The sequence below is a fragment of the Protopterus annectens genome, chromosome 5.part1 (genome assembly GCF_019279795.1).
Source record: "Protopterus annectens isolate FY-2018-M chromosome 5.part1, PAN1.0, whole genome shotgun sequence".
NCBI lineage: Eukaryota > Metazoa > Chordata > Ceratodontiformes > Protopteridae > Protopterus > Protopterus annectens.
This window is the reverse complement of record NC_056736.1, coordinates 665,489,359-665,561,447: the sequence shown is the minus strand read 5'-3', so window position 1 is coordinate 665,561,447 and position 72,089 is coordinate 665,489,359.

Below are 72,089 nucleotides of genomic sequence, written 5' to 3'. Positions count from 1 at the left end.
TGTCATCAGACAACAGAAATGAAGGTTTAGCCCACACATACCTTTTTAATACAGAAATGGGGCTTGCACTAGGAAAACTTGTTTCATTCTGATCAGAGTGCCATAACTATATATGGAATATAAACATATAGCATAGCTATGGCAAATTTCATTTACTCAAGCTCCGAAAACAGACATGCTAGACCCAAGCCTTTCCCTTACCTTCATAATTACAGGCCTGTGTGTTCACCTTCCTGATACTAGTAGGGGGATTTATTTATTTATGACTTATTTTATTCTATTTAATTAACTTGGTGAATCTAGCAATTTCAATAATTTATGGCTTTATGATTTCTGTGGACACATGGGAAATTTGGTGACAAGCTCTTCAGAGCAAAACAGCATACAAATGGTAGCACAAATGGCAGTTATAGATTTAGATAAACTAACTGGAATCTTGCAGATGCATACTATTAAGATAAACATTCTTTATGAAGTTCCTTAGTTTTGGGGTCCCGTCAGCCTCTCATTTTGGCTCAGCTGCTTTACATGGTTGCACCTCAATGACATTTCTCATCTACTGAGCCATAACTAGGGTTTGGTACTTTGCAGAGGGTTAAGGTTGCAAGCTGTATAAACTGTGGTACAAGGTTTGATTCCGTCAGCGCTCATTTCAGGGTTGGGGGTTGGCATAATAGTTCAGATGTTCATTATACAGACACACTATACAGAATTTAATTCTCACCTTTCATAGGTTCATAGGTATATACTAGGCTAACAACCACTAGGACGCTTATAAGCCATGCAGTCCAAACCACTTGTGTCCCCATGTATCATGGATGTTTATTAAGAGGGTGTTTGTTAGTGCATTTCTAGAGTTATGTGCGGAGTATGTTAGTTTGGCCTTTACTGTCTGCCTGTTTATCAGAGACCTGGATCCAGACCCAGGGTGAATTTCTCATTTCCCATCAATTGGTCAAGTTTACATTTCAATAGGATTAGTGATGGACTCTGTTTAATACAGATGGAGAGCCTGTTCTAAAGCATGTGGATCTTCTGAGACATATACCTGCCTCACCAACATGTCTTATTTATGTCAAAAGAAAAATTTAAATCCTTGTATCTAGTGGTTCTAATTCTGTTCATTTTGCAGATGTGCAAAATGTCCATGAGAGCAGGATCTGTGGATGCCCTGTATGCCAGCCTACATCACCTCTCAGTAACCAGTAGGAGACCAAGTATAAATACAGGGTTTTAAGGCAATCCATAAAAAACAATGAGTTTATACCCTGTTTTCTCCTGGAAAGGAATCTCTTTGGGTGTTATAACTGTTGCATATGGCTGGTCTGGTACATGCTGAAAGGAGCATTATACTCAATGATGGGTCAGATAAAGGCTGAATAGAGTGGCACTGTGACTTCCTTGGACCAGGATGCCATGCCCTTACTTATAAGCTGGGTGACATAGAAAGATTTTCCCACTACCTTGGCCACATGATGGTCAAAGGCCAGACTACTGTCTACATATGTTCCCGGATCCCTGACTACTGGGCCAATACTTAAGGATAGCTTATTGATGGGTTATTTTCCCAAAAGGTGTTATGCATTTTGTGGCATTAAGTTTTAATCCGAGACTTTGGCAACTGTCATTTGTCTGTGTTAGACCCTTTTGTAAGATATTTCTTTCATGGAGGGGAATCTATGATAGCTCCCAATTAGCAGTCATTTGCGAACTTGGTCAGTCAAAGGGCCCTTGTCATAAGTCTTTACCTCTGAGAAGTAGATGCCAAATAGTAGCAGTCCAGGCACAAAATCCTGAGGTACCTGCTGGTGACTGGTCTTTCAGTGGAGGTGATGTCACCAATCCTGACTTCCTGGGTTCTGTCTGTGAGCCAGCTGGCAATCCAGTGAGCTATGTGGGGGTTTATGCCCAGTTTGGTGAGTTTGTCAATTATACCTGAGTGGGGTAATGTGTGAATGGGCGTGCCTTCACTGAAGGTTGGGCGTCGGGCTGGCAACTTGGCACCATAAAAATCTACTGCCAATCATTAGCGGACTGGGATTCCACTGTGCTGACCCCTAACTGGGAAAAGCCAAAAAGACAAACAACCTGAGCGGGGTATTGCATCAAACATCTTGGTCAGGTCCAGGTAGGTGGTATGCACCATTTTCCCCCTCATCTGTTGCCTTGGTGACCTTCTCAAAGAAGTTCACCAGGTATAGTAGGCATGACCTTCTCTTGACAAAGCCAAACCAGGTTGGTTCCACTGTCTAAAGGTTGTCCATGTCTTTGTTGATCATTTTCATGAGAATTTGTTCTATTGCTTTGCATTTTTAGACTAGTCAGACTAATAGGTTTTTACTTTCTGGGGTCAGTTAATGGTCTACCATTGTGAAGTGGGCTAACAGTTGCAGTCCTCCATTTTCATAGTACAAAGTCTGTTTTGAGGCTATAGTTGAAATGTGATTCAAGTTGTCCTGACAGGTCATATTTCAAGCTATTTAGGAGGCATTGATATTGTTGGGGCCCAGTGAGGCTGTGTTTTTACTTTTAGCAAGCACCACCAGAACCTGCTACTTGGTAATAGTTCAGGGGGATATGCAAGTAGGTATTTCATGGGGGAAGGCAAGGAGAGTGGGGGTTGAAATTTGAGCTGAATTTGTCAGCCAGCAAATTCACTATGTCGCTGTGTTCAGTGAAGGTGGCATCATTGACCACCAGTTCAGCACACTGATGTATGTGTGGCCTTTGAGGTTTTGGGGATATCTGTAGAAGGCCTACTGGTTGTTTTTAGCATGTGAGGCTATCTTGACTCTGTAATTGGCCTTGATGGACTTAATTAGTCCTCTTAGTTTCTTGCTTAGTTTAATTAGAAAGCTCCTATCATTATTGGAGTTGCTCTTCCTGATTTTAGTCATGACTTTTTTTTTTTTTGTTTTATATAGGTTTTATATAGGTTTATAGGTTTACAATAGGCTAATGACCACTGGGGTCTTTACAAGCCTAGCCATGCAACCCAACACAATTTTGTCCGAGAGTTCCCTGGATCCCTCTATGGTGGGGTATGTTAGTAAAGAGGTATCTAAGGGTTATGTGGGGGATATGTTAGTTGGGATTAATTTACTATTGATCTTTGTTCATCAGAGACATGAGGGACAAACTGGTGGTGAATTTTCTATTTCCCATTCATGATTAAAGTTTCTTTTGAATGGGATCAGGGATTAACTCTGCTTCAGCTAGATGGGGACCGTATTCCATAGCTCAGGGATCCTTTGAGACACATATTGGTCCCTTCAGCAGGCTCTTTATGTCACTGGTAAAGTTTAGGTCCATGGAGCTAGAGTTTCTGGTGCTGTTTGTCTTGCAGATGTACAAGAGATTTATTACAGCCTGATATAAGGGTGTCTTATATATGCTAGGCATAGGTCTCTTCTCAGTAACTTGTAGGAGACTGAGTACAGAGATAGGACTTTACGGCAATCTGTGCAGGACAGGTTATTCATACCCCTGATTCTCCTGATGAGGAAAGATTCAGGGTGTTCCAACTGTTGCAAGTGCCTGGTTAGGTACAGGCCAAAGTGGGCATTGCACTCAATGACTGGTCTGATAAGGGCTGAGTAGAGTGGTGCTATCACTTGCTTGGACCTGGATGTCGTACCCTCACTTATGAGTTGAGCAAATTAGAAGGATTTTCTTACTATCTTAGCTATCTATTGATCAAACACAAGGCACACACCTGCTTGAGACACATATGTAGACAGATCATCAATGCCTCTCTTCATACAGTCCAGGAAAGAATGTCTCAGGTCATTAATGCCCACATGGACTATGATAGAATCATACTAGTACCTGTGGTATAGTGACTTAAGTCCATGCATAAATTGGTGGATCCTGGCGCCAGGTAAGCAACTAACCATTACCTTCTCCTTGTTTGATCTGGTGAGTGGGACATCTATGTGTGTCATACAATGGAGTCCCCTGTGACAATATTCCTGGGTAATGTGTTTGCTTACCTTATGGATTTTACTTTTGGGGCTCCACTGGGTGCAGGCATATGTGTGTGTGTTGTTTGGTGTTGCTTTTGGTGAATGCTTTACAAATTGCTGAGGATAGGCATTGTTGTTAATAAGCTAAGGAGGTCTTTGACGTTTGAGAGGATGGCTTTTTAATGCCTCAACATAAGTTGGTCTATGTGTGTGGTGGACACTATGTGTGGTGGATGTAGTGTGTGTGTGTGTGTGTGTGTGTGTGTGTGTGTGTGTGTGTGTGTGTGTGTGTGTGTGTGTGTGTGTGTGTATGTGTGTGTGTGTGTGTGTGTGTGTGTGTGTGTGTGTGTGTGTGTGTGTGTGTTTGTTCTTCTCAATCTTGTTTGTATGAGAGATTTTTACCCATAGTGAAATTGTGCATGTGCATCTCTTGCATACTGTGAACATGAGACAGTTTTTTGGTGAACTGTTGGAAAGCTGATAGACTTGCTATACAGACTTGCTGTACAGAGCTGGAATCTGTTTCAAACTGATAAGTACATATTTTACCACTTTATACACTTGCCTATTATTTATAGTGGTGCTTTATTGTTTCTGTTTCTGTCTCTTGTGTCTCCACTGTTTTTCGCACCCACCCTCCCTGTTCTTGTTTTAGTGTTAGTCTTGGTGGCTTTGAAACTGCCCACCCCTCTTGTAAGTTTGTATTTGGATACTCCTTCTGGGCCTATCTCATTTGCTCAGTCAACTGAGTGCAGTGAGATCATAGGCACTCCTACTGTGTACAAAGAGAGCATTTGAGAAGGACAATCCCTGTAGCATCTTAATCCTGCTGTGTTCCCTTCCTCAAAAAAAAAAAAAATATATATATATATATATATATATATATATATATATATATATATATATATATATATATATATATATATTCAGCTGCTCTTACTATAACTGTCTTAGTTGCTGTTCTGCGGGCTGTTATCTGTTCAGTTGTTCTTACTCTGCACTTATTACTGCTTGTTAGTAGTCTTCTAATTTAATGCCTTCTGCACTTGTTTTTTAGTCATGTGTTAATTTAATTGCATTTAATTAAACTGTATTTGCCGTAATATTGATATACGTGTGCTAGCCTGCACTGCATTTGAGTTGTATTTACTGCTGTTTTAGCTGCTTTTCTGTTAAAAAAATAAATAAATAAAATAAAAAATTCCTAGCTTATTTCCTGCCTTTCCTGTAACTTATCTAGTCCAGATACAGACTTGCTGTATCCAGGTCTGTTTGTAAGCTCCTCAGCCCCCCAAGCCTTTCTGTGTTGGAGGGAAGCCTTCTAGCTTATCAGTGGGAGTGGTAAGCACTAGGTAGCCTATCTACCACAGGAGGAGAGGTTTCTGGCCCATAAATTATAGTTTATTGGCCGTTTGGGAAGCTCTTCCATCTCTTTCAACCTTCTGATTCAAAAGCCTGTGTTTGTGCTTGTTTCCTGCCTTTCCTGTTTCTAGTCTAGTCCAGGTCAGATTTTCTGTATCCAGGACTCTTTGTAAGCTTCTGAGCCCCCCAAGCCTTTCTGTGTTGGAGGGAACCCTTCTAGCTTATCAGTGGGAGTGGTAAGCATCAGGTAGCCTATCTACCATGGGAAGAGTGGGTTTTGGCCCATAAATTGAAGTTTATTGGCCGTTTAGGCAGTTTTCCATCTCTTTCAACTTGCTGGCTTAAAAGCCTGCATTTGCGCTTGTTCCCCACCTTTTTTGTAACTAGTGTAGTCCAGGTACAGAATTGCTGTATCCAGGACTCTTTGTAAGCTTCTGAGCCCCCCAAGCCTTTCTGTGTTGGAGGGAAACCTTCTAGCTTATCAGTGGGAGTGGTAAGCACTAGGTAGCCTATCTACCACAAGAGGAGTGGTTCTGGCCCAGAAATTGTAGCTACTGGCCGTTTGGGCAGTTTTTCCCATCTCTTTCAACTTTCTGGTTTAAAAGCGACTTGGCGCTTTGCTTCCCACCTTTCCTGTTACTAGCCTAGTCCAGATACAGAGTTGCTGTATCCAGGACTGTTGGTAAGCTTCTGAGTCGCGCAAGCCTTTCTGTGTTGGAGGGAAGCCTTCTAGCTTATCAGTGGGAGTGGTAAGCACTAGGTAGCCTATCTACCACAAGAGGAGTAGTTCTGGCCCAGAAATTGTAGATTTTTGGCCGTTTGGGCAGTTTTTTTTTCCATCTCTCTCAACTTTCTGGTTTTAAACCCGTGTTTGTGCTTGATGCCCACCTTTCTTGTAACTAGTCTAGTCCAGGTACAGATTTGCTGTATCCAGGATTGTTTGTAAGTTTCTGAGCCCCCCCAAGCCCTTCTGTTGGAGTGCAGCCTTCTAGCTTATCAGTGGGAGTGGTAAGTACTAGGTAGCCTGTCTACCACAAGAGGAGTGGTTCTTGGCCCAGGAATTGTAGTTTATTGACCATTCGGGAAGTTGTCCATCTCTTTCAACTTTCTGGTTTAAAAGACCACATCTGCGCTTGTTTCCCATCTTTCCTGTAACTAACCTACTGGAAAGCACTAGAAAGCCTTAAACTGATATAAACCTTCTAGCTTAAAAAAGAGACTTTGGAGTGATTGAGTATCAGTTTTCTGTATTTTCTTGCTATACTTAACTGTTTTCCACCTAAACGCTGATTTTCCAGCACTTGTGATTTAAAAGCTTGTTTTTTTTTTCACATATTGTACTTATTTGACTGCCTGCACTTTTAAAAAGTTGTTTTTGTTTAAATAAATTGTTTAACTTTTGTAGGCTACACACTAAAGTGCGATAGCCTTTTCTGATCACTTGTAGTCGTTTAAAGCTGTTTTAAGTGTAATTTTTACTGTTTTTGCTTTATCTTTTCAAAAAAAAAAAAATAAATAAATTTCTTGTTTCCTACCTTTCTAAGCTAGTATAGTCCAGTTTTCAGGCTAGTGCTGAATTCAGGGCTGTGTTACAATTTTATGAGTTGCCCATACCTTACTTGGATAGAGGGAAGTTTCTCTGTTCACCTGTGAGAGAGGGGAACTTTGAGCAGCCATCTGTCCCTGGAGGAGTGGTTCCAGCCCAGAAGTTAGTAGTTTAAAAAACACGTTGCATGGTTTTGTGTGCCGGGCAGCACTGGTTAGCTAGGGTTACATTATTCCTGGCTCCACTAAGTCTCCTTCAGTTTTTCACTTGAAACTAGTCTAACTCTCAACCTAAGCACTCAAAAAGCATTCTACAGTTCAGCACTTGCTCAGACCTAATAGCAAGTACTAATATACCCCGACACTTGACTGCCCAGCAGGGCAAGGCTCTTTATCCACCCCTCACCAACCAAGCAACTAAGCAGCTCACCCTACTATTCAGGCATGACCAAAGGGCAACTTCAGGTGTACTCTCCAGTCCAGCTGGTGAATCTGGGTATCCTGAGGCAGTGTTACAACTGCCTCATGTACACAGACAGCCCTCTCCTCCTACCACAAAACACTAACATATGTGAGAGATGCAATTATACAGCCAAACTGGAGGCTAAGGTATCTCCACCCAAGACTGGAACAGACAGTCATGAGGAGAAGGTTAACACTTGTACCACACCTCCAGCCTCACATAGACCTACTAAACCAGCACTGGCAAAAGATACACATAAATACATGAAATCATACTCGGAGGCTCTAAATAAAAACCTGCAAAAGCATCAGAGAGCTCCAAAGCAGACACTCACAAAACCTGCACCTCCCGTCACAAACCAGACAACACATAAAACACAAAATCAATGTGCCGCACAATCACAGCCCTTAAGGCAAAATAACATATCTAACACACTAGTAATAGGCGACTCAATAGTCAGGCACACTGACGCCCCACTCACTAGGCTGGACAAGGAGAAGGTTACTGTTAGCTGCCTGTCCGGAGCCAGAATCCGCCACATAACACAAGCACTCGGGTCACTCCAGAACAAGTACAAATATGACTCTGTCATTGTTCATGTTGGTGTGAATGACCTGAGCCATACCTCCCTGGACTACATGAAAAAAGACATGGAAGAGCTTTCTGATCATGTAGCCCAGGCTGGTATGACCCTGACCCTGAGTAGCATCCTGCGCTCACCAAAAATGATACCTCAGTATAAAGAAAAAATTATCAATTTCAACAATTGGCTAGGCTTCTGGTGTCATTCAAAGGGGATCCAGTGTCTGTCAGCCTGGGATGACATGCTCGACAAGCCACGTTGCTTCGCAAGAGATGGCTTGCACCTGTCACCCCTTGGCTTTCAAATACTGGCCAAGGCTCTTGCTGCCCCCATAGTGCCTTTTCTAGGCAAGGCTCAAAATTCAAACCCACCTCCGTAAACAGCACAAGTAAAAAACTGAGGGTTATGCCAGGAGTTTAAATCTCAAAATGCATGCGCTCGAAGCACTTCTAAGTATGGAGAACGTCAACATCTGTGCAGTAACTGAAACCTGGCTCAAGGCTCCAGAGAGCACTCCAGCACTACTGGGCTACAACTCATACCACACATTCCGGCCACAGAACATGGACCGAAACACAACAGGAGGGGGTGTATCCATATTCATCAAGGATACCCACACCTCCAGGTTAGTGGCGCAGCATGATACCTCTGAGATCATCCATGTGCAACTAACATCGGGCAAATCTGCAATGCAAATTGTGGCCTGCTACAGATCACCCTCCATGACCCAGGACCACTACTCCGCCTTTCTGGAGACACTGGAAAACATGAAGGTCCTACCGAACACCCTGATCTTGGGAGATTTCAATTACTCTACCATTAACTGGGAAAACTACTTGAGTACAAACTCCCAGGCTCAGCATTTCCTGGAATTTATCAACTCAAATGCCCTGGATCAGCTGGTAAACTCCCCTACCAGAGGCCACAACATATTGGACCTGGTCATCACCAACATGGGCGACAGGTGCTCTGTACCAGAGGTCAACTCATCACTGGTTAGATCAGACCATAAACTAATCACCCTGGATGTCCACACCCCACCACCAGCCCCAACCAAGGAAAAGAAATTTTCTAAAGCAAAATTCACCTTACTTAAGTCAGAGGTGGTAAGTTTCACAGCCCCCATGCTAAAGGATAACACTACCCAAGATACAGAATCCTTTACAATTGCACTCTATGAGCACCTATAAGGATGCATGGATCATGCCATCCCTAGCAAAATGAAGACTCACTCCCCTAAGAGAAGGAAACCACTCTGGTGGACCCCTGCCATAAACAGGTTATACAACAAAAGGAGGAAACTAGTTCAGAAAAAGAGCAAATCCCAAGAAGGAAAGACATCCCTGATCAGTATCAGTAAGAAACTAAGGTCCCTCATAAAATCATCCAAGGCTAACTTCGAAAGCAAAATAGCCAAGGACTCAAAAGATAACCACAAAGCCTTCTTTATCTATGTCAAAAATCTAAGTGGCAACTCGCAGATACGCTCTGAGATAGTGCAAAATAGCAGAAAATATACTGAACCTACTGATATTGCCAACATACTGGCAGATAGATTCAGTGCAAACTTCACCTCCCTCTCACCTTCAAAAGGGCCCACAACAATACCGGAAAAGTGTAGTGTCCCGGAAATCACAGAAGCGCAGGTGAAAACAGCCCTTTCAAAAGCCAAAAACACAGCATCAATGGGGCCAGATGGTGTCTGCGTCTTGCACGAACTACAGAACGAACTAACCCCCCACCTAAACACACTGTTCAACCTCAGCCTCTCCACAGGCTACGTGCCCATAGAATGGCACACAGCAATGGTTATTCTGATCCACAAAGGCGGGGCCACAACTGACCCTAGTAACTATCACCCCATAAGCCTGACTAGCCTGGTCTGCAAGGCTATGGAACGCATCATCATGGAACTCATTAACAAAGACATTGGGAACCTCCAAACACTTGACCTGACCCAGTTTGGCTTTGTTAAAGGCAGATCATGCCTACTAAACCTGGTTGACTTCTTCGAGACAGTTACCAAGGCCATAGACGAGGGAAAGGTGGTTCACACAGCCTACCTTGATCTCACCAAGGCGTTCGACACCATTCCTCACTCGGGTATTATAGAAAAACTCACCAGCCTGAACATAAACCCTTACGTCACAAGATGGGTTGCCAACTGGCTTACAGACAGAACTCACATGGTAAGAATAGTGGGCTCCAGGTCTGACTCTAAACCAGTCACAAGTGGTGTCCCTCAAGGCTCAGTTCTGGGACCCCTACTGTTTGGCATATATTTCTCAGAAGTACATGCAAACACAGGAGGACTATGGCTAACCAAGTTCGCCGATGTCTGCAAACTGGGAGCCATAACTGACTCTCCGGCTGACATGGACATCCTCCAAAAAGGCCTTACTGAGACAGACACCTGGTGTCAAAGTCATGGCCTCAAGCTAAATGCCAAAAAAGCCCCCTTAATACAGAAGAGGTAATAAGAGATCTGGGGACCCAGGTAGATAGTAATCTCTCCTTTGACAATCATATTGCCAAAGTAGTTAGGAAATCCTTCTATGTGGCCCATCTAATTACTAAGGGGTTCGCATCTAGAAATAAAGAGGTTATAGTGCCGCTCTATTCGTCACTCATCAGACCCATTATAGAGTACAATGCCCCATTTGGGATGTACCTCACAAGACACTTCCAACAGCTTGAAAGACTACAAAAGCACCTCACCAAGAGGATTACTGGCCTCAAACATATGTCCTATGCAGCCCGACTGAAAAAAATCCGGCTGTACTCACTAGCATATCGCTTACTCAGAGGTGATCTCTGCCTGACTTACAAAGCCATATCCAACTCAGAATTGATGGACATGCTCCACCTAAAGAAATCCAAGTCACTGCGAGCCATGTGCTCTAGTGAGCTAAACCTCGCTACAACAATAAATAGAACATGCTGGAGGGATAGATTCCTGTCACAGAGACTCCCCATGCTTTGGAACAAAATTCCTAACTACATTAGGCAGAGCCCCTCACTAACACTCTTCAAGAGAAGCCTTGACAAGTGGATGGGTAACAGAAAGTACACCCCTGGGATCACTTCATTTGCTCTGCTTGACAGAGGCTCAGTTAATTAATCAATGGGGTGGCGAAAGCCGACACACTCTGGCTAGGCATATAAATGCCCTCGGGCAGATAGCCTAGTACCTACCTATGAACCTATGAACCTAATTGCTACATTGTCTCAGGATGCCCATATCTACCAAGCTGGTTATGGAGACATTTGGAAATTCCACATCTATGTTGTCTGGACCTGTATTTGGGTGGGCTGCTTTAAGTCATGGACTGGGTTATACAGAGGTCTCTTAGGGTGGTCTCTGGGTTTGGCACTAGACTACGTTAGACTGTGAAAAGATTTGATAGTAGTACCGCTTAATATGCAAACTAGTGCTCTAAACTTGCTCCACACAATGGCTTTGTTTTAGCCACACTAAACTATAGGTTTCAGTTTTAAGGGATGTTTTATAGATAAAATATAAAACATGAACACCACACAAACTGAATTCCAGAAAAATGAAGGAACCAAGACAGAAATACAGGAGATAATTTTATTTAGCGCTTTCATCTCATTGTAGAAACTTCATCAGAATACTGATGAAGTTTCTACAATGAGACAAAAGCACTAAATAAAATTATTGCGTGGATTTCTGGCTTGTTTTCTTATTCTGATGAAATTTCTATAATGAGAAAAAAGTGCTAAATAAAATTATTAAGTGGATTTCTGGCTTGGTTCCTTCATTTTTCCTAGAATAGATAAAATATACTTTCTTGGTGATTTATTTATTTATTTGACATTTGTTGATGGGGATAGTCCAAATGAGCAGAAGCCCTTTTTCAGTGGTGGCCCAGGGAGAAAAGCTCCACAGTAAAACAAGAAAAAGCATTATACAAAAAGCTGAAGAAAGCATTAAGTATACAGTAAAACATTAAGCAATAAGTTCCACTAATGTGATTGTGTCCATAGAGATCACTGCCTATCTCTTGATGCAATAACACCAAGAAAGACTGTTTGTGAGTATAATGCTACATCAAAACAACTTAAACAAGTCAGTTTCAAGTATTAGGGACCTTTATAATGACTTAAATGCTAAACCAATAAATAATGCAAACATAAAGCATTCGAAATAGGTAACTGAAGTGGAAAACAATAAAATAAATAATTTATCTGACAAGAATGGAGCAGGATTAACTCAAGATTTATTTATTTATTTGTAGTTGTTTAACCGGGAAAGTCCATTGAACCGGAATGAGCCCATTTTAAATGGAGGCCCGGGGAGAAAAGCTCCATATACAGTATAACAATAGATCATATTAACAAGAGTTAACAAATATAACACAGTTTTTTAAAAAAGAAAAAATAATAATATTGAAAACAAAGTGACATAAGATGATAGCATGAAAATGTATGTGCAAGGTGCCATAACAAAGCAGTCAAGGAAATATAACATAACAAGTATTTTGGAGTACAAGGCATACATGTACCTATAGTTTCTTATGGGAAGAGTTGGAACAATTAAGGAGGGGAATAGAGCAGAAAGTAGTGCTAGGCTGAGTTTTGAGAAAGCAGGGATGAAACAGAAGGAGTCATGTGGGATGAGAGCAGGAGCAGTTATGTAAGAACTTACAATAAAAGTTGATGCCCTACTGATGACTATTGCAGTATTCCATTACCATTGTGCTATCTCACTGAAACAACCTGACATCCAGCCAGCACATCAAAGCCAAAAACTTGTCATATAGTCATATGTCCAGCATATGATATAAGGATCCTCTCACAGTATGACAAGGGCACCGAGCAGATGGGAGCTCTGGAAAATGAGCAGGAGACAAAGTGTAGTAAGAGAGGTTTACTCAAGTGCAATATTGGTTTGCTGGGTGGGCATTCAGTACTATGGATATATGGAAACAATTGGGTGGGTAAGCATTTATATAGGTTACACAACAGGTAATATCAATGAAAGAGGAGAGACAGAGACTTGGCAGTTAGATTCTTATAGGTGGCAAAAGCTAGAGACATGACTTTTTAAAACCACAACAAAAGAAGCGTGGAGGGTTGGGGAAAAATCAAACTGGAGCTTTAGTCCTATGGATAGAATTTCAGAAACGTTTAGCGTAATGTTTCAGTGGAGAGGTGGGGCAGAGTTAAAGAACAGGGGTAAGCAGTAGCAAGCTAAACAGAAAGGCACTGGAATGCAACTTTAAGCAGGTACATACAGCTATAAAAAGTCCTGAAGCACAAATCCTGGAGCAAAATTCACAGTGCTACCACTACTGCAATCCCATGACAGACTAGGGAACCAGACTAGTGGAATGCAACTTTAAGCAAGTATATACAGCTATAAAAAGTGCTGTAGCACAAATCCTGCAGCAGCATTCACAATACTGTCACTACTGCAATCCTACCACAGACCATGGCACTAAAGTATGCAGAAATTTACCAGTAATGCTGTAATAAATGCTTAAATAAGACACAAATGTAGCAGTAGATCACAGTCCTGCTACAACTGTGAAAGAAGGTGCAAGATTGATTGAGGCACCAGATCGGGTTCAAAATACACACAAAAAAATCTTTTACATGTAATTCTATATATATATATATATATATATATATATATATATATATATATATATATAAATAGAAGTGCAGTGTAATGTGTAACTAATGCTAACATCTTGCTGTAATACACAATCTTCACGCAGCTACAAATGAAGTTACAAGACTAAGGTTCGAGAATAAACTAAAAATGCAAACAAATTACCTTTTTGATAACGCATGGATGAAAAGCAGAGAAGTAGAAAAAGTATCACGACTCAGGTCACTTTAATTACAACTTAAAATATTTAGCAGAATTTAAATAAAAGTTTTTTCCTTCCATTTGGTCACTGTCTGGTTATTGGGTAGGCATGTAATAGTCTACAGACTAATTTACCTACAAACCATTGATTTTTCTACTGTTGTTTCAATTTAAGTTTGGCTTTATATTCTAATTAGTTTTTGAGGTAATTTTAAGGTGTGTGGACTTTATGATAAATATATATAAAAGGAAATTTAAATTTTGGTCTGAAAAATGTAATTTATCTACAGCTCATTACCTTCAGCTCTACACTGACAATAGAAATAATTCATGGAAAATAACATGCAATGAATTCCCACAAACAGGTCATCTCAATCAATAAAATATGGACAAGATTTGTTTATGAAATATATGGTTCACCCCCAAAGTTAGGCTAACTAATCTCACTTGATAAACATGACCATGGTTAATGTGACGCTGAATCCAGCCTCTGTTTTCTGAAAAACATCTTTGTTTTTGATTATGACCTATTAAAAACACTAGCAGTCCTAAAAATAAAATCAAAATGTCTTAGGTTTATAATGCCCTCACTTCTATCTGTAAATATCAGTTCTGTTCTATTAACAGATTGAAACAGAAGCACAAAGTAGTTCCTCTTTTGGAACAGTTACTTTGCTCAAATTTTATAACCCTCTCACTATGGCATCTGCAAAGATTTGCCTCATGGAGCTTGTTCATAGGATTTTATATATATTGTGAAATCATAATGTACCTCAGCAGAAAGTTTTAGTATGAGGTAGTCTACCAGGGCTTAGCTTTCATGTCTTCTGTTTATCTAGTTGTATTTTTGTTTCTTACATATCTCTAAACTGTAAACCTGCAAGGACTGGTTGCTGACTTGAAATCAGTAAAACAAAGGATAACAATATACATGGTAAATCAAGTTATATAAAACACACAACCAATTCACATCTAATTGTTTTTGTCACCTGCCATTGTATCTTTCTTTGACTTGCTGAGTGCACACTATTTTATAATTGTCATTCACATGTTAAAATGTTCAGAGTGGCTTAGAACTTGTTTAGCTTGCCTTCTGCATGTATCTTCATTCAGAATGTCACAGATTTTATTCCCACATCAGCCCCGTATGAGTACTGTGGTCGTATCCTCGTACATCCAATAACTGCCCTACAGACTGGATTCTTAGATTTACCTGTATGTATACCGCTGAAGAATGTCCCCCCCTGTCTCCTTGCTTATTACTGTATTGCTTTTACTGCTTTTTTAACTCTTCTTCAACCTTTTTTATACTTACAGATGTACACAGCCACAGTTTGCTTTACATACTAATGTGCCTTCTGCTCTGAATATTTGTCATCACTTGCTCAGGTATAAGTGGCAAGTTGTCACATGCTGTGTATTTGCAGCCATAAGGCATTATCCTCATTTAAAAACCCTGAATAGACAGGCAGTATATTTGTTGCATTTTAATTTAACTTTGGCTTCATATTTTCAGAGGTTCATAGGTAAGCATTAGGCTAGCTGTATTTGTGGGCCATTTTAAGCTTACCCAATTTCAGTTTTTGTGCTCAATATAACCTATGCTTTTTGGTTATACATTGGCCTTATCCATCCCATAGTTAATAATTACATATTACCCCTAATGAGAATAACTGGGATCATACCATAGTTAATTTGAGGGGACTCATGCATTGAATAATGCATTTAGGAGCTGCATCTGTACATTAGTAATATGGGCATAGTCCTGGAGTACATTTTCTGTTTCCCATTCGGAGATCTAAGTTAGGCTTGAAAATGGACAGGAATGAACTTTGTTTTATATAGATGGAGAGTCTGTTCCATAGTACTAGTATCTTTTACAAAATAAATCTGTCCCTCCAAACCATTCTATTGAATTTGTGGAAGAGGTTTAGGTCCGTATACCAAGTGTTTCTAATGTCATTTGACTTGCTGATGTGTAGTAAATCCATCAATAATGGGTCAGAGGATGCCTTGTATGCCACAGGTCACCTCTTAGCAGTCTCTAGGATATCAAGTATAGTGACAGGGCTATGAGTCAGTCCATGAACGATATGTTGCTTAGGTCTTGTATTCTTTTAGTAAATTATTTATGTGGGTGTTCCAGTTGCTGCATGTTTCTGAACAGATGCATGCCAAGGCAGGAATTATATTCAATAACTGGCCTAATAAGCGCTGAGTAAAGGGGAGCAATGACATTCCTAGATCTATACAGAATCCCATTGTTTATAAGCTGTGCAATATAGGAGGACTTTCTTACAGCAATAGACACATGTTGGTCAAAAGTTAGGTCACTGTCCACATAAAATCCCAAATCCCAAACAACTGTGTCAACTCTTAGGAGTGTATTGTCAGTGTCAGTATCTGTCTACCTGGGACAACATGATCGACAAACCACGATGCTTTGCCAGAGATAGTCTGCACCTGTTGCCCCTGGGATTCAGGTTACTGGCTAAAGCTCTTGCCACTCCTTTAGTGCCTTTTTTAGGCAAGTTTCAAATGACAAAACCACCACCATAACAGATACAAGCATGCAACATCTGAAGGTAATGCTACTCAATGCTAGAAGTCTAAACCTCAAAATGCACTCTCTCAAGGCACTCCTAAAAATGTAGAACATCGATATCTGTGCAGTAACTGAGACCTGGTTAAAGGGTCCAGAGAGCACCCCTGCAATACCAGGCTACAACTCTTACCACACTTTTTGGCCACCAAACCAAGACCAAAACACTAAAGGTGGAGGAGTGTCCATATTCATCAAGGATATTCACATCTCCAGGTTAGTTGCCCAACACAATGCATCTGAAATTCTCCAGGTTCAACTAACACTAGGTAAGACTGCAATCCAAATTGTAGCTTGCTACAAATCCCCCACCATGCCCCAAGATTCTCACTACACCTTTCTAAACATACTGGAAAATATTAAGATACAACCTAACACCCTAATAATGGGTGATTTTAACTACCCTGCCATTAACTGGGAAAACTACTCGGGTACCAACACCTTTTCCCCAACGGTTCTTGGAATTCATAAATTCCAATGCCCTGGATCAGCTAATCCATTGTCCCACCAGGGGCTCCAGTATCCTAGACCTGGTCATTACCAACAAGGGGGATAGATGCTCCACACCAGTGATCACCCCCTCATTGGTCAGGTCTGACCATAAGCTAATCACACTTGACATCCATATCCCACCTCCACCCCCCAGTAAGGAAACCTCCGTAAAAAACTTCTCCAAAGCCAACTTCATGCTACTCAAGTCAGAAGTGACAAACTTCATGACACCCATGCAGACGGGAGCTGAAAGTTCGACTACTGAATCCTACACTAAGTTACTGTATGAGCACATCCACTCGTACATGAATCGTGCCATCCCAAATAGAACCAAGATGCTCTCCTCCAAAAAAAGGAAGCCAATCTGGTGGTGCCCTGACATAAACAAGCTATACAACAGAAGGAAGAAACTGTTGCAGAAAAGAGTAAAGTCTCAGGATGCAAAAAACTCCCTTACCAGCCTCAGTAAGAAGCTGAGATCCCTCATAAAATCCTCCAAAGCTAGTTATGAAAATAAAATTGCCAAAGATTCCAGAGACAACCACAAGGCACTCTATAGTTATGTCAAGAATCTAAATGGCAATTGTCAGATCTGCTCTGAGCTACAACAGAATGTCATTAAATATACTGATCCCAAGGATATTGCCAATATCGTGGCAGATCGATTTAGTGCCAACTTCACCCCCTCTCACCCCCTAAAAGGCCCATCTCAATACCAAAAGATTGCCAAATTCTGGTAATCACGGCCACACAGGTAGAAACCCCACTCTCCAAAGCTAAGAGTACAGCATCCATGGGACCAGATGACATCCCAGGCTGTGTACTACATGAACTACAAAATGAACTGGTACCTCACCTAAGTGTCATGTTTAATCATAGCCTCACCTCAGGCTTCGTGCCCACTGAGTGGCACACAGCTACAGTTATCCCACTCCACAAGGGGGGATCCATCTTGGATCCTGGGAACTACCATCCCATAAGTCTGATGAGCCTGATCTGCAAGGGCATGGAACGCATTATCATGGAACTTATAAACAAAGACACTGGTAACCTTCAAACACTGGACCCCACCCAGTTTGGGTTCATGGAGGGCCGATCTTGTCTCCTGAACCTGATTGACTTCTTCGAATCAGTCTCCAGAGCTGTGGATGAGGATAAGACAGTCCACACAGCCCATCTGGACCTCGCCAAGGCCTTTGACACCATCCCCCACTCTGGAATCATAGATAAACTTACTAAGCTGGGCAAGGGCATAAATCCATACATCAATCGATGGGTTGTCAACTGGCTTACTGACAGAACCCAGACTGTAAAAGTAGCCAACTCCAAATCCAGCTCCAGACAAGTGACAAGTGGAGTACCTCAGGGTTCAGTCCTGGGACCTCTCTTGTTTGGCATCTACTTCTCTGAAGTACAGGCCAAGACTAAGGGACTCTGGCTAACAAAGTTCACAGATGACTGCAAACTGGGAGCCATTATTGAATCCCCAAATTATGTGGATATTCCACAAAAGGACCTTACAGAAACAGATGCTTGGTGCCAGAGCCATGGGCTCAAGCTTAATACCAAGAAATGTATAGTTATACCCTTTGGGAAAAAAACATGTACCCATGAATTACCACATAGGTGGCAGTACACTAAACACTGAAAGTGTGATGAGAGACTTAGGGACACAGGTGGACAGTGGTCTCACCTTCAATAACCACATCACAACAACAGTCAGGAAATCCTTCTATGTGGCCACCTTATCACTAAGGGCTTTTCATCCAGAAAAAAGGAGGTCATTGTCCCACTGTACTCATCCCTCATTAGACCCATTATAGAGTACAATGCCCCATTTGGTATGTACCTCACAAGACATCTGCAACAGCTGGAAAGGCCGCAGAAATACCTTACTATAGGAATCACAGGCCTAAAGCAGATGCCCTATGCTGACCATCTAAAAAAACTTCAGCTATACTCGTCTACTCAGAGGCAATCTCTGCTTAACAAGACCATGTCAAACCCTGAGCTGGTGGACATGTTCCACTTAAAGAAATCCCAATCCCTCAGAGCCACACACTCCAGGGATCTAAACCTTGTCATCACGATGAACAAAACATGCTGGAGGGATAGGCTCCTGATCCAGAAACTCACCATACTCTGGAATAGACTGCCCATACATGTCAAGCAGAGCACCTCCTTGGCCCTCTTCAAAAGGAAATCTTGATGATTGGACAGGAGATAGGAAATTCACCCCAGGATCACATCAGTCACCCTGCTAGACAGGGGTCCAGGGAAGTAAATATTGTGGGAAGAAATATCCAGGGAATTGTTATGGCTAGGCTTGCATAGACCCCAGGGCTGAGAGCCTAGTACCAACCTATGAACCTATGAACCTATGGTAGTTCCTTGAGTAGATGACTTCCCAAAGGATGCAATAATGCATTTTTTGGCATACAGGTTGATTCAGTACATGATTTTGATACCTATTATTTATTTGAGGCAAACCTTTCAGCAGAATGGCTAAGTCATTTGGGGATTCAATGACTGCTCCTAGCTTTTAGTCATCTACAAAATTAGTGAGGCAGAGCCCTATGGTATTGGCTTTTAGTTCAGAAAAGTAGATGCCAAATAGGAGAGGTACCAGCCAGAACCCTGAGGGACTCCACTGGTGACTGGTCTCTTTGTGGAGGTAATGTCCCCTCTTTGAAATATCTGTGTCCTATCTGTGAGCCAGTTGGCAATCCAGTGGGTGACATGGGAGTTTATTCCCAGTTTATTTAGCTCTTTTGCTATGCCTGAATGGGGAATTGTGTCAGTAACTTTGTCCAGGTGGAGGTAGGTGGTGTGTACCATTTTGACTTCATCCATTGCTTTGGTGACCTTTTCAAAAAATCCACTAGGTTGCAAGCAGTCAAGCACCTTCAGGACCTATCCCCATTGATTATTGGGGGGGGGGGGGCTAGAAAGGATTTTCCAGGGGGTAGAAAGGGGTCAGTGGGAGTGAAGTTAAAGTTAAATTTATCAGCCAGTAAATTTGCTATGTCACCCTGGGCAGTGAAGGTTGTACCATTTACCACCAGTTCTACACACTGCTGAGTACTACCTGTACGATTCTTGACATAGCTGAAGAAGGCCTTGTTACTGTATTTAGCCTGGGAGGCTATTCTGACCTCATAATTGGCCTTGCTAGACTGCATTAGACCTCTTAGTTTCTTATTTAGTTGAATCAGAGAGCTCTTGTCTCTATGTGAGTTGCACTTTCTGATTTTGGTTATAACGTTTTTCTTTTGTTATATAGCCTGTTAAGGTAAGGGTAACACCAGTGTGATTTTTTTATGTTAGATCTGGGCTTACTTCTAGTAGGCACAGCAGCCTCAGTGCTGTCATTTGCATGTTTGCACAGGGTTTCCATAAATGATTCTGCATAGGAAGCTGTGTTCTCAGTGTTTGGGGAAGAAGTGAATTTTGACAAACCATCACTTACTGGCATGTAGTTTGCTTTAGTAAAGTTCCTAATTGTTACAGATGTAGTTGGGTTTTCTGGGTTGAATTTTATTTCAAGGGAGACAGCTTTGTAGTCCAACTTCATCAATGAAGACATGACACAGACGTGGGGGGGGTGCAATGCTCTTCCATGTTGGTGAGTACTAGGTCCAATATGTTTGATTATCTGGTTGGGGAATGCACTATCTGGTCCAGGGTATTTGTGCTGATGAAGTCCAGGAAACGCTGTGCCTGTGAATTAGAGAAGGTATATGTTTCCCAGTTCATAGATGGGAAGTTAAGGTCTCCCAGGAAGAAGGTATTTGGTTGGATGGCAAGCACCTCTTGTAGGTCTAGGTAAGTATTGTGAGCCTTATGAGTAATAGAGGGCAAACTGTAGCTGGCCAGTAGATGGCAGGGAACCTTGTCTATGGAGACATGGACATGGATGAACTCCAGGGCATCATCTGGACTTGTATTAGCTGCTAACATAGACGGACATACCTCCAGCTTTAGCCTCTGTCCATGCTGCTGTTGGTCAAAATGTATGGAAAACAGTGTGGCCTTATACTGTTGGAGCACTTTCTGCATTTTTAAGCAAAGTCTTGGTAACAGCACAGATATCTGCATTCTCAAAGTGTGAGGAGAACTTGAAGGGTGTGGATTTTCTTGTACAGGCTTCAGCAAAGAGCTGTAGTACCTTCAGGTTGCTTTGAGTTTTTTTTTTTTTGTTATTTTGTCATTGCCTAAAAAGGGCTGTAAGGTGATGGATAGAGTTTTAGTTAATACGAAAGCCCATGGTGAAAAGTGCAGACCATCCTTGGCAGAGCAAAGTGGTCAGTTAACCATGTCTTCTCGTGCTGATAGATATTAGATTCCTTTGGAGTGACACCAGAAACTGAGACAGTTATTGAAACCAAATAATTTTCTGTTCATGCCGTGGTATCATCCTTAGCGAAGGTAGAATGCTGCTCAGTGCAAGGCTTGTGCTTGTATGTGAGAGATCCATAATGTCTCTTTTCATATAGTCCAGTGAGGCATACCTCAGGGCATTTAAACCTACATGGACTATGATAGAATTATATTGGTTGGTACCTGTGGTGCAATGACCTGAGTATATGTGTGATGTTGTGGATCCTGGCTCCAGATAGACAGCTGTTATCTTCTCCTTGTCCATCCTAGTGAGAAATAGTGTCTGTATGTCATACAATAGAATTTGCTATGAAAAGAGTACTAGGTAAAGTGCTGGATTGTGTTATGGGCTTTGTTCTTCATATTCATAGATTGTTACTAGGCTAACAACCCACATGGCCTTCCTAAGTCTAGCTAAGTTTTCCCAAAAGACTAATGATGTCCTGTATCCAAACAGGACATTGAGAGCCAGGCATTTATTAGCTACTTCTGTCCATAAGGGACATGGCTGCTAGGCCTGGTGTAAATTTCCTAGTCCCCATCCACTTGTCTAGGTTGCACTTAAACTGGTTAATAGATAAACTCAGCTTCACATGCAGTTGTAATCTGTGGGACACATATCTGTCTGTCCAGCATGTTTTCTTTAAGTCACAGATAAAATTCAGGTCCCTAGACTTTGTATTTCTGGTACTGTTTGACTTACAAATATGCAGGAGAATCATAAGTGTGGGATTTGTAGATGCCTTGTAAGTCATGGATAGATCACCCCTCAGCAATCTATAGGAAACTGAGTAGAGTGAAAGGGCTCTAAGGCACTCTGCATAAGTCATGTTTGTTACACCTTGTATTCTTTTGTGTTAGGAAACTCTGAGCTCACTCTAGTTGTTGCATATGTCTGTTCAGATACATACTGAAGGGAGCATTGTACTCTATGACTGGCCTGATAATGATGGATTGCAGTGGCATAATAACTTTTTTGGACCTAGATGTCATGTCCTTACTTATAATTTGTGCAACAAAAAAGGATTTCCTCACTACTGTGGCTACATAATGGTGGAATGTAAGGTTATTGTCCATGTGAATACCCAAGTCCCTGACCACTGGGTTGACTTTTCGGAGTGTATTATCAACATGGTAATTAGTCAGGATGGTTGACTTCCCAAAGGGTACAATTATGCGTTTCTTAGCAATGAGTTTAAGACCATGGCTTTGACCTATATGTTTGTCAGGGATAAGCCATCTTGAAGAATGCTAGTGTCTGCAGGGGAGTCGATGATAAACCCCAGCTTGCAAACATCTGCAAACTTAGTCAGCCACAAACCTTCAGCATTTGCTTCCATTTCAGAGAATTGGATACCTGGGTGGCTACGCTAGTGACTGGCCTCTTGGTGGGGGTGGTCTCACCTATCTTGACCTCCTGAGTCCTATCAGTGAGCCAGTTGGCTACCCAGCAGGTGATAAAAGGGTTTATACCTAAATTAGTGAGCTTATCTATAATCTCTGAATGAGGTATTGTATCAAAAGCCTTGGCCAGGTTGAGGTAAGCTGTGTGCACAGTCTGGCCTTCATCCAGTGCTTTGGTGACTCTCTCAAAAAAGTCCACCAAATTTAATAGGCATGATTTTCCTTTAACCAAGCCAAATTGTGATGGGTCCAGTATTTGCAGGTTACCTATGTCCTCATTTATCATGTTGATGATGATTATTTCCATGGCCTTACATATGAAGCTGGTCAGACTTATGGGCCTGCAGTTACCTAGATCAGTAGCTGTACCTCCTTTGTGCAGGGGAATGACTGTAGCTATCTTCTATTCCTTGGGCACAAAACCTAACTGTAGGCTCCAGTTAAAAAGTGATTCAAATGGACCAGAAAGGTCATGTTTGATACTATTTACTCATATTAAGGATCATGGGATGTTATCAGGGCACATTGATGCAGTGATTTTGGCCTTGAAAGTGCATTGATGACCTGTTCCGTAATAATGGTTTGGAGGATTGTAGTATGCAGTATTTCCTTTGGAGTATCAGTGGGTGAGTGGGGGGAGAAATTTGAGCTGAACCTGTCAGCTAAAAGGTTGGCAATGGCCTCCGGTTCAGTGTGGGTGATGCTTTTTACAATAACTTCTTGGGGGATCATTTGGTGTGTGTTTATATGTAGTATTAGGTGTTACTTTTGCTGTGTGCTTTAGTGATTGCTGAAGGTAGGTATTGCAACTTGATGGCTTAGGAGGTCTTTGAGGTTTGGAGCGGTTTCTTTTTAATACCTCAGCATAAGACATTCTATGTGTACAGTGAGTGGTATTTGTGAAGGATATAGTGTGCATGTTTTTGGCAATCTTGTTTGTAAGCAAGAATTTTGTCTTCAAGGAAGTTATGTATGTACATCTCTTGCATACTGTGTTAGTTTATTTAAGAAATAAAAGGTTGTCTGAGTACATGAGGCAATTGCTACCTCATTTCAGGATGCCTATATTTACCAAGTTGGTCACAGAGACATAAGGAAATTTCAAATCCATGTTGTCAGAACCTGTATTAGGGTTGGGCTGTTATGGTTTAGGATTTTGCCTTTACAATGGTTACCTGAGTGATGTCTAGGGTAAGGGCTAGATGTTAAATAGTGCTATGACCTTAGTGCACTACCTAGTTGCCCTAAGCTTCGCTCCAGACAAAGCCTTTCTGTGTTACTGGTTAACGTCCTAAGAACTAGCTTTACAGGTTTGGTAATATACAGAGTACTGTTAACCACCACTGAGTAGTATACAGCTCTGCTAAAACTCTCCTAATTTATAGAGGACAGAAAACTCAGAAAACTAACTTGTGCCCTCTGGCCAATAAATGACTACACTTTAAGCTCCGTTGAGTGCCTCCCAACTCAGAGAGACCAGGTATACACCTTCTGCCATATAATGGATGATCCTAGAAGTTCTTAATGTAGAAGCACAGCAAAAGCACAGATTAATACCCAACTAAATCCCTAAAAAGCCCTCTTGCTGATGAAAAAATCTCACTTTAAGCCTCCCTGTGTGTTTTCCAATTCGGACTGACCAGGGTACTTTGTGTTTTCCAGCTTGGACAGTTCAGGCTACCTTTCTAATCTCACTATAACTGCAGTCCCAGCTTTCTTAATGAAAAATATACTCTAGACAAACAAAAGTGAAAAATGTATCAGAAACAAATCAAATAAATATCTACAACAAGTAATTCTCACTTTAAGCCTCCCTGTACATTTTCCAAGTCGGACTGACCAAGCTACATTACTATTTCCACAAGAATAGCAGTCCCAGTCTTCTTAATGTAAAAACACACTTTGGTTGGCCAAAAGTGAAAAGGTACCAACTAGCTGCAAGTAATTGTCACTTTAAGCTCCCTTGTGTGCTTCCCATCTCAGACAGACCTGGCTACCTTTCTACTTTTACAAGAATTGCAAGTTCCAGCCTTCTTAAAGTAAAAACACACTTTAGTTAGCCAAAAGTGAAAAGGTATCTGAAATAAATCAAATAACTAGCTACAACATGCATTTCTCAACTCAGACAGACCAGGCTACCTTTCTACTCCCACTAGAATTACAGTCCCAGTCTTCTTAATGTAAAAAAAACACTTTATTTAGACACAAGTGAAAAGGTACCAGAAACAACTCTAACAACAAGCTACAAGTATTACAAGGCCATTCAAAGGCAGACACACACACCTCAAGAAAATTTCAAAGTACACTAATAGCCTAAGAGGAGGGCCTTCCCAGTTTCTTCTGTCAGTAACTAGTAAGACAAGCAGAGGAGATAAGACTATGAGGAGCTTTTAGGGCCAGCTATACAGTAAGGGCAGGCAGCTCAAAAGCCTCCAAGTATAAACCAAAACAGCAATAAGGATGGTAGAAATAAAAAAATACCAAGGCCTATCACACAAACCAAAAATCAATGCAGACTATAAAAAAGCCTTAAATTAATATCTTTAACTTCAGATAAAGAGCAAAAAACACACAAAATTGATTTAAATGGTAAGATAAGTGCAATTATAAATCTACTTAAAATGTAATTCCCTGAACGCAGAAATGTAGTCCAAATTCCAAATGCTTTTGTATCAGTTTGCAGCAGACTCAACACTCTATGAACCTATAAATATTTGCAAAGTCAAGCCCTGGGATTCATGAAGCTTGCGCCAGGTGCAGGCATAGCGTCGGCGATCTAATGCCAAATATGGCCACCGAACGATTCAAGTACGAGCTATTTCCACGTGCACTACCAGCATATGCCACAGCTGCGCAGCCCCCGGTGCATGTATGCTAATTACCTCATGCACAGCAATGTAGCATGCAAATGAAGGTATATAGTAATTCATGAAGTGATGCAGACGTAGCATAAGCATGCAGAAATGTAAACTAAAAAAGGTTTACATTTTTTTCAAACATAAAATTGGAGCCATGACAGTGGACCAAACTTACGTATTATAATGTTAATATATGCTAATGGCTAAATATATAGCCAATGGCATAAAAAAAAACATGCACAACACATAAAAAATAACATTTAATGTCATGGCCACACTAACACAAAGTAAAATCGCAGTGCATCGGTGTGCAAATGGGATCACAATGAAAATATATTTGTATGTAATAAAACTGCAATGTAACATATTTCATGAATTCCCCATAATAGTCAATGGTATGAATGCTACACCACAACCATGGCGCAAGGGTTGCTTAGGGTCTGTGACAGTGTTTTGCGTGGTAACTAGGAATTAGTAGTCAATGCCATGCAAATGAGTCAAGTAATACTGAATTGCAAAATCCCTGCTGGCGTAAGGATGTACCTCACATCATAGCAGTACAACACCGAGGTGTGGCCTGGAGATAAAGATGACATCAAGAGTGGGGTGCGCCACCTTAGCTGTAAGCACATTGCAGCATTGCTAATCCGGGTTGCCTGTTGCTAAGCAAAGCCGCAGGATAGGGGTGTGGAAGTAGCCATAGCTTTGATTAGCTGAGAGCACACAAGGTAACCGAACGTGCATGTGAACGTGGATGAAAACGCACTCGAAACCCGGTAAACGGCTGTGCACAGTGCGCACCACAGCTGAAACAGGAAGGCTATGGGAAGACAATAAGGAAATGCTGCAGCATGGTAATTGGAGTACAAATGAGTAATTAACACCTAGGAACTCACAGTGGGCCATTGACAACAGCTAACAAGGCTGCTAGCAGCTACCTGCAGAACAGGAAAGGGGAGGTGCTGTACTGCAAAGAAAAGAGAACTGTCACAGCAGAACAAAGCAAACTTGCAGTAGATCAGCTACATAACACATTTCAGTACACAATCCTAGGTTGGGAAAGTACAAAGCAAGAAAGCAGGCAGCTGGATGCATGCCTGACAACGGGAGGGGAATCGGGTTGAAAAGTGAAGTAAAGGGCAATAGATGAATCATGGCAGCCAAGCGTAAGTCAAAACCAAAGGTCTCACAATAGCAGTACCTACTGTAAAACCCATAATTAAGATACCCTGCAGCTGGAATTGCACATACACACCCAATTACACCAGCAGCATCCATTGCACAATTGTATAAAGTGTGAAAGCAACTCACACACACTTGTGTATTCCCAGACACTCTGCACCATTGGTGTATACAGATGGGGAACTTTTAATATATACATGTTAGGGGCTGCCATAGCTTTGATTCACCAGCATGTGTTGGAGACTGATGGTGGTGTAGAGGATGATGCTGACAGCCATCTCAGGCACCGGAGGAGGAGAAGAGTGTTCAGACCCAGGGTAACCTGCCAGGGGCTACATGATCTGGAGGTAGTAGAGCATTACAGGGTGGACAAGGACACCATCCAGCAACTTGTTGAGCTGTGCCGACCATGTCTCATAGCCAGAAATAACAGAGGGGAACCCATCCCAGTGGACACGAAGGTATGTGTAAGCTTGAGAATACTAGCCACAGGTACCTATCAAAGGCCAACTGGCGATATCATGAGGATTTCACAGGCATCATCATCCAGGGTACTCCACCAGTTCTTGGATGCCATGTTACCACATGCCAATAAGTACATATATTTCCCCCAAATGCAGGAGGAGTTGGTCAGCAATATGCATCTCTTCCACAGTGTGGCAGACTACCCAGAGGTACTGGGTGCAATAGACTGCACGCACAAACACATCAAGACACCACCCGGTGAGCAGGGTAGGCACTACATAAACCGCAAGAGATACCCCCTCCATCAACTGCCAGGTCATGTGCAATGCTCAGGGTATTATCATGGATGTGTGTGCTGGCAGCCCTGGAAGCTATCACGACTCCCACATCTGGCATGCCTCACAGCTATATCAGGTATTTGCCAGGGGGGATATCCCATATGGCCACCTGGTGGGGGATGCTGGCTATGCACTGGAACCGTGGATGATGACTCCCATCAGAAATGCACACATACCCATGCAAGAACGCCATAATGAGGCACACACAGAATCCAGAATCATCATAGAGTGTGTGTTTGGGATGCTGAAATCATGGTTCCATTGCTTGGACATATCTGGTGGAGTCTTGCAGTACTCTCCAGGCATGTGTGCCCACATCTTCATAGTATGTGCCATGCTACACACTATGATCCTGCGGAAACAGCTGCAGCAGGGACAGAATGGTGAAGGCCCTCACAGCCCACCACCATTGCCAAGGGCCCCACAGGCACAGAGGGACTCAGACCACAAACACCCTGTGCCAGTGCCAGTAGGCAGACGAAGGCATGCCCAGTATGCCCATGCCTTGGCAAAGAGGGAACGTATAGCACACACACTAACAGTATAGGCACCTATGGACTGAAACCCTTCTCCACCTGCGCACACAGCAAACATGGATGGCAGACACACACGACCACCTGTAAATTATCATGTATAGGTGGTCTACTGTGTACATCCTACATAGGCAGCCCTCAACTATTGTACACACAACTACCATTGGCACAAGGTAAGTCAATACCTGAACAGTAAATTAAGCTATCAGCATGTATCGATACTGTATGTATAGGTTCATAGGTACATAGGTAGGTACATGCCTAACTGCCCAAGGCCATTCATAAGCATAGCCAAAATGTGTCTGCTGTCGCCACCCTATTGATTAACTTACTGTCCCTCTGTGGAGCAGAGCTAATTGTGGGATCCCTGGGGTGTATCCACTGTTCCCCACCCACTCTGCAAGGATTCCCTGGAGTGTTAGTGAGGGGCTCCGTATAATGTAATCAGGGATGTAGTTACAAATCATGGGGAATACCCCTGACAGGAATCTGTCACTCCAGCATCTTCCAGTTATGGTTGTGGCAAGGTGTCGCTCATTACAGTGTGTGGCTCACTGTGACATGGATTCCTATAGGTGGAGCATATCCATTAAGCCTGACTTGGGCACGGCTTTGTTGGCCAGCAAATATCATCTCTGAGTAAATGAGATGCCACTGAGTAATGCAAGAGTTTATGCAGTCTGGCAGCATAGGACACATATCTGAGGGCATTATCTCTCTTTGCGAGGTACATTTGTGGCCCTTCCAGCTGTCGGATGTGTCTTCTGAGGTACATCCAAAATGGGTTATCATACTCGATGATGGGATTGATGACTGATGAGTAAAGGGGCAAAATAACCTAAGTCTGTTTAGATGCGAATCCTTAAGTAATCAGATGGCCTACATCGACGGATGTCCTAACTACTTTGCAGATATGACTGTCAAAGGAGAGATCACTATGTAATGTAGTCCTCACATACCCATTACTTTGTCTGAATTATAGTGTCTGCCACTCATGTGTTAATATGTGTGTGTGTAGTTTCACAAAATGGAATGATCATGCAGTATGTGGCCTTTAGCTGGAGGCCATCACTCTGACACTCTGTGTTGGTCTATGTGAGGACCCTTGAAGGATGCTTGTGACAGCTGGACTGTCAGTTATAGCTCCTAGTCTGCAGTAATCACCAAACACGGCCTGCTGTAGTCCACCTGTGTTAGCCCGTACCTCTGAGAAGTATATGGCAAACAGTAGGGGTCCCAGGACTGAGTCCTGTGGGACACCAGTTGTGACTGGTCAAGAGTTGGACCTGAAGGCTGCTAGACTCACCATGTGGGTTGTGTGTGTAAGCCTGTTGTCAAACCAACCTGTGATGTATGGGTGTATGTACTGGCTGGTGAGTGTAGAAATAATACCTGAGTGGGGAATGGTGTCAAAACCCTTGGTGAGGTCCAGGTAGTAAGTGTGAACTACCACACCCCACACCTAAAGTCTAGGTGACTGTAAGATGTCAAACTGGTTCAGTAGGCATGATCTGCACTCAATCAAGCTGAAGTGGGTTGGGTCAAGTGTCTGGAGATTACAATTGTCTATGTTAATGAGTGCCATGAGGATGCACTCCATGGCCGTGCAGATCAGGCTACTCAGGCTTATGGGGTGGTAGTTACCATGGTCAGTTGTGTTATCACCTTAGTGGAGTGGAATAGCTGTTGCCATGTGCCTGTGAATGGCCATGTAGCCTGTGTAGAGGCTGATGTTGAATTGCTATATTAGGCGGGGGGTCACTTTGTCTTGTAGTGTCTGCAGGATGCAGTCTGGGACACCATCAGCCTCCATTGATGCTCTGTCATGCCGTTTGAAAGGGCCATTACCACCTGTATGTCTCAGATGTCTGGAATACTGTACGTTTTGGGTATTGTTCTGGGCTCAGTAGGTGGTGATGATTGCTCTGACTGTATCATCAACTGTGTTGGTGATATCAGTAGGGTCAGTATATTCAGTGCAATATTGCACCAGCACAGAGCAAATCTGTGTGTTACTGCTTACATCCTTGACATAGCCAAAGAAGCCTTTGTGGTCATATTCCAAATCCATGCCTATTTACCTGTGGATGTCAGCCTTGGATGATTACATGAGTAACATAAGTATCTTGCTAATACTGGTCACGGATGTCTGCATGTCCTGGGATTTGCTGTTGTTCTGGACTACTGTCCTACTTCTGTTGTATAGCCTGTATAATGCAGGGGATCAGCAGACTGGTGTCCTTGTGTAGGAGTAGCGAGTCCTGGTTTACCATTGATGGCATGACCCATACATCTTTGTAGGTGCTTATAGAGTGCATTCGTAATTCTGTCTGTATCTTCAGCAGTGTCATCTCTGAGCATGGGGGCTGTGAACCCCCCACCTCATTAGTACCATTAATTTAGCTGTAGGAAAGGTATTCACTGTATGTTCCTTGGGTGGGGGAGATGGTTGGTTGTGGAAATCATCAGTGAATAGTTCATGGTCATATCTAAACAGTGACCAGTTTACCTCTGCTGTAGTGCACCTGTTGCAAATGTTAGTGATTACCACTTCTAGTATGTTTTCACCTCTCGTTAGCCCATCTACCAACTGATACAGGCCATATGAGGTGATAAATCCCAGGAAGTGCTATGCCTGAAAGTGAATACTCGAGTAGGTTATCCAGTTAAGTGTAGGGTAGCCGACATTGACTAATAACAGGGTGTCTGGTAGGACTGTCATGTTTACCACTGTCTCCAGATAGTTGTAGTGGTGCTACTGGGTCATGGAGGGTTATCTGTACCAGCTCACAGTTTGCATTGCAGTTGTGGCTGATGTTAGCTGTACATGGATGATCACAGAGGTATCATGCTGCCCCACTAACTTGGAGGTGTAGGTATCCCCAATGAATATGGATACACCCCCTCCATTTCTGTACCAGTCCATGTTCAGTGGCTGAAATGTGTGTTATGGGTTGTAGTCTGGTAGTGCCGGTATGCTCACAGAAGCCTTATACAGGTCCCAGTCACAGAACAGATGTAGATGTTGTCCATACTGAGGGGTGCTGTATGTGTGTGCATGTTGTGAACACTACCCCTGGTGTTAAGTAGCCGAACCCTCATTGATTCTGCTATTGTGAAGTTCATGGAGGTGAGATTCACCTCTGAGACCTGCTATAAATGGCACCATGGGGGTGCCAATAGCCTTGCCCAGCATTCCAAAGCCTTAGGCTGACACATGCAAGTTGGTATGGCATTGTTGCAGGCATGTATCCCATCTGTGCTTGTGTCCCATCTTTCCTGTAGGTAACCTACTGGTAAGCAATACAAAGCCTGAAACCTATACATGTCCACTAGCTTCCAAAATAGGCTTTTGGAGTGATTATGTATCAGTAGTCTGTATGCTATTGATGTACTTAACTGTTGTCTGACTACATGGTTATTTTACACTGTATATTGTAAACAGAAAACTCTGTATAATCACATATGATGTTGGAGATGGCCTGCACTGTAGCGGTTCACAGATAGGTAGTAGGCTATTTCCCCAAGGGCATTAAGAAGCCTAGATAGAGTGTGATGGCTTTTCCTGCACCATTGATGAAGTAACTGAGCCTCTGTCAAGCATAGCCAATGAAGTGATTCCAGGTAGAGTTGCTAGAAGTTGTTGAAGACTGGGGTGCTGTAGGGTGATAGGGGCACATAGTGATCTCAAAAGGGCATGTTAACATGACAACCCAACAGCATTCAATTTCCCCAACAGGTCTTGCAGCTATAAAACTGTAGTGTCTCCCCCACACCCTGGCTGTATGTTTCTGGGATACATGTTCCTAGGGGTGCATATACTGTTGGCCAGTCACACATCAAGGTTTCCTCTGAAGTGAGTCAGTGAGAGGCTATGCCAAATGTATTTAGGATGTTAATGTATAGTCTCTCAATTCATGTGTTATGTCGGTATATCGAGAAGCTCACTGGGTGTGTGTGGCTCCGCCTGTTGTGTAGCCAAGCTTACACATAGGATTCATGGACATAGGAAATAGGCAGAAGGAACGTTAATGTCAATAGTGTAATGGCTACAGCATTTGCATAATATCTGTGCAGTCTTGGTTCAAATTCCAATAAAGTCAGAGATGATTTACATGTTACATAGTATACTTAACCACAGCTTGCATATGTAGGTAGTATTCCACAGAATAATAAACATTTGGAACACACAACCACTGAAATGTGCGTTAATCACCCTTGCACTACCAGTGCCTGCTCTGAGAGTTAAAATGCCTACTGCCAGGATTAGAACATACAACCATGAACTCAGTTTTCACAATAACCTACCACTAAGCTATCTGAGATGTACCAATGGCGGTTGTGTATTCTGACAGGTTAAAACACAAAAGGGAGGAATGTGTGGAAATAGGACAAACTGCCATGTACCCAATGAAAGGTCTATGCTATATATATATATATATATATATATATATATATATATATATATATATATATATATATATATATATATATATATATATAGAGAGACACATATATATATATATATATATATATATATATGGGGATTTACATATATATGTAGATATATAGATAGGTTAACAACATCTACACAACCATGGAGGTACATATAATTGGGATACCTACCAAATACCGAATGCTTGATATACCGACACACGTAATTCCAAGGCTTAAAGACCAAAAGACCACAGTACCAAAACACCAGAAGCATGAGGTTTAAAATCTCGATGTTAAGGGACATTTAGTTAGTGCTTCTGGTGTTGCGGTTCAGGTAGGTTACTGTGTGTAAGTGTGTTTCTGAGGGCTGTAGTGTGTGTAAGTGTGTGTGTTCTGAGTGTGGTGTGTGTTCCTGGGGGACTGTAATGTGTGGGTGTGGGTTTGCTTTGTGTGTCTGTTGATGCGATCTCGGAGACAGAATATTAAAGTAGGGGGGTGGGGGGGCGCAGCCACCCACATGGGGGTGTATGGAGGCTTGCCCACCTGCTCATACGTAGTGTAGGATGGTTTGTTTGGATGTGGTGGGTAGCAGTGTGTTTGTGTGTGCATGCGTGTGTTCTGTGTTTGTGTTACTTTCGCGAGTTTGACTGTCACTGTCACTAATGTGGGGTATGAGAGTCTGGGCCTGGTACTGTGGGCGTCGGAATTGTGTGTGTTTGGGATTCTGTAGATATCACGTATACAGCGGTTGAAGTGTTCATATATGAGTAGGACATGGACCATAGCAATCACACATTCCACCGCAACCAAACTTTATGAACAAAGGATATGGAGAGTATATGCCTATACACTATTACAAATATGTGCTATGGACATGACACTTTGCGAGGGACAGTCCCTCTTTGGACGGCTGTGTCCTGACCAAAAATGTTATAAATGGCAAATGTGCTGAGATAGTAGGACATACTTATGTCCCATATGTAATGTAATAGTTGCATAAAATAGTTATTTCTGTATCTAAAATACCTACATGTTACAAGAAACAGGATAAGCAACTAGCTGCTACAAGAATAAGCTTATATTTAGGCAAAAAAAGAAAGTTCTATCCTTTGTACTGACCGTGGGTTTGTGTCGGCCTGTAAAATCTGATGTGTGTCCCGAAAATGTCCCACTATGGCCATTTGAAGAGGTGGCAACCCTAGCCAAAGAGGGTCAGTCAACAACACAACTCCAATGACTGCAAATACCTATGACAGAAATACACAGACAGCTTTCATGTAGCAACACTTTATTACATTCCAATGTAGTGCCAAAAGGATTCAAGGACTAACATCACCTGCATGCTATACAGGAACCAATTAACAGTGCCTTAATGAATCAGCCTGCAATTACCATAGTATTAGTCCACTAAAAGATAGGTGTTCAAATAGGAAAGGAACCCTCACACACATATCGATTATGTATAAAAGCAGTTCCTACACACCTGCATCTGCTATGTACACCCACCAACATCTCCCCCACACCCAAACCAATTACAATACAAACTGTAATAACATCACAAGTCATTCACTCACTGTATGACATCTGCAGAAGCCTTAACATACCTTGTCAGAGACACACTAACATGGCCCTATGTGAAATAGTTGCTGTTATACAATGGAACAGCTGCTGATGTTACAGGGTTTGTTTGCACTAATCCCGTCTCAGAGGGTTGTGTGTACACCAGGAAATGTTACCAATTACTGATTAACAGCACAATATGATACACATGTGCACCAAACCAAAGATGTCTGGTGAGCACACTGTAAACCACCTAACATTTCATGCATAGCCATACAGCCTTGCACTGCCCAAACATCATTGCCAGACTGAAACATCTGCAGAAGTATCAAGTACAAACAAACCCTGCATAAGTAGCAATGTTCTGAAATATAACAGCTGTACTCACATGTAGAACAACATCTTCTAGCCATTACACACAATCCATGGGAGTCATGAAGCTAATATATCTCTGTCTGTCTCCATATAGCTGTTGAAATACATCACAAACAACACATTCAGGCCATCTTCCTCGAAAGTAAGGCAAAGGGACAACGCCCAAGTGGAGTACTCAGTTATACACCACTGTTGCCATAGTATTGGCTAATGGAGTAGCTGCACAGCTGATGTGCATCTAATTAACTACTTTGGAACACCAATTGGTGGTCAGGATAGCACATGTTACCGATATTTAACTATAAAAGGATGGCTTATCGCACATTCATATCATCTGTATATACCAGCAGAACATTACAAAGAAGACTGAAACACAAACTGAAAAGGACTGAAATAATAGTCAACGATACCTCGGGTTACTAATAAGGTATGTAGAACACTCAGTATGTCTGTGTATGTAGTACCTGTTCTGTAATAATTAAAGTGTACGCAATGTATATGGTGGGAACAGTTATCTTGTAGTGATGTATTGTTGAGCATAGTAACGATTGTAGTATTTATGTGTGTACTGCTGTAGGTCACAAGGCAAACACTGAATACACCACAAAGGATGCTATATAAGGGCTTTGAACCCAACAATTCCTCATCAGCCACTGTCAGTGACGGGTTGGTCCAACAAGTACGTGCTATAACAGGGGATAGTATATTCTGATATATTGTAACTGTAGGCCTATGTATGGGTGTATTACTGAGAATAACATGTCGAAGGTTGGCCTACTGTGCAATTATAATTTGCATTGTGGGATATTGTGCCAATAACTGTGTAATGTACAGCATTGTAGGCAGATATGTATTACATTTTACATAGCATTACTGCTATGTTAGGCAAACATTAGTTATGTCTATTGGCATTTACAATACACAATAACAGGATACATATGACTTGTAGTCACCCAACAGTTTATCAGCATGATAGCAAAGTAAAATGGAAGAGCTAGTCAGGGTCGGCTTGTGCTATAGGACTGCAGCCCTCCCACCTGTAAAATGTGCCCCCCCACCTGTTTATAAAATAAAGTCCCAGTCCCCCCACCTTCCCGTAGAACATATACAAAAAAAATAAAGTAAACAGAAATTCTCAGACTTTGTGCATGCATGCTTAGTTCCTGGCTGCTGTGTTAGGCAGACCAGAACTCAAAGCACGCATGCTCAGGCATTCCTGAGCTCCAGACTGCTTAGTTAGGCAGTCCGGATAGGGAAGGGAGTTAACTCCACCATTCCGACCCAGAGATCTGTGCAGTGGTGACCGCACATACCAGATGGTCATCGGACTGCATCGCCCACAGGCTGGGCCAATTGCAGGAGGCTCCAGCCTCCTCACATATCGTGGGATACCAAGCATGGGCTAGGAGGACCGCTTATGGAGGATACCGCGGGAGACCGAGCTAGGAGGAGGACCGATTGGGGCATTCATGGATCGCTTGGAAGAGCGGACCAATCGGGGAAACGGCAGGTAAGGTGTGTGTGTGTGTGTGTGTGTGTGTGTGTGTGTGTGTGTGTGTGTGTGTGTGTGTGTGTGTGTGTGTGTGTGTGTGTGTGTGGTACATTATGGTTTTGGCTGTAAATAGCCCAAGTTCATTTACCTGATATACAATTAAACAAAATTAAAAAAAGAAAAAGAAAAGCTGACACTGTACCATATAAGGGGCTCCCAAACAGTTTCTGTTTAAAACCCTGGTTTAACAGCTACACAAAGAATGTGGGAACAAATAAAGTGTATTTTGAGGAAAAGGCTGTTGATATCAAAGGTATTGCAAGGTTTAGTACTTTATTTCATGCTTTTAGTGACATTATTTGTAATGCAGCAGGAAGGAAAATTCTCTCTCTCTCTCTCTCTCTCTCTCTCTCTCTCTGTCTTTCATATAAATATTTGTAGGGCAGAAGGCAAACTGGTTGTCATGCTTGTAAGGATGTTTAGCTTTATAGCATGTTAGATTAAATGGAAAGAAAAGCAAAGTGATATTATAATAAACTAGCACCAAGAAGGCTTCACCAGTAAAGGGAAAGTACCAGCTGCAAAATTAAGAGGCTAAAGGAGTGAGAGTGTTCATATTAGATCTAAAAGTCAGCAATGTAAGGAGATAAAACATGCTGGATAGATAATGGGATACATCATAGAAGAACTGATTAGTACAGGACAAAAATGTTATAACTCCACTAAGACTGTCAATGTGAACCCACTCTGGAATTTTGCATTATGTGTATTCTTTCAAGTGTTCTTAGGGAATTCTTATGAAGTAGGGGACAATAAGTAGGATTTAGAGCTTATCACATAGCTAGAATATATATATATATATATATATATATATATATATATATATATATATATATTTTTTTATATATATATAGTTTCAAAAATAGCATTTTCAGGTAGCTAATAAAATGAGCTATCACTTCATGCAAAGCAGGACATTTTGCACCATTTCATGGTGAAGCTTGGTTTATTTTCACAAGGTACTGCTGTGGTTCGACTATTCAGAAAATTGTGGTGCCCCATGCCATGCCAAGACTCTGCTTGGCCTGTAATTAGTGGATTTTCTGTTGACATTTTAGTTACTGGTATGTACTTATATTATATTATATTATATTATATTATATTATATTATATTATATTATATTATATTATATTATATTATACTATATATGCATGCATGTATGTATGAGTGTCTGCATTACTGTTGTAATAGGATGATACGATACAGGAATTTCATTTGAACAATATCTGAAGCTATAATTGTGAGTGTGATAAAATACAAGTAATACTGATGTTAAGTGTTTATATTGCATGCGTAATAGGTGAGTGCTTTAGAAGTGATTGTGTTGTGATATAAATGTGGATGGTGCACATATTAGGCATGCACTTTGCAAGTGTTTGTGTTGTGATATGCATCTGTGTGATATATATATATTTCGGTTTGTACTTTATAAGTGACCATGCTGTGGTAAGAATGGGAATACCGATTATGTGCTCATCCTACATTTTGTGAAACAGATGTTCTCAGTAGTGGAGCTTTCCTTTACCTCATAGTGTGACTGTGGAGGTAGTACATAAGGGGGGTCTGGGGGGGGTGGGCATGTAAATCAAAATGTATGTACAGAGTGTTCAATTTTTTTTGTTAATAATTTGTCTTTTATTTTTGTATTCAATAATATTATATATTTTTTTTTGCAAGTTGTGTTGCAGAAGAGTCATGCTAGACCAATTCATCTACTTGGCTATGAAAATAAATTAAATGAAATCAATTAGCCAATCAATGAGTTGATGTATTTGTTTACATATTTAGAAGTCCCAGGATCAGATTCTAAATCAAAAATGTTATGTATGAGGCAAGCTAGCGTTCCCATGTTGTGATAGCATTTAGAATACATGTAAGTCCATTAGAAGACTTGTACATATTATATTTATTTTTATTTATTTATTTATTTGACATTTGTTTGCCAGAAAAGTCTGACTGGGCAGGTGCCCATTTTCAGGTGAGACCTGGGGAGAAAAGTTCCACAGTTGTATAAAACACAAAAGACAAATAAGGTATACAGAATTCAAAATCAAGTAGAAATACAGATCTTGTAGTTATCACATAATTAAAGAGACACAAACATATAATAATACAAAGTTAAAATAAAGAGTTATTTACATGAACATGTTGCTGTACATTTTATTTATAATAAAAAATATGTCAGAGTATATATATATATATATATATATATATATATATATTTACTAATGAGAAAGAATAAAAGCCTATGTGATCACATGCAAATCCTGTTTTTGTTTTACAGACCTGTGTGTGTACTTGAGAAATGCCCCAGTTGCTTCATGATGGTGGGTAGAGAACAAAGCTTGAACCCTGTACCTTGGGCCCAAGTGAAAAGAGCCTGAATTCCCTACCCACCACCATTTCTAAAACACTTGCAGATTTTTGCCTCATATTTGTTAAGTTCTTCATAAAATCTGTGGTTTCTGTGCTTTTGTTACTTAAAGCAGACAGTGGTGCAGTGGTAGCAGTGTTGCCTAACAGTTATGGGTTGTCAAGTTTGATTCTTGGCTGGGGTACTGTCTGTGTGGGTTTGCTATGGTGCTCTCAGTGGATATTTGTTCCTATTTTTTGGACTGTATTCCCCCATTATTGGCTTTGTCCAGGTTTTTTGTGCCAAGGTTGAGAGCTATAGTGATAACTGAACTCACTGAATATGTTTGGGGGCTGTATTCCCCCATTATTGGCTTTGTTCAGGTGTTTTGTGCTAAGATGTTGACAGCTATGGTGAGAACTGAATTCACTAAATGGTAGCCATTTAACTTTCAGTCTTCCTGTTGTTCATAAAAATAGATGATTTAGCATCGTGTTATGTTGCTCTGGCTGTTTTGCATAGGGACCTGGGTTCAATACTTGGCAGTAAAATGTATGGTGGTAATAGCATTTTATTCTAGCAACTTTCCAACATTTTTTGGGCTTTTGCCCCCCCCCCCCCAAATAAATTTTGGCTTTGTCCAGATTTCTTGTGCTGCAAAGTTCAGAGATGCAGCTGAGTGTCGAGTAGATTTTACAAGGAGCTGAGAGCTGCAGGGGAACAAATGTTTAGTGCTCCTTATGCCAAACTTGCTTACGTTGTAAATAGCACAACAGCTAGGATGCTTGCTTTTGATGCAGAAGGCTGTGGGTTCTACTCCCACAGTAGATAGTTTCATTGCTAATACTGCATTTTGTTGTGAACGGGATGGATGCTGCAGTCCTCTTTGGCGAAGATACCTAGTAACTATGAACTTGTTATCAGTTTGCCATCTATTCCCTATTGTGATATTACTAGCATTATAATTTTTTTAATGCAACATAAGCAATTTATTCCTCAAGGGCAACAGGCACTTTATTTGTAGATGAAACAATGACATATAAAGTTCTTTGCTAGCAGTAACCTCTTCATTAGTTAACAGATTTCTTTAATGTGGAATTATTTATATGGCTTTTACTTCTTCAGAGATCATGCATATTTACTGATACTGGTGGACTGCTGAAGTTTGAGTAGACTTTTATGATGGCAATGTTCTGAATTGGGCAGTTCAACTGTACTGTATTGTACAAGGAATATAATTTAATACAGTCAGGAAGGTGTATCAAAGAGCATGTGTACGTTTTGTGTTCAAGGAGCCTATGATTTGAAAACAGCCCAAAATGAATCTATCTGGCACTGGAATGTGGGTTTCAATGCTGTTTCAATGAATGTGAGTTTCAAGGGCAGAGAAGTTTTAATGCTAAGTCTATTTTCATTGTGAGACTGCATTGCTTTGTTTAGCAGATTTCTGTTATTGTTTGTGCTGTAAAATGTAAAATAAAACTTTTAAATGAAATCCAAATCATTGTAGAAGTAAAGCAGTATGCACATTACAGTGTTTATGGTAAATGTGGTGAAATAGCAAATCATGGTACACTGGAATAGCTGCAGGGGGGAGGCCCCATTTGACCATAATTTTGTGAGGAGAGGAAGGGCAAACTCAGCCCCAGCTGAACTATACCTCTTAACTGTCCAGATTTTTGCAGAATTAATAGATTTTTGCTTCTTATTTTTGGTTTGTTACTCATAAAAATTGTGGTTTTCTGACAAATCATTTAGGAATGAAGTCACTAAATAATGACAGACATTGAGTTTCAGACTTCATACTTTTCAGAAAAATGCATGCTAAAGCAAGACCTGTTGTTCTGTCAACTGACTATGTTTATACAAGAGCAACTTTTAGTACTGTTCATATGTTCCCCCAATATATTTGGCCTTGTCCAAATTCCCTGTGCTAAGAGGATGAGAGGTGCGCTCAAATAAATCACTTTATAGAATTAGGTATATCCAAACCTCTCAACTGTCCCTGATTTTGGCTCAAATTGTTGCTCTCCCCTCCACAAAATGGCAAATTTGGAAGAAAATGTGGAGGGTTTACAACTGATAAATAATTGTAATGATCGGTTTTAGATTACTTTTAATTTCAGAAATGCATGTAGATTCTCTTATTTTGTCGGCTGCTCAAGTTAACAGTACTAATATTACAAGTGTCCCTTCTTTGACAGGTTCTCAGCTGTATTGTGTGGGTATTTTATATTTTTGCATCACATTTTTGGTCTGGTTTTCATAAAATTGTGTTTTTTGGCAAATTAGTGGCAAATCATTAAAGATTGAAGTTAGAAAATGATAGACATTGGAGTTTCAGATTTCATACCCTTCAGAAAATTCATACTAACGTAAGACCTACTATTCTATTATCTTTCTAAGTTCATTAGAACAATATTTAAAAATTGCCCTTATTTTTGGGCATTTGTCCCACTTCTCTGTATGGCTTTGTCCAGATTTTTTGCTCAAGGCCATCATCGTCAGCCAGAGACAATTAATTGTGACATACTTGTTGCAACTTACTCCCCCACGTAGTGACTCTGGATGTGTCCAAGCAAGGCAAGCAGCAGTTATGCAGTGTAAATGTGCAGAGTATCCCCACATCCAAGGTAGGCACAAGTACTACAGTGGTTTTTCATCTGTCCTTGATTTTGAAGACTATTCTGGTTTTCTGTCATATTTTTATACTGTTGATTTATGCTTCTTATTCAGAAAATGCATGTCATTGCAGTGCCTGTTGCTCTGTGTTTAAGTAACAATGCTTTAATAACCATCAGGTAAGCTTGTCCTAGACTGTAAGATGCAAGTAAGCTTTAATAAGCATGCTGTTAAAGAATTACCAACATTGAAGGCCTTTTTGTTGTTGCCATGCAGAGAATATTTACATAACTAGATAGCGTGTAAGAAGTACTGAAATGCATATGACAGTATTTGTAATAAATGACAGGATTACATTATTTTCAGAAGCTCATTACATTTGTTGGGAACTTCAGTCATCTTTGTAGGCTTTACCTGTAAACTAAACAGAATGCCAGTCTATAACTTGTGCAGTAATTCTTTAAGCAATTTATCTTGAGCTTGTTTCTTGTTTGCTGTTCATTTTTTACTTTGATCATGTTTTCTCCATGAAACAAGTAAATAGTTGTTGTCAGGCAGCAGGCTCTTTTTGGATAAGAAACATTTTTACAAGTGGGGGTATTGCTTCTTTCAGTATGTTTGTTGGTACTTTTATAAAGCTAAATATAAATTATAATTAAAACTGCAGTGCAAGGAGAAGTGGTTTGAGTTGAGCGCTGCTTGTTTTTTATACCTGATTTTGACTGGCATTCCAGTAATGTATTTAAAAAGTAATTTATTTTTTCATGCCTTACAACCTTTTTGTTTCCATCTAGATATTAAGTAAGCTCTCATGTAGCCAATGCATTGAAATATTTTTTTTCTTCTTCACTTCATTTTGTCTTGATTGGACTCTCATAATGACTGTTTGGCACTCAGGGCAGCATATTTAATTAAAGTCCCTGTTTTTGTGGTTTTAAGCATAGCTCCACCCCCTTTTAGTTGGGCACACCCCTTCATATTGGCCCCACCCATTCCGCTGTCTCCTGCAGCCCCCCTTTGATTTCAAGTCACCAGCCGCCACTGGAGCTAGTTAACTACCCATGCACATAAGACATGTAATAAGTTCAAAGGTAGGTACTAGGCTGTCTGCCCAAGGGTATTTATAAGCCTAGAGTGCTAGTGAGGGGCCCTGCCTGATGTACATTGGAATCATGTCCCAAAGCATGGGGAGTCTCCGGGTCAGGAATCTATCCCTCTAGCACATCCTAGTTATCGTTGTGGTTAGGTGTATATCCCTAGAGCATGTGGTTAGGTGTATATCCCTAGAGCATGTGGCTCTCAGGGGCTTTTGTTTAGGTGGAGCATATCTAGCAATACTGGGTTGGACATGGGCCTTGTATGTCAAGCAGAGATCACCTGTGAGTACGCGGTATGCAACCGAGTACAGCTGGAGTTTCTTTAGTTGGGCTGCATAGGCCATCTCTTTGAGGTCAGTAATCCTCTTGGTGTGGTACTGTTGTCTTTCAAGCTGTTGCAGTTGTCTTGTAAGGTACATCCCAAATGGGGTGTTGTATCATTTAATGGGTCTAATAAGTCATGAGTAGAGAGGCACAATGGCCTCATTCGTTCTGGATGCAAACCCATTTGAGATTGGGGGGGGGGCCACGTAGAAGAATATTCTAACCACCTTGGCATTATGGTTATCCAAGGTGAGATTGCTATCTACTTGGGTTCCCAGATCCCTTATTACCTTTTCTGTATGTAGGGGACTAGCACCTATGTGGTAGTCTGTGGGTAATTAGTTTTATCCAAAGGGGATGATTATACACTTTTTGGCATTTAGCTTGAGGCCATGATATTGACACCAGGTATCCGTCTCAGTGCAACCCTTCTGGAGCGTGTCTGTATCAGCTGGGGAAACAATTATGGCCTCTAGTTTGCAGTCGTCTGCAAACCTTTTCAGCCAAAGTCCTCCTGTGCTTGCCTGTACCTCAGAGAAGTATATACCGAACATGAGGGGTCCTAGGACTGAGTCCTAGGGGACGCCACTTGTAACTGGTTTACAGTCAGACCTAGGGTATGCAACTCCCACTGTGTGGGTTCTGTCCATGAGCCACTTTGCAAACCATCTCATGACGTAGGGGTTAATGTTCAGGTGGATGGGTATGTCGATAATACCAGAATAGGGAATGGTGTTGAAAGCCTTTGAGAGATCAAGGTAGGCTGTGTGGAGCTCCTTACCCTCATCTAGTGCCTTGGTAACTGTCTCAAAGAAGTCCACCAGGTTTAGGAGGCATGGTCTGCCCTTAACAAAGCCAAACTGGGAGGGGTCAAAGGTTTGGAGGTACCCAATGTCTCTGTGGGTGAGATTCATGATGATGTGCTCCATAGCTTTGCAGACCAGGCTAGTCAGGCTTATAGGGCAATAGGTCCCATGGTCCATTGTGGCACCACCTTTGTGGAGTGGGAAAACTGTTGCTGTGCACCATTCAGGGGGCATAAAGCCTGATGCGAGGCTATTATTGAACATGGTGCATAAGTGGGGAGCCAGTTCGATCTGAAGTTTGTGTAAAACGCAGCCTGGGATGTTGTCCGGTCCCATGGATGCTGTGATAATCACTTTAGAGAGTGCAGCTTTTACCTGCATAGTAGTGATTACAAGGACTCTGCATTCTTCCTGTATAGATATGGGCCCTTTAGGGGGTGAGAGGGGGGAAAGGATCTGCCAGGATGTTGGCAATATCAGATGGTTCTGTAATGTCCGTGTCTTTGTGCTGTAACTCAGAGGAGATCTGGGTGTTGACATCGAGATATTTGACATAGCTATAGAATGCTTTGTGGTTGTCCTTGGAATTAGTGGTGGTTTTTGTTTCCATAGCTAGCTTTGGAGGATCTTATAAGGGATCTCAGATTCTTACTGAGGCTGACCAGGGAGCTCCTCCACTCATGGGATTGTACTCTGTTTTGCAACAGTTTCTTCCTTCTGTTGTACAGTTTGTTTATGGCAGGGGACCACCAGATTGGCTTCCTTATTTTGGAGGATAGTGTCTTGGTTCTGTTTGGGATAGCATGATCCATGCATTTGTGTAAGTGCTTATAGAGTGCATTTGTGTAGGATTCAGCAGTTGTAACTGTATTGTCCATCTGCATGAGTGTCATGACGTTCACCACTTCTGTTTTAAGAAGCATGAAGTTGGCTTTGTAGAATTATTATACTGTGGTTTCCTTAATGAGAGGTGGGGGCAGGATGTGGATATCAAGGGTGTTTAGCTTATGGTCAGATCGGACCAACGAGGAGTTGACTACAGGTGTGGAACACTGGTCACTCATGTTGGTAATGACTAGATCTAGGATATTGTTGCCCCTGGTGGGGGTGTGGATAAGTTGATCCAGGGCATTGGAGTTTATGAATTCCAGAAAGCGTTGAGCTAACGAGTTGGTACATGAGTAGTTTTCCCAGTTAATGGTGGGGTACGTGAAGTCGCCCATTAGTAGGATGTTTGGTTGAACCCTAATAATTTCCAGTACATCAAGAAAAGAGAAGTGGGAATCTTAGGGCATGGTGGGGGATCTGTAGCAAGCTACGATTTGGATTGCAGTTTAGCCCAGTGGTAGATGCACTTGGATAACCTCGGATGCATTGTGCTAAGCAACTAGCCTGGAGGAGTGGACATCCTTAATGAATATGGACGCACCTCCGCCTTGGTGTTTTGGTCCAGGTTACATGGCTGAAAAGTGTGGTATGAGTTATAGCTTGGTAGTGCAGGGGTGCTCTCTGGAGCCTTGAACCAGGTCTCAGTCACTGCACAGATATCGATGTTCTCCATTACAAGGAGTGCCTCGAGTGAGTGCATTTTGAGATTTAAACTTCCAGAATTGAGTAGCATTACCCTCAGTTTGTGATTGCCTGTTCCTGTTATGGTGGTTAATATGTTATTTTAACCTTGCCTAAAGAAGGCACTATAGGGGCAGCAAGAGCCTTAGCCAGTATCCGGAATCCCAGGGGTGACAGATGCAGGCCATCTGTGGCAAAGCATCATAGTCTGTTGACCATGTCATCCCAAGCAGACAGATACTGAATCCCCTTAGAATGACACCAGAAGCTTAGCCAATTGTCGAAGTCACTCATTTTGTCCTCATACTGTGTGGTATCATTCTGGGCAATGGCAGAATGCTACTCAGGGCTAGGGTCATACCTGCCTGGGCTACAAGATCAGAGAGCTCTTCCATGTCTCTTTTAATGTAGTCCAGGGAGGTACATCTCAGGTCATTCACACCAACATGGACAATGACAGAGTCATATTTGTACTTGTTGTGGAGTGACCTGAGTGTGTGGATTATGTGGCGGATCCTGGTACCCGACAGGAAGCTGACAGTAACCTTCTCCTTGTTTAGCCTGGTGAGTGGGACATCAGTGTGCCTGACTATAGAGTCACTTATGACTAGTGTGTTGGTTACGTCGATTTGCCGTATTGGCTGTGGTTGAGTGGCACACTGAGTCTGTGGGCTATGTGCCATTGGGGTTGTGTTGGGGGATGGAGGCTGCTTGTGTTTCCACTTTGGAGGTCTCTGTTGCTTAGACAGATTATTATTGAGAGCCTCTGTGAATGTTTTTGTGTTACTATGTGTGGATTATGGTGGTGTAGATGTAGTGAGACTATGTAATGAATGTGGTGTGGTGCAAATGTTTACCTTCTCCACATGACTGTCAGGTTCAGTCTTGGTTGGAGAGGGCTTTACCTCCAGTTTGGCTAGATAATTGCATCTCTCACAGGTTGTAGTGTTGGGTGGTAGGCGGAGAGGGTTGTCTGTGTACATGAGGTAATGTGTACATTGCCTCAAGATATCCAAATTCATCAGATTGACAGGAGAAAACACTGGGAGCTGACCCTTGAACATGCCTGAATATAAAACTATTTTCCCCTAGATAAGTGAAGAAAGTGAGTACAAGAGCTGTTTTGCACTAAGCAAGTGAGGAAAGTACGTACAAAAACTGTTTACCTCTAGTAATGAGGAAGATTGAGTGCTATAGTAATTAGTAGCTTACATAATGCTTACAAGTTCTGAACAAGTGCTGAGCATGAATAAGCAATCCAGATAGGGTCTTGGATAACCTAAACACACTGTCCCTCCCCCCCAACAGGTACACAATCATATATCCTTGTACACTACAGAGCCCCTGTAACCACAACTATGCAGGTACAAGCTGCACTCAGGCTGCATGGGACCTGTCCACATCCCAGGTTGTATCATACACATATGGCAAAACAAGTTGCTCTCCACATACACATCATGTAAAACAAAGCTTAATGTCAGGCTGTGTACACACTAAATGGTGCACACCAACAGGTATCACAACCCACAAAGGGGGAGACACCACTGATAAAGGGAAGTACTGCACTACTACCATGCTGAGTCTGGTCTGAAAGGCCATGAACCTTGATCAACTTATTTGATGTCAGCAGTACAGATGTAGATGACAGTAAGGTTAATTTCACATTGCATATCATAACCTTGCCAGGTCATAGGACATCATCACCCATACTGTGTTCCACCTACACTCAGTATACTAGATGTACATTCCTATGTCACAGGAGTGTTTTGCAAAGGGACTGCTGGCAAAACCAACACTACAGAAGGTGTCTGAATAATACATGCACATCACACCAGTGCCAGCTATAGTAAGACAGGGTTAATTCATTGTACTCCCCCTCATTGTCGTCTGTACCACACAGACTAACAGTGATGTTGGACATGCTACACGTATACATCCTGATCTCAAACGCATACTTCATGGACATCCACCTTCTTAGTACTAGGATCACCACATGCTGGACAGATCCCACTTTGCATACTCCTGCCATACTATGCATTCCTGTCCAGCAAAGCTGCACATTGCCCCCTCTCAGACATGGTGTGATGACCGCATGGTAAATGTATCATTAGCCCTGTGGACCAGTTATGTGGCACTGCTCCACCTGGCCCCAGAAACCCACCTGTTGGCTACAGATAAGTAATCTTTCATCCCAGATTCATACATGACCTAGGGCATATAGCCTACTAGTTGACTTTGACTGTACATGCTATAGTTGATATCCATCCATGCAAATACCATCTGGCTAGCCAGTGTCCCATATGTATCACATGTGCAACATAGGTGATACATGGAAGGATGTTAAACTGCTGTACAGTGCCATGTAGATGTATATGGCAAAACACATACATGTAAAACCTTCCATGAGCAAGTCTGCAGGGTCACAGGTCATGTCTGTTAAGGCAGTGTAAGTCTTTATATGTGACATATACACAGCATCAAGGTTGACTGCATTAATGTGGACACATCCAGCCACATGCTGCTAGGTAAGAACACCAGTACAGGCAAACAGACATACACATATAAAGACAGCATCCACATGGAGTATGAGCAATGTAATCAGGTGACAGACACATATATGGTGATAATATCCAATCAACATTGAGTGTCAAATGTGTGTGACACAAACATGTCAGTGGTGTCAGTGTCATGTAGATTTGCAAAGACAACTATTTCATCGTAATAAATGTGATACACATGTATGTTCAGCTGTAGCTCGTGCGTCTCTGTGAGTTACTGTGACCTGTCTCCATCATTATGTCTTCCAGGTATGCCGCGTGCAACGCTACCACCTTATACCCGCTTGGAGGATGAGGCCCTCATCCTATACCTACATGACAATCATGATGTCCTGTTCAGCCATGTGCCACAGGATGCACAGCAGTGGGATGCCCTGTGGCAGGAACTTCGCAGGAGGGTTAATGATGTGGGTGGCCACAACCGCACCTACCAGCAGGTGCACAGACACTGTACAGACCTCATTAGACAGGCGAAACAGTGTGCGAATGCAATTGCAAGGGAACAAGGTGCAACAGGTGGTGGGCCACCAACCCAGCCCCCACTCACACGTACCGAGGAGCTACTGGCCAACCTGGGGACACCTGCAGAACAACTTCCACAAGCCTTAGCCAATATCATGGAGGTGGGTGTCTCTCAACCACCGAGCCTGGAGTTGCCTGGTAAGTCACTACTGCACCTATAACAACTATATTCCATATAGTTACATGTGTCACTGTACAATATGTAATGTAATATCTTATGCAAGGCATGTATACACACATGCCGCATACTATAGTATGCTACTCTGTGTATGCACACATGTGCATACTCCATAGTATAGTCTATTGTACTGGCATATGTGTTAACATGCATATTGCACCCTGTAGCTATCATACAGGCGTGGATAATGATCCTACTGCTGTGTTACTCCTATTTAGGTACCTCTGGCATGCTGCTGTGACAGCAGCCCATTGCAGGTGAGACTGTTATTTATCAGGCATGTTAATGCACAGATCTATCTGCCATGTGTCCATTTACCACATGTACACATAATGTATGGTCCTGTCACAATATACAGGTCAGACTTGCAATGCATCACAATGGCTACCCATGTGCAATACTTGCAAACTATGTGAAACACTGACATGAAACCTCACAAACTGTCATTGCCAGATGTGTGGACAGCTGTGCATACAATGGTGGAGGTGCTGTTCACTGTAGGAACATGTACTACAGATCAGAACTACACATGTGGGAGATACAAACAGTACTACACAGTGAGCTGGAGTATGGCCAGCCCACAGGATTCACCGATGTGGATCATACCCCTGCTATGAATGTCACACAATGAGATGTTCTATTTGACATGCCCATGAAATCTAGTGGGCTGGCTGCAACACTGCCTAACTATCCTGAAAAACATCTCCCACATACCAAACATACCACCCTTTGTCTGCATAACCCTGTTGTCAGTGGAGCATATGACATCTATGGGTGTATGTCATATGGGACAACACATACATGAGAAATAGATGCCCATCACAATCATTTGACCAACACATGTACACACATGGCCATGGAGGATGGCCAGAGACATGAAGCAACACACACAGTAAATGTGATGTGCTTGTGTGTACACCCTGTCGTACATTGGCTCCACATGGTCCAACTATGGCCTTTGTGTAAAGGTTATATTGCAGATGAGGAACACTAGACATCCTACAGGCCTGTGCACATCTTGTGTAGGTGTGACATCAATCCACCACATAAGATTAGCTGAACATCTTGAGTGTATCACAACATGACAGCAGTCACCTGTACAGTATCCACATCAGCCCACAGATACAGTACATTCCCCTTGCTGGCATTGGGCATCAATATCATCCTTGCTCTTCATGTGTGTGTGTGTGTGTGTGTGTGTGTGTGTGTGTGTGTGTGTGTGTGTGTGTGTGTGTGTGGTACACAGATGTCATGTGGGATATGGTGTACCGACAAGTTTGCCATGTCTGGCCATAGTTGCCAGGCAGCAGCAATATGGTTGCAGATGTGCAGGGGTGTCATCCGTATACCCTTCAGTGACCTGTGTCACACATTCCACATCATGGTTTAGTGTGTATACACCTCAGTGAAGTGGGTCACATTCCACAGTGTATATGTATTGTGTATGAACACAGTCATGGCTATGAACTGTGTCTGTAACTCACACTGTATAGCAATAGAGATGCCTCATGATTCTCTGCAATGGCCATGCACATCAGCTAAATGTGCAGCATATCTGTAGGGTGGACAGACAACACTGCATTGGGACACCATTACCCCACAGTATATTTGACAGGACACCATTGTGTTAAACATGTATGCATGTCATTGCACACGTCAGCAGATCGCATGTCATACTACATGTGATTGTCAAGGTCATATGCCACACATCAGGCAGGTGTACTGTTAACCTCTTCTGGTCTACATGGTGTAACACAGGGATGTATGCTAACTACTACTATGATTGTGTAATTTGCATGCCTTTTGCTATGACACATGCATGCTGTTGTGTGCAACCCAGGGATGTATGATAACTACAACTATTATTGTTTGAGCTGCATGCCGTCTGCCATATCACATGCATGTTGCATGCCTTCTGTCATATCACATGCATGTTGGGTGCCATAGCGTGTGTGTTTGTGTGCCTGTGTGTGTGTCTGTGTCTATTATATAGATTGTAATGTACAGTTCTTGTCTGCCTCTCACAGGTGATGTAGTTGCGTTCCCCTCCTGCAGTCCATCTGATGTTAGTGTCCCCACAGACTCTAGCAGTGATGATGAACATATGATTGAGGCACAGGCAGGGTTGTCAGGGGCTGACTCTGTGCCATTGGTTGTCATTCCACTTATATCCCCCTCATCCCCGCACACAGTTCTCATGCCTACACATACTCCATCACCAGTGGCCATAGAGGAAGGATAGTTGGAGTGTGGTAGCTTGGAACAGGAAAGTGTGGGGGGCTATGGAAGGTGTGCCTGCACACCATGGTGTCAGCCAGCTGACTGGTGATGCCCCACACAGGCACGTGGCCAGTGCTGCTCATAGGAGGACCTCTGGCCAACATGCCCCTGCAAGACAGAGCGCAGCAGCTGGTGCCACCAGACGCATGTTTCAGGCTGTAATGGAGGCACAGGCATGTGCTGAATGGCACAACCAAGAAGATCAGAGGCTTCAGAAGGTTACTGTCCATTCTTTAAACATCAACATCCAGGCAATGGTAAATGCTCAACAGCAGATTGCTGAAGCTTTGGATAGATGATTGGGTGACATGGTTAGAGTCCTTGACCATGGCATGACAATCCGTGAGCATGAGCTGTCTGTGTTGGAGCATCTGGTAGGAGTGAGGCATTGGGCACATGGACGTAGGCCTGCTACATCACCTGTTTCAGGTATACGTGAATGAGCTACCTTACATGCCCACTCCCATAGTGACAGTAGCAGCAGCAGTGCAGCTGGTGCTGTGCTGTCCACACCACAACACAGCAGGCCATGTGCACGTGGCCCTGGATGGTCCCAACAGGGACACTGCTCCAGTGGACATGTGTCATCAGACAGTACCCAATCTGCACCTCTACCTGGTAGTGCCCATGCAACCCCTGGCAGGCACAAGTCACATGGCCATGGCCGGACACCATGAACTGTAAAACCTGGCCTGTACAGTCTGCAGCTGTCAATAATACCCCTGTGTAGGCCAGACACATGCCAGAACTCTGTGCATACATACACGCACACACCGGAAACATATGTAGGGCACCGCAACACACACATGCATAACATCCACACACACCCAATTAGATCAAAGGCCCTAACCCACACACATGATGTCATCCAATGGTGCAGCCTAGGCCTCTGGCAAACATTATCACCCTGTGCATATGATGATGCCTGTGCCGCATCCCTGTCATCCACACCATTGGTGCAGGGACATGCTCATTTGGGCTGATGCACAGGGTGAACAGACTAGGAAGATAAGTGTAGATTACAATTGTTGTGTACTGTTGACAGGCAGCAGACATACCATGTAGTACAGGTTCACAATGCATTTCGTACTGTTAACAGTATGTGTCTTATGTAACAACAGTAACTGCATGTTGGTCATGATGTTCTGCTTTCCTCCTTCAGGTCTAATTGCATGTGCCAGTGGATGTCAGTGTTTGCAGTTAGTGTCCCATATGTAAATGTGGACTACTCACAAGTATGTATGAAAATGCCAGCATGCACCTTGTAGCTTCCAGTTAGTGTCCCATATGTAAATGTGGACTACTCACAGGTATGTATGAAAATACCAGCATGCACTTTGTAGCTTCCACATTACAGTTAGAATGTCCCATGTTCCAAACACATCTACTGATCCAAGAGCATGATAGCTGTGTATTAAGCTACTGTGGCTACAGACGTGACATCCATACTGGGTGACATCACAGGTACAGTTACAGTGGTGAGGTAAGAGAGCGATCTAGCTGATGACAAGGGTAGAGGCCAGTGGGAAGTGTGATGCCTCATTGGGAAGCAGTAATACACATTCCCATGACAGGATGTGAACACACAACTGCACCCATACACACACAGGTATTGACACACATGTATTCAGTGACACAGTAGCACACCCACACACTCACGGATTCACCGACACAGTAACACACACTCACACACACAGTTGCTAGTGTTGAGGTGAGGACCCCTGCCTATGTGCAAATCATCATTACAGTACTGTGCACCTACATGACGTGCCACAGAGAATACACATGTACAGGTAGTCAGTATGGCCTAAGATCGGGGACATCAAAACGGATAGTAGATTGCATCACCTGGATGGGGGAGGGGTCTTATCAGTTCACTATGGTAACATACATCCTCACTCCAGTGACCAGACAACCATACATACACACACACACACACACACACACACACACACACACACACACACACACTGTGGCATTCACTATTGAATACACCTAAGTCACGCACATACAGATACCTCACATGTCTGAGATACACACCCCTGCCTATGTCCTGCTTTCTACATTGCAATCTGTACAGATGTCTACAACAGTGTACAGGAGAGTGAGTAACAACTGAGATGTATTCCCCACCATACATGACATATAGGGACACACACGCAACCACACATGCCAGTACTGTGAATCAAACACCTGCCTATCTCATGATATGTATGACAGACTTACAGCAGTATTGCATGTGTTACAAAGTGTACTAATGCTTCCTTTGGCAACTGTGCTGATATATGCACACGGGAGGTCTTAACTGTTACAGGTGTCAAGTGATTTACCTTTGGTGTCACCCTGACCGCTGTCTATGTTGTGTGTGTTGCCCTTCAATTAACAAAACCATTGCTTAGCGGTTACACGTGTTATTGTAGGACCACTTGTGACAGACCTGTGAGCTGTCCTCAGCAAAGATCCATCTGTAAAGATGCCCCACCACTTAGTTATGTCCACACATCTGTCCATACCTGAGGTACATCTTTCTGTACTTTCAGCATATCACCATATACAGTTGGCAATGTTGAGGCTGCATTGCAACTGCATGATGTACTAAGACATCACCTGCATACATCAGCAACTGCACACGCATGGTATCTGAACGCACACCACTACATGCACATGTGTGTAAGTCCTACAATCTTGTCATTTGGCCATGTTTGTAGGCATTGCAATTGGTGGACATGTGTAATGACATACATGACACATGGACTGTTGTATGATATGATAGTTGTAATGGGTGACCAGTACAGAGGGAATGTTACCTCTGTCAACATTGATATCACACCTTATGTACTGTTAGCATTCAGCAGCCATTGACTTACATTCCATGTGTATGTGTGTAATGGCTGTAGCCACCTGTCTGCACAAAGGACAACAACAGCTATGCTATTTACATATATGTTGTATGTGTGTGGTATGTACATATCCAGGGCAGGTACATGTATGTCATATCCAAACATGAGGGTGTTTACTGGTGTACAGCAACATTCATCTGTTAATGCTGTAAATAACCGAGGGCCCCTGGTATGTGTACAGCTGACCTGGTTACAGACAGTGGTATCACTGCACTGCATAACACATGATGCAACTGTGTCAGTACATGGGTACTCTGCACAATTGTAGAGCTTGGTACAGTCCACTGGTCAATGGTCACATGGTGGTGTACTATTATATATCCTACCTCATGTATGGATGTGTGTTGGTGGTCCGAGGGCATGGTGGTGTCTGAGGGATGCATCCTAGAATGCAGCTTTTAACACTGTGTCCTGCACCTGACTCATCTGTGATGCCTTTTGTGGGAGTACTGGTCAGTACATGTGAGTGGCCTTTATGTATGTGGGGACACCACCACCTGGAGTGGTCCATACCTGTGTTATGGCCCACATGTCTGGTTCTGAGGTATATAGTGGTAGTGCTACTGTGCACTACAGAGCCTTCAGCCAGGTGTTCCTCACTGCACAGATGTCAGTACTCCCCATTGTTGGATCTACAGTGAGCAGCTGTGATTACGGACGCTACACATCTAGCACTGGTTAGCATAAGCATACAATGCAGTTGTCCTCTAGGTGCCAGGGTGTTATCCTGTGTTTAGGACATTTGCCTTGGAATGGCACTATATGGGTGAATGCAACTTAGGTATTATCCCCACTCCCTTGAATCATGGATGCATGTGGTATGTGACAAAGGCCTGTCTACTTTCAGTCATGTCATCCCAGAATGACAAACACTGGACAACCTCGTAATTACAGCAGGACATTGGCTCATTGTTTTGGTCAAGCAGTTGCCACTCCTAGCAAGACATCACTGTGAGTGGCAGTATTGTGCTTGGTAAAGAATGGTACATCTAAGGTGACGGACAGCAGCAGATGTTGTGTATAAGACCAGTGTCAGATATATGCAGTGCAGCGTTCCTGCTAACAATGACAACTACTAACACCAGAGTCCATTACAATGTGTTCTTTATGTCTAACTGTAATAGCATGGCCACTGTGGCCTTCCGTGTTTAGAATCAGAGTGCATCCCAGACAGCCCTGTGCTACTAAGTGTATGAGCATGCCCAGTATAACCTTGTGTAGATGGACACATGTGCATTCCGAACAGCCCTGTGCTACTAAGTGTGTGAGCATGCCCAGTGACACTTTGTGTCAGTTATGTGCCTCTATGTGTATGTGCATGGCCATTGTAACACTGTATAGTGATAGTAGTCATCCATTTCACAGATGGGCATACTTCAGGTCAGGATGGATTCCTACTTTAAACACACAGGTTCACAGGTATGTACATCTTAACTGCCAGCATCCCAGTTGATGTCCACATTCCTAGAAGGTCATAATGACAGCCTTACAATGTGTAGTCTGTGTGGCACGACTCGTAACTATGTAGTATTGTAATAGTGATCTGTAGATAGGCAGGCATTCTGTTCCCACCACTGGCATTTGTGTGTGTTTGTCCCCGTCTGCCTGAGGACTGAGTAATACCGTTATACTGCTCACACTGCATACATTTCTTATACCCACCGTTAGCAAGGCCGATGATGTTACCCATCTACAAATACACCTCTGTGAGTGCTGTGTTCCAGTAGTCTTGGTAGCATGTTCTGTAACTGCGTAATGCTGTAGTGTGATAAAGTAGTTAGGTCGGTGTTCTGTTCCCAGATTTGCCAAGTGTGTGTGTGTCTGTCCCGTCTGCCTGAGGACTGAATAATGCTTTTAGACTGCTCACACTCCATACAATTCCTATACCCACCTTTGCAAGGCTGATGATGTCACCTACCTAGAAATACACCTCTGGGAGTACTGTTATCCAGTAATCGCAGTAGCACGTTCTGTAACTGTATAATGCTGTAGTGTGATAAAGTAGTTAGGTTGGTGTTCTAATCCCGGACTTGCCAAGTGTGTGTCTGTCCCTGTCTTCCTGAGAACCGACTAATGCTTTAAGACTGCTCACACGCCATACAATTCCTATACCCACTTTTGGCAAAGCTGATGATGTCACCCACCTAGAAATACACCTCTGGGAGTGCTGTGATCCAGTAATCGTGGTAGCGCATTCTGTAACTGTGTAATGCTATAGTGTGATAAAGAAATTAGGTCGGTGTTCTAATCCCAGACTTGCCAAGTGTGTGTTTGTGTGTGTCTGTCCCTGGGGACTGAATAATGCTTTTAGACTGCTCACACTCCATACAATTCCTATACCCACTTTTGGCAAAGCTGATGATGTCACCCACCTAGAAATACACCTCTGGGAGTGCTGTGATCCAGTAATCGTGGTAGCGCATTCTGTAACTGTGTAATGCTGCAGTGTGATAAAGTAGTTAGGTCAGTGTTCTTATCCCAAACTTGCCAACTATGTGTGTGTCTGCCTGCGTGAGACAAGTACAGTGCTTTGTAGAGTATGCACTCTCTGTACAAATCACATGACCACCTTTGTCAAGCCTGCTGTTGTCACCCACCTAGGTATACATCTGTAGGTGTGCTGTAACCCAGTATTGGCCATAGCGCATGCCCTAAAAGCGTATTGCTGCAGTGTGATACGGTAGGTAGGGGTTCATATACAGGACATGGCAAGTGTGTGTTTGGCTGTCAGAGCCTGTGTAGAGGAGGCTGTGAGTGTCTAACTACTGGACATGTTGGGGAGCGGATTTTGTAGTTTTCCTATATGGTATCCATCTTATGACACATTGGCCACCTCACGAGGAGTACAGCTGTCAGTCAGCCACGGGACTGTGTTGGCAAGCCATACCCCTACATCTGGCTAAAGGCCTGGTGAACAAAGTATGCAACCCTACTAGTACCCGGTATATGTCCTGCACCCATGTGCCATGCACAAACACACTTGCCTAGGATATCCCGCTGTGTTCCTAGTACCATGCATATTAATGACAGATAGTAGGCATGGTATGAATGCAATGGGCTGCAGAGGATATGGCACCCTGTACAGTGGTACAATAGGCACATATTTGTGGACATTGTGCCTTCACTATGTTCCCCACTGCATGCCTGCAACATATGTGGTGCCATCAAATGTGATCCATAGAGGCCATACAATGCCATACACATGTGCCCTGTATGGACCAATGCCACTGACACCAGGGAATACCTGTATCATACTATCAATGCAGGTGCAGGGTTGACCTGCTCACTATAAGCAGGTTTCTCCACACCAGGCCAGTATTGGCATATCAGGAGATAACAGTCTGTGTACACAACATGTGCCTGCCAAACCAGGTACACCTGTACATGTCACTGTACAGTATTGTGGGACATGCACATCCCAAGCAATGTCCATGTCAAGGACTATCAAACACAGACATGGTATGCATTGCAAAGCTATGGCCATACACATTGGTAACCAGGATGTCAGGGCAGATCATGCAGTAGCCATCTGTGTGGGACATTTCAGACACTACACCCCTGTATTGCACTGCACACCATTGTTGGGTGACGTGATGCCAAGGATTACCCCTCACCCAGCCTTGTACAGCCATCTTGCACAGCCAACCACTACACACCCATGAAGCAATGCATACATGCATGTCAGTACTGTCACCTTGTGTCTGCATGTGGGTTATGATGCTCCCAACCACAGTCTCTCCCAGTATAACCCTCATTGGCATACCAACAGATGTCAAACACTTTCACATGCCCTAGCCCATAGAACCTCCAGATATCCCCTGTGGTGCATGTAGTCCCGTGTAGTACTGCAGTGTGGCAAACTAGGTAGTTAGGTTGTGTATTTGTGTCCCTGGCAAAGAGTGTCAATGCGAGTCCAGTCGAGAGTGTGGTTGTGGTGACAATGGCATCCGTTCACGTGGACAGCCATGTGTGCCACACCTAATGTATGTCTACTATATCTCTGTTGCAGATGTCTCTCACCTACACACATATATGTTCTTACAGCACAGCAACATGTCGGCTTTGTGGTACATGTAGTAATGTCATGCACATGCAATAGTAATGACTAGTCAGTCAAAGGTTTGACCCCTGTACTGTTAGGCATGTGGCAGATGATGCTTAGGGTTAAGTCTCCAAGCCATTCTCTGGTGTACTTTGCCTGTCCCACCCACACACTCTCTAGTGGATGTGGAGGTGTACACCTGCTCAGCAGCAGTATGTGTATTGTAAGCGATGGACATGATCAGGTGATAGCCTCTGCACCTATCGCAGTTCTCCTCTAGCTGATTGCATGTGGAACAGCTGTGATGGTGTTCCCATAGCCATTCGCATGATAAACACAATACACTATATAGGAAAAACATGTTGGTATTTGGCCATGACAGTCGCTGTGAGTGGTACCTGGATGTGGTGTTCTGAAACGACAACACAGATGATATCAGGATGTACCTCAAACATCATACACAGTGGGAAATAGCCTAAAGACAGGAGGGTGATGTGCCACACATGACTACACCATGTAAGTGTAGCTATGCTGCAATGAGACTACTGCCTGTTTAACATGTGTGTGGTAATGGCTATTCTGCATGTTTTAATACAGACATGACAGTACTCGGTTCATGAGGGTCCCCCATCTGTAGAGCCATCTGCGAACTGGTCAGTGTGTGGAACCATTTGTTTCCTGTGTTACACACTGAACACACATTTGTGCACAGCAGGAGCATAGTGTGAGGATTGCAAACAGTACATGATGATAGGGATGTGTTACTGCCATTACATCCCTGACTGGACATATGTCACATGAAACAGTGGTATGGCAGATACTGTCTGGGGTTCCCAGTGACAAGTCAATAATGGGCAACTGTTCATAGCTGTGGTCACATGTCCACTACACATTATACAGATGGCATGCAGTATATATGCATGTGTTGTGCTCCCTCTGCAAATGTATACCATCTGTTGTGTTGGGTTGACGGTGATATCTATGCATACTGTTGTAGGTAATCCTGTATGCTGTTGTCTATCACTAAGCCATATGTAGGTTTAAACTGCAACACCATAGGCTGAATGTGTTGGGGGGTCCTGGCAGAACCTCCTGTCCCACTTCAGCTGACCATGGCACCGGGTACCAGCACATCTGGGGCCCAGCCTTGGACATCAACCTCTGTTGGCTCTGCACCACCTTCTGGTGGTACCACCACTGAGGATGGGGCATGTCCCCCCTGGGAGCAGGACCAGACAGGTACATGTCTGCTGTCATGCTGTCCTGAACATGTTGCGTTGGGGACTCACTAAGGGGTTCCGAAGCCAGATACACAAGCTCAAGGGTGGAGTGTCACATTTACAAGGTGATGCTGCTCCTCTTGGACAGCCCCCAGCACTGCCTCCTTTGCAGCTGTTAAGGTGCAGTGGTGGCTGCCCATGGCTGGGGATCTCCATCCCACTGTTCCCATGGGCTTGTGAATGCCAAACACCCATCCCCGTCTGAGGTGTATCCCCCCCCACATATGTCATATACCAACCCTGTATGCTGTCTTGTCTGTGATCCTACCCTACCTATCCTCCACAGTCATACCTACTCTCCTTCCCCCACATCCGACCCTCACCCTACGGAAACATAAGGCCAATCGGCTCCTAAGACAACATCTGCCCTATACATAGCTGTCCACTGGACACATGTAACCCTTGTAATATGCATCACAGCATACTCCTGTTATCCTTATCCCTGTCCATCAGGCGCACTATCCTGGTATGCACATCACTCCTAAATGGTCCAGGTACACATGATGAGGATGATTCCATTGTACACACAACACTAGCAGTCCCTCTATGGTTACTCCATTTATCTTTATCATGATGATGATGTTGCACACAGCACCTTGCAAGAGTACTCTTCACACATAATGATTGGACAGGTACTGTTGTGTTAATGTACATTACATGTATACAGCCAATGTACAACTGTTTGTGTGTATGAATGACACATGACTGTCTGAGAAAGTCTTGAGATTACATAGAACAACACTACATAATACAGGCATCGCTGGTGTTTCCCATTTCATTCATTTGTAATGCTTTGTTGCCACATGCTATGTTCCTGATATATCTCTATATATGTATGTACCTATATGATGGACATAAACACTCACATATACAGCTACATGATGGGATACATTCCTATACTGTTGAATGACTGCACTGTATGATATGTTTGTGGTACTGTCCATTGTCTGTATATCTGTCATGGTGTACTGGTACATCACATTAGCTGTGTGTGCAGGATCCTGGTTCCGTGCCTTGCAGAGGATGTTTATTTGGTTGCAGGGCAGAAAAGGCCATTGGATACGGAGGGAGTAAGGCATATTAAAGCAGTTGTGAGCGGGTGTGCGTGGGTTTGCGTGGTGTTAAGCAATGCTAACCTCTGGTTACAGCTTTTTATACTTGGTTAGCCTTTACATTGCTTTACCAGTGTAATACTCGTATACTGGTAACCAAACAGGCTTACACCCGCTCGCTCCCACACTTGCAAATGCACTGACATTGGTGCTTGTATCTGACACTCACACCCCTGGGTGGGAGCGAGGACCACAATATTACCTTGTGATGCCTATTATATCAGATTACATGCCTGCAGTATCGGGAATGGCTGCCCATTAGGCGAGGGCATGCCATTCGACTGTACGGAATCAGTGGCCTGTCCAGTGATTTATTCATATTATTTGTGTGTTCCTCTTACAATCTGCTCCCATCTGGCTGATACATGGGAACTGAGACTCTTCAATACAGACAAGTAATTGAGTTTTGGGACCCACATCCGTCGGCCGAGTCATGCTACCGCATACCTATTATAGGGTTGCCACCTTTTCAATTGCCCATGGTGGGACTTTTATGTAGAAACGTCAGATTTTGCAGGGCAAAACATACCCACAGCCAGTACAAAGGAAAGAACTTCACTGTTTTGCCTAAATAAAAGCTTATTCTTGTAGCATTATAGTTGCTTATTCTCTTTCTTATAACATTTAGGTGTTTGAGATATGCAACTACTACAGACAATATGGGAAATCTTTGCCCGAAAATCTCAGGACATTTGCCATATTTTCAATTATTTTGCAGGACACAACTGCCCAAAGGGGACTGTCCCTGACAAAGGTGGACAGGTGATAATCCTAACCTATTATTCTATCATCTTTCTAAGGTAGTCAGCGGAATATGCACTTTCTGTCACTATCAGACCTCTCATACGAATGGGGAAGAATGAACACTGAATCAGGGACACTGCATAACAACATCAGGGACACATTTAGAAGTTTGGTGCTATTAACCTGACACATTGACAGACCCAGAGCATATGTATTCATACACATTGTTTGAGGTACATGCTGTTTATGACTCTTACATGTTGTCGTTATTCATTACATGTATTCCACCACCTTTCCTCCTAATATCACTATTTCTAGGAGGGTTTAGGTGGGACAGAGTTAGATTCTGAGTCGTAATCATGGACGTCCCTGGTAATTGGGGACAGTTCAATGGTATGGTCCCTATGTGCTCCCCCAATGGTTTACAGACTATCCAGTGGATGTGCTCTTAGGGTTTGGGGGGTATGGGAATCTGCTATGCCCACATCAGAACACTACTTACATCCATGGGGCGGTCCTAATATGGCTCTGCCAGCCAACACCTGCATGCCTAGGCCCATAATCGCATACCCATAGTTAACCTACATGCCACTCCTCTACAGCACTCATCCTTACTGTGGGTGCAGGTGGGGTATAAACACACCACTGCACACTGCCCAGTCTCCCCATGTCAGGACACATGTCGTACGTTATGTCGACCCATGTGTTATGAGGTTTGCACAACCTACTGGTTCGTGTACATCTACAGCCTGGTCGGAGAAATCATTATAGGGCCTGGCTCCAATCATTAATTTTTGGTGTCCCACAAGGGACATCGATGTCTATGTTTCAAGTGTAGACCTTGCAGATCTCTCCCACTGGTAGTTTCCTGCCGGTGGTCTGGGAAGCAGTGGTGTATTTACCTTTATTGTGTGTCTGTATGCCTCACCGGCCCAGCTGGGGGTGGGGGGGTGATGCTACGTGTTACACATTTGTTTATTGGACCTCCCACCAACATATACCTGGCCTGTGAACATACGTTACCCATAACTGTTGTATCATATCCTAGCTATATACCTGTGTATATTTACTGTAACATATATATATTTATTTACATTAATATATACAGACATATTTGCATATGTATGTATACATGTATATTCATATCTTGCTGTCTATACACACATATATATATATATATATATATATATATATATATATATATATATATATATATATATATATATATAGATATAATGATATATGGGTCTATGGTTGTCTGCATATGTATATATTCATATGTAGGTATGTATCTGTATTTTTTCTCTGTATGTATACATTCATACCACGGCAAGGGAGAAGCATATCTGTATCTTGTTATGGGTAGATATACACACACATAGCTCTACATATATGCATCTACATCTGGTTATTCCATTCCTTGCCATATAGATTACACTTTGCTTTAGTGGGTCTCCCAGTGGGTGTGGCTGCTCATTGGGCGACGCCTCTGCCCAATGAACACATTCGCTTGCATCCCTAGGGCTATCCATATTGGCCAACATCAGCCAACACCTGCACACCTAGACCTATCAGTAGCTACCCATAGTTCCCCCACCCTTGCCTCCTCGACAGCACCCATCCTTACTCTGGGACCTGGTCGGTTCTGGACTCACCACTACATGCTGCCCACTCTCGACTTCACGGGACCCATTTCATAAAATCGTCTCAGCCCATGGGTCATCAGTATTACCCACCCTTGTATTCCGAGTCTGTATACACTGCAGACAAGATGGATGATCGATCACATTTGCATTGTTTTGCCAATTTTTGGGGTGTCCCGCAAGGGACGCTCCAGTATGTGTTCCATGAGTAGAATCCACGGGTGCACTGTGTCCCCCCCCCAGTTGTATCCTGCCTGTGCTCTGGGGAGCAGTGGACACTTTACATTGATTGCGTGTATAGTTCCCGTGTCCGGCTGTAGGGGGGGGGTGGAAGGGCATGCTGCATGTGTCATGTGTCTGGACACACCACTACATGCTGCCCACTCTCGACTTCACGGGACCCATTTCATAAAATTGTCTCAGCCCATGGGTCATCAGTATTACCAACCCTTGTATTCCAAGTCTGTATACACCGCAGACAAGATGGCTGATCTATCACATTTGTATTGTTTTGACAATTTTTGGGGTGTCCCACAAGGGACGCTCCAGTATGTGTTCCATGAGTAGAATCCATGGGTGCACTGTGTCCCCCCCCCGGTTGTATCCTGCCTGTGCTCTGGAGAGCAGTGGACACTTTACATTGATTGCGTGTATAGTTCCCGTGTCCGGCTGTAGGGGGGGTGGAAGGGCATGCTGCATGTGTCATGTGTCTTGCCTGGGCTTCTCACTTCCATTGCCATAGCCTGTGAACATATGTCATTCCTATGTGCTTTTTCCTATCATAGCTGTATATCTCTATATATCTCTATATATCTACACACACACACACACATATATATATATATATATATATATATATATATATATATATATATATATATATATATATATGTATTTATGTATTTATATATGTGTGTATGTGTGTATATATATATTTATGTATATATATATATATATATATATATATATATATAGATATATATATATATATATATATATATATATATATATATATATATATATATATATATATCTATACATATATGTATATATATATATATATATATATATATATATATATATATATATATGCACATATGTGTCTGTAAACCAATACATTCCCTGTGCATATGCACTTACACATACGTAATGGTGTTTATATATGCTTCACCTGCATACTAGTGCCTTATTCATTATGACACCGACACTTCACTCCAGGTATCTTGTAATCGGTATTTAGCACATTATACAGTGGACAGATGTCACAATATGTTCATGTACGGATTATATCCATGGCTCCTGGTTCCCCAAACACAGCTCAATGCCTCCCTAACACTGCTGTCATCCATTCTCCTGTCAGATTCGCGGTGTATTGACACCACTATACACTGGCCACACACTACTCCTATAGAGCCATCCCATCGGTTTACTCATTCCATGTATCTTTCGACCTCCCATAAGTTTAGAACATGAACATTGGTGACGTGAGCAACCAAAGTAATACTATTTGCAATTAGTGGGCTGCCCCACATGGGACACACAAGTGTTTATGGCAAGAGTAGACTCTATACTTAATTACATCCTTACTCCTGTTAACATGATGCTACAATTCATTAATATGTATGACTATCTAATTATGTATGTGTTCAGCGTATTTCCTTTACAATTAGACCGGTTTAGTACCATAGCGGGCAGATCACAGGAATGATTCCATGTGTGGGGAAGCCCTCACATTTGATTATCATCAGCACAGCAATGCTGTTTCCATGGCTGCTTTATTGTGTCCATGTTCATTCTTCATGGATATATATATGTGTGTATATATATATAAATATAAATATATCTGTACATTCACATGCGTATACACCTACATGCATTTTTACATTTTCCATACTGTTGAATGACCGCTAGTTACCGTTGCGCATACCCGCTTACATCTGCTTTGAGGTGCCATAATCACCCTATTTCTGACTGCCATTATTGTGGGCATCATTTACAGTTAGCAGCCCTTGCATGGCTTGGACCCGGGAAAAGGAACAGCATAGTCACTGGTTCTACCACTAAACCATCCGTGATACATTCTGTATGGATGGTAATTAGGATATATGACTTTACTACAGGCATTCCACAGTACTGGCAACATATGTGACAGTCAGTTGGTGTACATATGTATAGTACATGTTACTGTTCATATGTTTCTGAGAGGCATATGTATACATTTGCAAGTATACATATTTATGAATAGGACACATTCTTGACAACTACTTATATACATGTATTTGTGAAGTGTAGCTATGCGAATGTAAGTATGTACATTTATAGATATATGACTACATATCTGGAGTTATACATGGCCATGTATATGAACAACCGCATACGGGAGGTACCTGTACCGTTTGTATACAGGGGTTGTGTGCATCATTACGATGAGGAACATGGATGGGGTATACAATTTGTGGACATGTACTATTTGGAAGATGGCTATGGGGAAGCTTCATGGGAACATGTGAAAGGTATTTATTCCCGATAATGCACGTGGGGTGATGTGCATCATGGTCAGGTGTTTAATCCCGGGTCATAGGTTCTGCAGGACCGGGTGGAGGCTGAGCAGGGTTGTGGTCAGGTACTGCTAATCTGACTTGTGCCTGGTAGGGTTGACACATTTTCAAATGCCCAAAATGGGACATGTTTTGTGCAAACATCAGATTTTGCAAGGCAAAACATACCCACAGCCAGTACATAGGACAGAACTTCACTATTTTGCCTACATAAATGCTTATTCTTGTAGCATTTTAGTTGCTTATTCTGTTTCTTTTACATTTAGGTGTTTTAGAAACAGAAAAACTGTTTTATGCAACTATTACATTAAATATAGTTATTATGTTTGTCCTAATATCTCAGGACATTTGCCATTTTTTCAATTTTTAAGCAGGACACAACTGGCCAAAGAGGGACTGTCCCTCGCAAAGTGGGTCAGGTTGTAGCCCTAGTGCCTAGATATCAATGGGGGTGGACATTGCGTTATGCCACAAAGTCTAATCTTGAGAACAGACACTTATCCCATGAGGGATGTCCAAAAAGTATAAATGACGGACCCCATTCAGCTGGCTAATCGAAAATGTGGTAGGGTTATGCATACATGGGATACCTAGTTTGCAAGCCTGAGACTGCCTAGGGTGTGACTGCCTACTAGATGTGGGTAGGGGGAACTATGTGCAGATATGGCTGTGCCAAGCTAGCAGCCCGAGTATGGGTGGTTTTGGTGGACATTCAGCAAGTGGGGAGTGCTGTGGAGGGGATGATGGGTATTCAATTATGTATCCAGGAGTGTTGGGGTTGGATTGCTTGGTTCAGGCCAGACCATTATGTGGGTGTGAGCTGGTAACGTTTCTGTACATGTGTATCACACATTTTAATATTCATATGTTTGTGGGATTGTGTTCTGCACTATGGCCTGTCAAGATGTATTGCAGATGTGAATGTATGTTTTTTGGTTTCCTTTCTGATTCACCCACTGCTCCCTCGTACACCTCCAGTTCACGTATTGTACATCTGACCCAGTCTCCCCTTGGGGAATTATTAGATTACCCCCCCCCATATTCCACACACACCATCCATCCCTTCTCTGGTTGATGGCCCATGGCACAAACAACAGAACACATTGCGTACTCTACATATCTCTGGTACCAATATGGTTGTAAGGACAACCCTGGCATATTTCATCTTCCAATGCTGTACTTCATGCACATAGATACACTCAAATACCTATCTTTCATGACATGGTGGGTAGACCCAGGTAAAACCCATTCATCTTTGGGCCGTCCAGACAGGGACGACCTGGATTGAGAATGGGCAGATATTGAGTGAATGCTCTGACCATTGGTAGGGTTGCCACCTTTTCAAATGGCCAAAGTGGCACATCTTCGGGACACACATCAGATTTTACAGGCCGACACATGCCCACGGTCAGTACAAAGGAGAGTACTTTACTTTTATGCCTAAGTGACAGCTTATTGTTTTAGTGGTTTAGTTGCTTATTCTGTTTCTTGTAACATTTAGGTATTTTAGATACAGAATTAATTATTTTATGGAACTATTACATAAAATATGGGACATAATTATGTCCTACAATCACATTTTTAATATTTGTGGTAAGGACACGACTGCCCAGAGAGGGACTGTCCCTCACAAAGTGGGACAGGTGGTAACCCTAAACTTTGGGTTAGGCTTAGCAAAGGGCAGCGGCACACAAACACGTTGCGTTTTGCTTCCACTTGGTATAACAATCAACACTACAATGGAATTAGGGCATGGGGTTTTAAATGTTATTTGTTTGAGGGATGGAGGCTCAATATTCAGCTATGTGCCTTTGTGTTTACTTTTTATTTTGGGTGTTCGCGAAGCTGTCTTGTATGCTTTGCATACATTTCAGTATCCACAGACACTGACAGGAGTGATTACTATTAGAGGCAGGGTGTACTAGTCAGCATTTTAGGTTGCGCATCTGCAGCCGACATGTTCACACCTCCATGCAGCGCTTAGACACACCCCTGCACTCGCGCACGTTTCCTATGCATGTGGATGTTGTGGCAGCGTGCCTTCATTAATATGCATGTGGTGCTGCTGCGCCATCTCTACGCCACATGGTCGGCGCAAGGCCGTCCTTGTGCCGAGCTTCATGAATCCGGGGGAAGTAGTCAGTGGGGTTTGCTGATTCTCCAAACCCATTTTTCTAAATAGTATTTACCTACCCCCTTATGTACTGGTTCATGCCTTTAAAGGACTGATGTACTAGTCAATTTACATGTTAACAGATGATACATAAATAAACATTTTCCAGTCTGTTTCTGCTTTTGTTTGCTTAATTCTTCTGTTCCACTGGTTACATTTGATTGGTATATGTATTTTACTGAGCACTTGCTTTTCTGCTTATGGCTGCTTGGGGCATCCATAAAGGACAGCTTGAGGTGCTGTATGATATGTGACTGCACTTTATGGCAGACTTAAATAACAAAGAACATTTTCAAGAGTGTGCATGATTTATTTGTGTATTGTTTGTGGATACATAACATTAAATAGAAAAAAGTGATGAAAAGGTGTTAAAAGTATTCACAAGGAAAGAGAAGCAATTTACTCAGGAATTATTGAATAATTAAAGTTAGCATAATAGTTTTGGTCAACATATATTGAGGGAAATTAGCAGTTTTTCATTGAGAATGGTATTTTTGAAAAGCACAGAGTGTCTTTATGAATTCATAGCTTTTTACTGAACACATTAAAATCTCAACAGAATATATTGCTGGAATAAAGTCAACGACTCCAGTAGTTGACTTGTGCAACATGTTGAAAAGTAAATATTTTTTAGAAGGAGGTAAATCCTACACCACCCACACTCTTGTGCTCTGTATGAACTAACACTCAAACTAACCTTACAGAAGGGGAACACTTCATTAAAACCAAAGTTCCAAACCATGGAAATCAGTACAGCCACAAAGTGCGACTATCCTGGAGTCAGCTAAACCTAAACAACTATTTGAATCTTGGCGTTACAGGACTTAGTGAAACACCAAGCTCCCACAATGACTGACTGCAATAAGTGCTTGCATGTATAGGTTCATAGGTTCATAGGTTCATACTAGGCTATCTGCCCTAGGGCATTTATAAGCCTAGCCAGAATGTTTGGCTTTCGCCACCCATTTTAAATTTATTTTGCTATGCCCTTTTTCGAGGTTAGTATACTGTGCCTCTGTCTAACAGTGACACAGAAGTGATACCCGGGGTAAACCTATGATCTCCCATCCACTCATCAAGATTCCTCTTGAAGAGAGTCAATGAGGGACTCTGCCTAACCTGGACTGGGATTTTATTCCAGAGTGACGGGAGCCTCTGGGTTATGAATCTGTCCCTCCAGCATGTCCTATTTATTTCAGTGCTGAGGTTCAAGTCTCTCGAGCATGTAGCTCGATGGGATTTGGATTTTCTGAGGTGCAGCATGTACATTAATTCCGGGTTGGACATGGCTTTATACATCAGGCACAGATCGCCTCTGAACAGGCGGTATGCCACTGAGTAGAGCTGGAGTTTCTTTAACCGGGCAGCATATGGCATCTGTTTGAGCCCTTTGATCCTCTTGGTGAGGTACTTTTGGGGTCTTTCCAGTTGCTGCAGGTGTCTGGTAAGGTACATCCCAAAGGGCATTGTACTCAATTATGGGCCTGATGAGGGATGAGTAAAGAGGCACGATGACGTCCCTGATCTAGATGTGAATCCCTTCATGATTAGGTGGGCTATATAAAATGTTTTTCTAACCACTTTGGCCACGTGGTTGTCAAACGAGAGATTGCTATCAACTTGGGTCCCCAGGTCCCTAATTACTTCTTCTGTACTTAATGGATTACCACCTATGTGGTAATTTGTGGGCACTTTGTTTTGCCAAAGGGATGACTATACACTTTTTGGCATTTAGCTTGAGGCCATGGCTCTGGCACCAGTTGTCTGTTTCTATGAGGCCCTTTTGGAGGATGCTTGTGTCGGCTGGAGAGTCAATTATGGCACCAGTTTGCAGTCATCTGCGAACTTGGTCAGCCACAGTCCTTCTGTGTTGGCCTGTACCTCCGAGAAATATATACCGAACAAGAGAGGTCCCAGGACTGAGCCTTGTGGGACACCACTTGTAACTGGTTTGGAGTCTGACATGGCTCCAGCAATAAAAAAATAGTTCAGCCAATTAAACCAAAAGATAAAAAGCTATTAATAAATTATACCACTGTTAAAGGAACATTTTGGATATTGTTTTAATCACTACAGCCAGAAGATGAATCTCTGTGACACAATATGGTACAGAGTTAAAGCAATGTGATGTGAACTGTGAATCTGGTGCAGACCTAAGCAGATTTATCAATGACATTTTAGTAAAACATATGTAAGAAAGTTATTACCTGAAGCAAATCTTATGCTACTTTTAAAATTTCACTGGCAATAAGCATGGCGTAGATACACAGTATCTAAGGAGGTATGAAGCTTGTGCAGTGCATTAAGTTGAAAGAAAAGCTACAACCACAGACAAAATGAACTGAGTTTTAAAGAAGCAAAAGATGATTCTTCTTGTAAGACATGCTGTATAAAGACAGCATGTCATAGCAAGCTGCAGTCACATAATAAATTATTTATTTTATTTTTATTTTTATTTTACATTTGTTGACCGGGCTAGTCCAGCTGGATATATGTCCATTTTCAGTGGAGGCCCGGGTAGAAAAGCTCCACAAATTACAACAACATAAAAGGTCAAGACAAAGACAATAACAGTATAATTTGGTACATAAGAAGTTTTAACAATTATAGTACAAGCCTAAGATTATATATTTTATATTTCAGTAGGAAAAAGGAAAAATTTATCTAAGAATAGATGAATAAGACTAATACATTTGTATTAGAAATGGTGTAGTACAAATCTTTATAACATATTACAAAATTAGATACACCTAGTAATTTATGATAAGAGATACTAAGGTCAAACATTTTTGCGAACACAATATAATGCTTGTGTCAGCAGAAGTGGAATTACCAATGTTTCACTGCTAGAAAGAGAAAAAAGTAAGAGTACTTCTGTAGTGAATTAATTTTATGTTTCCCAATAAACCATTGCAAGCAACTACAATTAAGATTACACAGGAGAAAACTTGGTCTCAAGCTAAAGCAAATGTTCAGCTCTGTGTGGGAGGAACTGGTTGCAAAAGCTTGCTTAAACTGAAAACAAACTAAAGTAGTGCATTATAGAGTACTATATGAATCAAAGCTATCTAGGAAAATGCATAGAAATACAATAGAAATACAATAGACACACAATAGAAATAATGAGATGGAATGTGAAGTAATCCTGCTGAAAAGAGGGGGGGTCTGGGATTTGATATATTGGGATTCACCATCTCCCAAACTGTAATTTGAGAGATTTTAGAATGTTATTTTTTTTTTAATTTTACATATCTGGAGTGTCCTGTAGTGTTGGATGATTTTAATACTATTAATATTGTTTGGAACAGTATTAGCAATACCTCTCCATTTAACAAGTTGTTTCATTCTTCCTTGATGGGATATAGGCTGACTGGAAGCCAGTGAGAGGTGAAAATACATCAGACATCTTTTGTATTACACATAAATACCTAACTGAGAAATCTTAGCTCATGTCAGGACTCTCAAGTAATGATTATGTTGTCAGTAAAAACAGCTGGATACAAGCGTTACAAATCATATCAGAAAAATACTGAGAACCATTATTGCTAGACAAGAATCACTGTGTGCTTACTATCTAGAAAGACAACGCATATGCTGCAACACATAAACATGAGGTCAGCATTAGCCAATTAAAGTACAGTGGCAAATGAGGGGGGTGTTTAAAATTAAATTAAGATTTCAACCTTTAAAACAAAAGACAGAATGGTCAGAAGGAACAAGTTCCCAGGAAAAGCTGCTGTTTGTTGAATTTCAGTTAAGTAGCGCCCAGGATGTCCAAAATAGAAAATATCTAGGTTAGTTTAATTGTTAAAGGAGAAGAGAGAGAGAAAGTGAGCTTTGTGTGTCCCCACTACTCCTTTCCCTTAATTTCCTGCAACCTCAGAGTTGGTACATATGTGTATTATTGTTTGGTAGTTTAGAGAAAAATAATTTCATGTGTTATATGACCTTCAAAGTGTGCTGCTTTGAATTCTGACCTCCCAAAGTTCTAGACATTTTAGAATCATTTATTCACATGTCCATTAAACAAGACATGATTATTTATAGTAAATCCAAATTCCTAATTTGCAGGCTATGACTAACATTGAAACAATAATAAAAAATAAAATTTACAAGCAAGAAAAGCTAACTAAATCACAAACACTAAAAAGAGTACAATGACCTGCACAAAAATATTTAAAAAGTGGCCTCAGGCTCTGCTAGGTTGGAACTTCAATGGCAAATAACACTCAATGCATTTAATAATCCAGGGTTGAATTTACACTAGATACTTTTTCCTCCTCTTTCCCTCTCCCCTCCCCCCTTCCTTCCCCCCCCCCCACCTCCCCTCCTTCCTTCTCCCCCCCCCTTCCTCCCTCCTCTTTTTCCCTCCTTCTCTCCCCCTCCTTTTCTCCCCCCCCCCCCCCCCCCCCCTCACACCCCCCCCCCCCCCCCTGCCCCCCCCTCCCTCCCTTCCCCTCCCCCCCACCCCCACCCTCTCACCCCTCCCACCCCACAACCCCACCCCACCCCCTCCCTCCCTCCTCCTCCCTCCTCCCTTTCCATCCCCTTTTTTTTTTTCTTTTTCATTTTTCATCATCTTTTACATCTTTTTTTTCTTTTTTTTTTTTTTTTTTTTTTTTTTTTTTTTTTTTTCTTACTTCTCTATCTTTTGCTTTAATCTTGCCATTTTATTCAGTATATTTTATAACATTTAGCCATTTCTTACACTTGGAGCTCCTTGATCTATCTTTTTGTATGAGCTTGTTGCCATTAGTATTTTAACAGGAAGTGATGTACTTATACTTTCCTCAAAATTCCTCCAAAACTTTAAAAAAATTTTTTTTTTTTTTGTTTTGACCTGAGTTTTGAAGAAGAAGCTTTCTTCTTAAAGCTTTTTTTTATTTTATTAAACTAAACGCTATGCCTGCTAATGTTTTTTAGTTTTTTTTACTTTTTAGTATGAGCTTGTTGTGTTGTCAGAGGTTCTCAAGCAGAATTATGTTTAACTCTTCCTCTAAAACCTTTAAAAAGTTTCACTGTTTGTTTTAAGTTTTCTTGAGAAGCTACGGGATTTTTCAAGCAAATTTTGTGGATTTGTATCGCCAGACTGCTACCTTTCTGTATTTTTGTTTTCATTTTGGTTTGTTTTTTGCTTCTCCAGTATAGGTTTGAACACAGGCTAGCAACTGACATCCAGTCCAACAGGAGAATTTTGTTAATACATGTTAAGAAATCTAGAAGTGTTGAAGCTGACCATATTAGGCTCCAAGTAATAGAATAGTGTTTGCTAGTCATAGCCGGCCTTAGGCATAGGCCAACTAGGCAGCCGCCTAGGGCGCCGCTGTAACAGGGGTGTTTTTCCAGTAATTTGGATGGTGTAGATAGATCAGAATGGGGGCACCAGGTGGTG